The sequence below is a fragment of the Galleria mellonella genome, unplaced genomic scaffold, assembly GCF_026898425.1.
Source record: "Galleria mellonella isolate WM207_F2 unplaced genomic scaffold, CSIRO_AGI_GalMel_v1 utg1789, whole genome shotgun sequence".
Classification (NCBI taxonomy): domain Eukaryota; kingdom Metazoa; phylum Arthropoda; class Insecta; order Lepidoptera; family Pyralidae; genus Galleria; species Galleria mellonella.
Window position 1 is genome coordinate 325,021 of NW_026442020.1, and position 60,948 is coordinate 385,968.

At 35.8% G+C, this 60,948-nt stretch overlaps 1 protein-coding gene and 4 non-coding genes across 5 annotated transcripts; 3 read left to right on the top strand and 2 right to left on the bottom strand.

The window, feature by feature from the left end:
• Window positions 1-36,227: 36,227 nt before the first annotated feature.
• Window positions 36,228-50,663, bottom strand: LOC116413726 (uncharacterized). Its single transcript, XM_052893552.1, has 6 exons — window positions 50,425-50,663; window positions 48,998-49,175; window positions 47,387-47,498; window positions 39,909-39,980; window positions 38,696-38,856; window positions 36,228-37,651 (listed from the first exon to the last, which is right to left on the bottom strand). The coding sequence occupies exons 1-6, from the start codon at window positions 50,441-50,443 to the stop codon at window positions 36,241-36,243; spliced, it is 1,953 nt and encodes a 650-aa protein (XP_052749512.1). The 5' UTR covers window positions 50,444-50,663; the 3' UTR covers window positions 36,228-36,240.
• Trnan-guu (transfer RNA asparagine (anticodon GUU)) lies at window positions 41,725-41,812 on the top strand. Its single transcript is given in 2 exon segments — window positions 41,725-41,762; window positions 41,777-41,812. It is a non-coding gene; the product is annotated as a tRNA-Asn (tRNA).
• Trnan-guu (transfer RNA asparagine (anticodon GUU)) lies at window positions 43,885-43,971 on the top strand. Its single transcript is given in 2 exon segments — window positions 43,885-43,922; window positions 43,936-43,971. It is a non-coding gene; the product is annotated as a tRNA-Asn (tRNA).
• On the bottom strand, window positions 44,035-44,122 carry Trnan-guu (transfer RNA asparagine (anticodon GUU)). Its single transcript is given in 2 exon segments — window positions 44,035-44,070; window positions 44,085-44,122. It is a non-coding gene; the product is annotated as a tRNA-Asn (tRNA).
• Trnan-guu (transfer RNA asparagine (anticodon GUU)) lies at window positions 46,732-46,805 on the top strand. Its single transcript has one exon. It is a non-coding gene; the product is annotated as a tRNA-Asn (tRNA).
• Window positions 50,664-60,948: the final 10,285 nt, after the last annotated feature.

The following is a 60,948-nucleotide window of genomic DNA, read 5'->3' on the forward strand; positions in this document are numbered from 1 at the left end:
GGATTAGAACTGACGCAGTTATAACAAACATAAAAATATATACAACAGAATGGAGAACCTCCTTGTTTTTGTAGTCAATTATAAATAACAATTTTCTCGATCTATTATTATCGATATATATGTAGTATCGACAATTGAAACGTGTAGTTCCACATCACTACAGCACTTACAAGAAACTCAAAGAAATTGGACAATCTCTTTAACTGCAATGACAATTCAATATTTTCGTTACGCCATTGTGTGTAACATTCCAGAAAGTTCGCTACAAGCGGTCCCCATTTCAGCAACTTTTCATAACAGGACCGCAAAACGATTTTCTTTGTAGAAGAATGTTTTTTTTAAATTAAATACAGAATTATTACGTAACTAGCGGCCCGTCCCGGCGTCGCACGGGTGGACATTTTTACATAAAAAAATAATAATAAAAAAAATGGAGTAACTTCTCCCGTTTTCCCAACATTTCCCTTCACTGCTCTGCCCCTATTGATCGTAGCGTGATGAAATGTATACTATAACCTGCCCAGGAGTATGAAGAATAATTGTACCAAGTCTAGTAGTTTTTGTTTCTATAATGAACATACAGACAGACAGACAAAAATTTTACTGATTGCATTTTTGGCATCAGTATCGATCACTAATCACCCCTGATAGTTATTTTGTAAATATATTTCATGTACAGAATTGACCTCTCTCGGAATTATTATAACAGTTTGAGTTATTCCTTTGAATATATATACACACAATGAAGTTGGTGTTGTGGGTGATCATGGGCGGCGGTAGTCACTTATCATAAGGTGAGCCGCATGCTCGTTTGCCCCTTTTTTTCCTATTTAAAAGCTGCGCTCTTGTCGGTGGAGCTCTTGCCACTCACTACATTTACAGCGAGTCTCTCCACCTCTTGATACGACACGACACCAACTCCTCCTTCCTTGATCTGCCTGATGTAACTATGTCTCGGTCTCCCTCTTCCCTTCCTTCCTTTTTCTTACCTACTATTATAATGTTCATAAGTTCGTCGTGTCGTAACAAGTGTCTCAACACCCCTTTTTTGCCCCTGTGTTGTAAAAAAATGAAGGTGACAAACAAGCTTATGGCCCATCTGATGGAAAACGATCATAGCCTATGTTGTTTTATGGGTGAAAATGGTGTGGTAACTCCGCTTGCGCTATCGGTATACATTGGCGGGGCACCAGTGAGGGATGATAGGTGAGAATTCAACAAGACTTAATCACAATATTTTCCAGAAAGGGAAGAGAAAAGGGAACCGCGTGGAGGTCGACCTGATAGGGTATATGTTATTACTAGCAATGGAGCTTGTTTAAGGTAAAACACCGCAGTAGAAACGTTTTATAAGGGAAAGATTCTGTCTGTCGAAGAGGACTAACCTGGCGTCGGCTTCGTGAGTTTTTCTGCTGTAGGTGATCGGCAGTTCTTCCTCAACTCCTCAAATATGCACGCACACACAAATTCTTACAGGTTCTTCAGCGCACATACAGTTTAAAACACACGAATTACGTTTATTTTACAGGAGCAAACGTCCGCGCACACGCCTCCATTCGTCCGTTGGTACCTTTTTTATTCGTTAAACTAAGGTGGGAGAAAAATAATAATGACGGACTCCGATATTGTAAACAATCTGTGGTTTATTACATAGGGATTAAGGCTTTAATTTGAACAGAGCTATTAAACCCTATTACTAACAATCCCTTTCCCACCGGTTATAGCCTATGGATGCCTACAAGACCAAAATTATTTTTACTACCTTTTGCCCGCGACTTCGTCCGCATGACCGGGATATGTTTACTAAACGGGATAAAATGTAACCTATATCCTTCTCCATCCCATATAGTAAGTACGTGTGTAATTTTATAGTAATTGGTTAGTCCATTAATCGCAAAATTTATTTGCTGTACAATTTTTAAACATCCTTTGTATGAAAGGGATTGCTAGTAATGAGCTTTAATAGCTCCATTGCTAACGATATACCCTCTCAGGTCGACCTTCACGCGGTTCCCCGTGGAAACCATCATTTATTTATCTAATATATAAAATTCTCGTGTCACGGTGTTTGTTACCAAACTCCTCCGAAACGGCTTCACCGATATTTATGAAAATTTTTGTGTGCATATTATGTCTGAGAATCGGCCAACATCTATTTTTTAAACCCGTCAATGATAAGGATGACCCACCCCTAAATATTTTTTTTTAATTTTTTTGACATTTTTTTTTATTTTTATTTTATTATGATTTAGCATTGAAAAATACATACAACTTCAAATTTTCACCCTTTTACGATCAACCCCTATTTTTTAATCGCGATTGTTATATTCCGCAATAGGTATGAAAGATGGCAATCGAATATAATAATTGTGGTACGAGAAAATTTCATGTATAGTTCTCGAAATGGTAAAACAACGTTTGCCGAGTCAGCTAGTTTATTTAAAAATTACTCACCACACTTACAGTCTCCCAAAACGTGTAGTGAGCCATAGGTTTATTTTACAAACTTAAAAAATTTAAACAATATTTAAAAAAAATATATCTATTTTGTCATTAAATATATCAATGTCTGGCTGCTGAGCAATCAGAGAATTGAGCAGAGAAATAGCCTGATAAGTGGGAGCGAACTGAGCAGTACAGGTGCGAACCGACGTTGGTTAATTCTTGTTGAATTCATCATTGCGGGCCAACTGACTTGCATTCATTCTCACCTAACATGTTCCACTGGTGCCCCGCCGGTGTATATAGATAGCGCGGACGGGGTTACTATTCCATTTTCAGCCATAAAAAAAAACACCCTTTATAACATTAGTTCACTATAAACCACCCTGTATCTACATACACAACTCATTTTATTATCATTCAAACATTTGAAATAAATTCTAATACATCAGGATTATAGGATTTTGTACAACTGTGTTCTTATCTTCCTGCATGCCGTTATAAATTAACACTTATTGCGTTCGATTTAAAGTTCAATTTCGTATGTATTGATACGTCTGTTTACAAGACTGTAAACGTAATCTTTAAGCTAATCCGTCAAACTGTCATGTAATACATGAAATCTATTTCAAAACACATTATCAAATGGATTATCATACTATTTGGTTGTAATTTGTTGAAATTCTGTCATCATTTTTATCATTATTAGATATCTTTGGGATTAGAATAACGATGGTGTCACAGTATATATGTTTTGAAGTAGTAATCAACATTATTAAATTTATAATGCTTGGTTATTTCGAAAAAAGAGGAACCTATCCCAATTAGCAATTATCCAATTATCTTGATTTAAAAACCAAATTGCTGTATCGATTTTGATAACATTTCTATTGGACCAATCTGAGAGTACGCCGTTTCAAATAAAAAATAAATTTTTCAAATCGGTTTATAACTGACGGAGTTATAACAAATATGAAAATATAGGTACAACAAAATTTAGAATCTCCTTCTTTTTGAAGTCGGTTGAAGAAAATAATTTAATATATATATATATATATATATATATATATATATATATATATATATATATATATATATATTATTTTCATTATTAGATATCTATTTTTTTATTTATTATATATATATATATATATATATATATTGATATTTTCATTATTATATATATATATATATATAACAGGTATTATGATTTATAAACTATACTACTAAATTGACTTTGATGAAATTTCTTTGGGACCAATCTGAAAGTATGTTCTGTTCAAATAAAAAAAAAATTTAAAAATCGGCTTATAAATGACTGAGTTATAAGACAACAAGCATAAAAAAATATTTATAACAGTAGTAATAATAGTATTACGAAGTATTTTTTAACTAACTTCAAAAAAGAGGAGGTTGTCAACTTAGTCGTATTTTTTTAAATTTTAGTTTTAGGTATTATAAGTTAGAGTAGTTTAGTTTTAAAACCAAAATAATTTTATAGTTTTACCATAATCGAAGTCGGTTTTTTAGGATTCTGTACCTCCAAAGGAAAAAACGAAGCTCTTATAGGATCGCTTCGTTGTCTGTCTGTCCGTCAAGACCCTTTTTCTTAGGAACGCGTGAAGGTATCACGTTGAAATTAATATCATATGCTCAGATCTGCAATCTCTTAAAGCAGTGAAAAAATCAAGCTTCTAAATCGGCGCAATCAAAACATACGGCCGTTTGTTTTCTATTTATATCGTATATTTTGATATTCACAGAGAGAATCAAACTTTACAGGGTACTTCTCGTTGACCTAGAATCATGAAATTTGTCAAGAAGCAATGCCATGTAGCACAAGTAAAGGAAAAAATCTTAAACCCTTATATTTGTAATTATTTCACAACAAAAATTATACTCAATTATTTCACACGGAACCCACGTCGCGCGAGTCCGATTCGCACTTGACCGGATTTTTTTAACACAGTCTTAATTACAAGGTTATTCAGTAATATTAATGAGGTTAGATTTATTACTAAAAGCGATCTGTTTGAATATTTTTTGCTCACATTTACAAAGTACTGACTAAAGTATCACTTACTAAGTTATCGAATAACAGAATTAGAATTTGTTGTGGCAGCAAGTTAGTGAAAAGTCAGCAGTCTCGCTGATCGTCCTTGAGACGTCTTTCAACTTTGCGCACGCGCAAACATATCTAAATATGTTTGATTAGCGCTTTCATATGACTTCAAGAAAAAAAAAAGGTTCTCAATTCGATTTTTTTTTTTTACATTTGTTACCTCATAACTCCGTCAGTTCTATACCGATTTTGAGAATTCTTTTTTTTATCTGAAAGGATATACTTGATACATTGCTCTCATTGAAATTTTATCAAAATAATTTCTGTATTTTGGTTTTTAGATCGGAATAAATAATTTTGTCACAATTATAGACGGTTTTTTTTAATATACCTATACTTAATACGAATACAGTTTTTTTTATGCAATTTAGAATGTCAAACAAGCTAACGAATCTGATGAAAAGTGGTAACCATCGTCTATAGACATGAGCAGTACCATGGACATAACAGAGTATACTGTTTCGCCCATGATACACCCCATGCGTTGCCATTCCTGAGGACTCAGGTGTTATTTCTCTGTACCCAGTAAATTCACGCCATATCGCACCCTTCAAACCGAAACACAGCCATGCAAACACGACTGCTTCACGGTAGTAACACGAATGCGACAGAGGTGTCCAAGCAAACGACTTTTGTACAAAGTCTCCCTCCAGTCCAGAGGCACCCAATATATAGATATCGGAACGGTATAGACATAACCTTCAAGAAAAGAGTACATTCCTTTTTAAAAGGCTGGCAGCACACCTGCAATGCCGCTGGTGTTGTGGGTGATCATGGGCGGCGGTAGTCACTTACCATCAGGTGAGCCGCATGCTCGTTTGCCCCCCGTGTTGTAAAAAAAGAAAAGATATGACCCATACCTAGTTACGGGTTCTACGACAAATATGACCAGTCTGCCATTTAAACCTGCATATTCATTGTTCTATATCAGTAATTTAAGTATACTTAAAATATAGACATAAGATTGAACAATTTATAACAAATCAATGTGACTGAGAAAGCTTTTAAAACTGTTACAGAACTAAAATAACCATCCGCCATTGTTAATTGACGGATGGACTGACAGCCCCGTTATCCGTTTATCGCGTTAACTTTATCCGTTTTGCTATTAGAAGTCCATTAATTTCACCATTCTATATATATATATTATTTATAGAATAACATTTCTACTGTCTCTCGAATAGATTAGAAACTTTAATAGAACTCATCGGAGAGTTATATTTAAATAGTAATAAAATAATTGAGTTTATGTTTTACAAAAAAAAAAAAAAAACTTTAGTTGTGGCAAAATTAGTTATTTTGATTTAAAAACTAAAGTATTGAAGCGATTTTGAGAAAATTTCTATGGGACCAATTTATAAGTACCTATATCCTTTCGGATAAAAAAAAATAGTACATTACTGCAGCGGCCAGTAACTGAGGCATTGATGGACGAACGTGCAAATGTGAGCCGAGGCGTAACCGAGGCACACATACGTGAGTCCATCAATGCCTAGTTGAAGCAAGGCTTATATAGTACTTTTCTCAAACAATGCGCGGAAATCAAAAACACAATTTTACTTTTTTTAAGTTCAATGACGAATAACGAACAATAATAATTTTTCACGCGCCATTTTGTTCCTTTGTTTTTTTTTTTCAATAAACAGCTTTCTATTTGTAAGCCAGTTCGAAATTTAAATAAAACCTTTTATTAGTTACCTCCTTGGTAGCCATGTTTCGAAGTAAAAGGTCTTTCCATTTTTAAATTACAGGACATATATGAGTTTACATAGTAATTTATCTGGCCGCAAAACACGACAGATATGGATTTTCATACAACTTTTGCCGGCCGCTGCTTGCATGTATCTGGCCAGTACGGCAATTTATCTCTAAGAAGATTGTCAAAATAATGCTCACATTTTCAAGCATGTTTGAGAAAAAGAATTTTCCAAATCGGTTTACAATTGGCAGAGTTATGGGGTGACAAACTTAGAAAAAAAAACTCAAACAAATCAAGAACCTCCTTATTTTTTAAATCAATTAAAAATAATATTTATATTAAAGAAGAAAGAAAGAAAAATTAACTACAATCGTGACAAAATACATCTGTGAACCTAATATTTTGTGCCTAATATTTTGTGAACATATTGACAAAATTTGAATTTAGAACGCGGAATCGTATGTACACCTATACAAGTTGATTCGTAACAATCTAGGTATTTTAAATTTAAATATTCTATTTTCAGTCAACTTCAAAAAGACGAAAACGTTTTCAATAAGGTTATATTATTATATATTTTTTTTTTTACTTGTATACTGATTTATGGTAGCAAAACCGCTGGAAGTAGCTAGTGAGACCCAGAGGGAGACTTTGTACAAAAGTCGTTTGCTTGAGTACCTCTGTCCCATTCGTATTTCAACCGTAATTCAGTTGTGTTTGCATGGCTGTGTTTCGGTTTGAAGGGTGGGATATGGCGTGAATTTACAGAGTACAAAGGAATAACACCTGAGTCCTCAGAAATGGCAACGCATTGGGGGTATCATGGGCGAAACAGTATACTCTGTTATATCCATGGTACTGCTCATGTCTATAGGCGACGGCATAATATAAAATTCATATGTTCCTATTGTAGCGAAACCCACATTATGCCGAGCATGTAACATGGTAAGAGCCTACCTACCGCTGTCATTCGGATTAATTTGATGTATTATTGCGTAAGATATTTAAGTGAAAATCTCACATTTTATTTTACAACTTCATAATGTAAGTGGGCATTAAGATGCATCACTTCCTTTGCCCCGCCCGACTCTAGTTTGACCACGCCCTACTCTTATTTACGACATCTTACTAACTGCCGCCATTTTTTTAAAGCATCCAATTGTCATTAATTTACATAATTATTGTGTGCATTTAAATAATCATAAGTGATCAACTATAATAATATTCTTCCTACCTACTTCTGTCCACTAATTAAGAGACGTGGACTGAGGATAAATAAATAAAAAATGTAAACAAATACAATTTCTAAAAAAAGAATATATAAAGCGACTTTCATCGTGAACACACACACAGACATACACATACGCGCGCGCACACGCACACACACACACACACACACACACACACACACGCATACACACACACACACGCACACACGCACGCACGCATGCACACACACGCACGCACACGCACGCACACACACGTACTCTTTTAAGTCTCTGTTAACATTATGTGTATTTGTTTAAATGCACTAACAACGCTCTAAAATTGCTAGTCATTGAAAAGCCCATGCATGGTCCACTAATACCATGCATATTTGTCATTCAACCCGTCGTTTAGTAGGTATATACTAGACTATACTATACTAACAGACTTCGTTCAATAAGTGTTTTCTTTGTTTTTAATAGGTATGTTGCATTTCCCTAGAGACTACAGTATGGGGTTTTTTTAAAAAGGGTATATTAAGGTTTCTTCAGGGTCGGCGACGCGCACGTGACAGCCCTAATATTGCAGGCGTCTGTAAGCTACAGTGACTATTTACCATCAGACGAGCTGTATGCTTGTTTGTCACCTAACCCAAAGTTGGTATCTTGATAATTGGTAACCCATACATACATACATACATATCTGTCACGCCTGTCTCCCATTAGGGTAGGCAGAAACAATGGAACGCCAAATTCTTCGATTCAAACAAACCTCTTTCGCTTCTTCTACATTCATCAATCTTTTCATACACGCTTGCCGGTTCGTTGGTAACCCAATGTAATCAAAAATTTGCCTGTTAAAGCTAATCCTTCTTTCTTCTTCTTTCTGCTCTTTTGCCATTCCACTTGGGTCTTCCTCAGCACTTATCATCATCATTATTGATATAATGCCTTTAACTGTCCACTGCTGAACATAAGCTATCCCCTTGGAGGGTTTTGCCAGTAGCTGCCACGCTTGACAGGTGGACTGGCAACCGCAGTTAGGCGGGGGAAAGGGATTGTTAGCAATGGAGTTGGATTGCCCCATTGCTAGCAATTTGCCCTATTATATCGACTTCCACGTGGTTCCCCCTGGAAACCATCGTGAACAATTCTTGTTGAATTCGTCACAATGGGCTAACTGACCTGCTTCATCTTCATCTATTATCCGTCACTGGTGCCCCGCCGATGTATACCGATGGCGCGGGTGGGGCTACCATTTCATTATCACCCATTAAAAAAAACCGCAGTTAGGCTTTAGAGATGTTTGAAGAGAGACGCTGCTGCCCATCGCTCGCTCTCCCTTAGTCGCCTCATACGACACTCACGGAAAAAGAAGGGGTAGCCTATTCTATGCCGGGACCACACGGCCACTTATAACTATTCAATTCATATGTATTTTTTTTTATGGTTTGCGGTACAGTATTTAAGGTATCCCGTCCTCGCTATTGGATACGGGTGACGGAATGCCTATACAAGAGGGTACATGTTGGGCGCAGTTTAGACGCAATATTTGAGGAGCATTAGGAAGGTACTACGGCCGGATACTGCAACAAAAAAAGAATATGTGGTCGGCCCCCGAACTGGCAACCTCTGTTGTCTACCGGTCTCCAGTGTTACAACTTTCTTACCATATTCTCCTGCGCCCAATAAAGCATACGATTATCTAATTGAACAGCCCGTGCGAAGCCGGGGCGGATCAATAGTTAATGTAATAAAATTCTAATAATAATAGTACACTGCCACTATACTGGGCATAAAATCGATTCTACGTACCAATATAATATTCATAATCGAATGGCCAGATTGGAGAGTCAAAGGGAATCGGTCGCTGGATTTATTGCATATGTGACGATGACGATTTTATACGATTTCTATTTATTTTACGACTAACTTTTACGTACGACTTCGTCTGCGGGACTTTAATATGTTAAAGCCAATAATAATAAGCAATTGGTTGAGCCATAATGGCGCTATAAGATAAACAACAAACTAATATTTGTAATCATATATCGTTATATCGGCCATTAGCTGTCCACTGTGCAACATAAGTTTCCCCTTTGGGGGGGTTTGACAGTAGTTACCACGCTTGGCAGGCGGGTTGGTAACCGCAGTTAGACTTTGGTAATATTTTAGGAGGGACATTGTTACCAAGATTGGGGAAATTCTTTTTACATTCGATCGTTCGTTTTTTTCAGGATTTCAACTGGGACAAAACTAGTTATTTATATTTCAAAACTATACTACTGTATCGATTTTGATAACATTTCTATATAACCAATTTGTAAGTATATTCTTCTATCTATCTATCCTATTTAAGAGCTGCGCTCTTGTCGATGGAGCTCTTGCCACTCACTACGATTTTCAGCGAGTCTCTTCACCTCTTGATACGACACGATACCAACTCCGTCCTTGATCTGCCTGATGTAACTATGTCTCGGTCTCCCTCTCCCCCTCCTTCCTTCTATCTTACCTTCTATTATAATGTTCATAAGTTCGTCGTATCGTATCAAGTGTCCCAACATTTTTCAAATATATTCTTAAGGAATACAAAATCCAATTTCGTTTATAACTGACAGTTATGAGGTAACAAATATAAAAAATAATACAACCTAATTAATAAATCCCTTATTTTTAAAGTCGGTTCAGAAATAATTATTTATTATATTATTTTTGTAAGTCCCACAATGTAACGGACACTTCCACGTGATCGGTATTCGACGACACTGTCTTATAAAATATTTATTTCAATATAGTACTTCATGTTACGAGTAGTTATGTGAATATAGTGCATAAGAGGAAGCGGAAACATGGCGGCGTATGGACATCTGTAAATATATTTCATCATCATCAACATATCAGCCTTTAACTGTCCACTGCTGATAAGGCTCCCCCTTGGGGGGTTTTGCCAATAGTTGCCATGCTTGGCAGTCGGATTGACAATCGCAGTTAGGCTTTAGAAATGTTTTAAGAGGGACGCTGCTGCCCATCCCTCGCCCTCCCTTAGTCGACTCTTACAACACCTATGAAATAGGAAGGGGTGGCTTATTCTGCGCCGGGATTACATGGCGGCACGGTAAATATATTTATTTACACTTTATTGTATCATTTATAAAAGTAATAAATGCAGTTAATTTTAATAAGAAGTGATACAAGCGGCCTTATCGCTAAGCAATCTCTTCCAGACTATCTTTGGCATTGAGAAAAAGACAAAGGGTAGGTGGCGCACTATTTTTTTTTTATACAACTTAGTATGGCAAACAAGCTGACGACCCACCTGATGGAAAGTGGTAACCGTCGCCTATAGATATGAGCAGTACCATGGACATAACAGAGTATACTGTTTCGTCCATGATACTCAGGACTCAGGTGTTATTCCTCCGTACCCAGTAAATTCACGCCATATCCCACCCTTCAAACCGAAACACAGCGATGCAAACACAACTGCTTCACGGTTGAAACACGAATGGGACAGAGGTACCCAAGCAATCTACTTCTGTACAAAGTCTCCCTCTGATGATACATAGTATAAAAGAAATATATACATACACATACTTAAGAGCACACACAACAGGAGAGAATGAAGGAGGCAAATGAAGAGAGAACAAATGAAAATTGTATTTAAAGGGAGAAATAGTAGTTCTTAAAAAGGCAATTTCAGAAAAATGTGTAATAATGCTGTATAAAAATTTATTTTACTTTTTTTATACTTGACATTATTTTAATAGGAAATATTTATTTATTTTATTTATTTACTCATTAGGACAAATATGTGTACATGGCGGACTTAATGCTAAAAGCATTCTCTCCTAGTCAACCATAGGGGAGTGTCAGAACACTCGAATGCGGTACTAGTAATTATTGATATACATACATACTAAAATTACATATATAAACGAATAAATATATATGAATAATAAATATACTTACACATATATGATATATACTATATTATACACGAATCTGGGAATAATATAAAGCACAAATATTGTTTATTGTCAAAATCTAAACCGATTTGAAACATTCTTTTTTTCATATGAAAGGTTATATTTACCATAGTCTCATAGAACATGTATCAAAATCGATTTAATAGTTTAATAATTAGATCAAAATAACTGGTTTTGTCACAATTGAACCACTTTCATTTTTCTCAAGAAATTCTATGAAAGTATAGGATTTCTTGAGTTAAATAGTAAAGTGGATTCCCCTTGCTTTCTGCACTATTTCATCCAGATAGCATTTATTCGCATTTATTATCCAGATAGCAAGATGACGTCTGCGACTCAATTACGACGTCGATTTTAAATCATTTTAGGCTCGCTGACTGAAAATCGACGTTAATATGACGTATAATTGCTATAATTAATAATTGTATCAGAGAGAGACTTTGTACAAAAGTCGTTTGCTTGTGCACCTCTGTCTCATTCATGTTTCAACCGTGAAGCAGTTGTGTTTGCATGACTGTTTCGGTTTGAAGGGTGGGATATGACAGTGAATTTACAGGGTACAGAGGGATAACACCTGAGTCTACAGGAATGGCAACGCATGGGGGTATTACGGGCAAAACAGTGAACTCTGTTATGTCCATGGTACTGCTCATGTCTATAGACGACGGTTATCACTTTCGATCAGGTGGGCCGTCGGCTTGTTTGCCATTCTAAGTTGCATAAAAAAACTTGGCTACATCCTCGCGTACCGTCGTCCACTTTGTTCACACCCTAGCCGTTCGTTCGCCCTTTTATTAATAACTATCATATGTCGATATTTGATTGCGGGACATTATATCGGAAACTAGTACGGATATAACAAAACCCACTAATTAGTATTATGTTTTTAATTTGTCCCCTTTTCATTATGAATGTAAAATAATTTGCTTTTTGTATTTATAAAGGAATTTATAATGACTACGACTCCATTGTAGATACTTGGTCAATGTAATTGTCGATTCCTTTGACCTGGATTATGTTCATATAGCTGCTATATTCTGTTAACAATCAAATTTCTTAGTGAACTATGTAGAGGGATATACTTATTTATTTATTTATTTTATTTTTATTTATTTATTTTGTGATACATAGGTAACAATGGCTGGTAAAACAATATAACGCCATCTATCGAGGTATACAAATTTGCAATTATATATATATATATATATACTTATCCTCCTGGAACCCTGCGTATATCCTCATTTCGGAGTCTGTCACGTAAAGAAACATAGAGTATTTGTTAAAAAAAATATAAATAAATATAAAAAATAAAAAAATAATAGACAGCTCCACAAAATCATTTCAAAACAATATAGAACGACATTATTCACTAAAAGTGTCTTGGGCATGGCACCTAGAATATATAATGACTTACCTAAATCCCACACGGACATAGATCATATAAAAAAAAATAAAACTAAACTGTATGAATACCTAGTAAACAAGACATACTATTCAATTGACAATTTCCTTGAAGATAAATGTAATAAATTTCCATAATTATATTTTTTTACTATAAATGTGACAGTGCTGATTTTTCTTTATATGTATATATATATATATATATATATATATATATAGCGATAAAACCGCCTTTTGTATCATTTCTTATCATTAGTTATTTTTCTTTTTATAAAGTGTAAAATAAATATATAGTAATAATAAATTTTCTAATTCTGAAATCTACTCGTACAAAGTGGCGGACAAAAAGCCAGTGTAATATGAAGAGGCCTGGTCAAGAGAGCGCTGAATTTTACATGTGGATATTTTTGTTTCCTTGAATTGAACTCTTCGATAGGAAAGTTGGTCGATCCCTTATTTTATATTTATGCCTTGTAGGGTTACCAAGTGCCATGATTATAATAAAACATACTTAATGAGAAATATATATAATAGGTTCTCTGGGGACTACGGTATAGGGTTCGAAAAGAGTGTATTAAGGTTTCTTCAGGGTAAGCAACGCGCACGTGACACCCCTAGTGTTGGAGGCGTCCATAGGCTACAGTGACCGTTTACCATCAGACGGGCTGTATACTTGTTTGCCGCCTTCGTGGTATAAAAAAAGAACAACAGTAAACCAAATATAGACTAGACATTAATTAGGGTTTTTTTTATTTAACTTAGAGTGGCAAACCATCTGACGGCCCACCTGATGGAAAGTGATAACCGTCGCCTATAGACATAACAGAGTATACTGTTTCACCCATGATACCCCCATGCGTTGCCATTCCTGAGGACTCAGGTGTTATTCCTCCGTACCCATTAAATTTACGCCATATCCCACTCTTCAAACCGAAACACAGCCATGCAAACATAACTGCTTTATGGTTGAAACACGAATGGGACTGAGGTACCCAAGCAATCGACTTTTGTACATAGTCTCCCTCTCCCCTCTTTATTTTTTTTTTAATTATACCAGCAATAGATTATTAAAATTAATGAATGAATAATGAAACATATAGCATAATATGCAATTTCTAAACCGCCTGCCAAGCGTGGCAACTACTGGTAACCCCCCCCCCCTTAGTAGGGGGAATCTTATGGTTAGTAGTGGACAGTTAACGGCTGATATGATAATGATGACGATGATGATACCTGTAAACACTGATAAAACATTGCACGAACACCTCACAAACGATTGTGAATTCTAAACAAAGGGTATTAAGTAGCACTATTGTTTCTTAATCTCTAAATGAAACATCGCTATATGTGAATAAGTGGCAAAAGGCTGAGCTAATTTGTAATATAGTTTTAATTCTTAAAATGCCCTGCAGAGGCAGCACCAACAACGAAGGTTTACAACAAATATTGTGCAACTTTCGGCCACCTACCGCACACTTTGAGAAATTACGTAACGACCTCTCAGTTTTTGTTAGTTAAGCCAATAAATACTCGATTATAAATTTCCTTTGAAATCTGTTTAATCGTTTTCTCGTGATGGCAATTCTGTATGAAACCCGACTTCAATTGAATTGAAAACCTTCTGTCTAAAGTCGTTTGAAAACCAGACAAATGTCGTTTCTCGTGATTTTGATTCTATTACGTATGTACTTCTTGATTCTTTGACTAATCTTATATATAAAATTCTCGTGTCACGGTGTTTGTTATCAAACTCCTCCGCAACGGCTTTACCGATATTTATGAAATTTTGTGTGCATATTGAGTAGATCTGAGAATCGGCCAACATCTATTTTTCATACCCCTCAATGATAGAGGTGACCCACCCTAGATTTTTTGCTTTTATTTTTTTTTATTTTTATTTTATTATGATTTAGTATTGAAAAATACATACAAATTAAAATTTTCACGTTTTTACGATCAACCCCTGTTATTTTATTGCAATTTTTATATACCGCAATAGGGTTGCAGGATGACAATCGAATATAATAATTGTAGTACGATATATTTTCATGTATAGTTCTAGAAATAATGTATATGGTAAAACAACGTTTACCGAGTCAACTAGTTTACATATAAAAAAATCAGTACACTGAGTTTTTTTAACACTTACAATTTTATTATAATTTTAGATATATTTAGGTTAATATATTCACTAAATGTATAATATCTATTAAGAATTCAAAAGGATTAAAAAAACACGAAACTAATCCTTACTAATATTATAAATTTGAAAGTGAGTTTGTTTGTTATAGTGGCTTAACGGCCTAACCAAACCAATCACTTGAAATGAAATTTTGTATCATGATCATCTCATATCAGTCGTTAACACTCCACTGCTGTGCATAGACCTCCCCTATAAGGAGGAATTTCCACTAACACGAGTTGGCACCTGCAGTAAACCTTTGGTAATGTTTTAAAAGAGAAGGAATTTATTGGTTGAGGGATGGGCAGCAATTAAATTCCTTTACTCGCCTCTTACGACAACCAAGGGAAAGGAAGAGAGCTCATTCTAAGCCATACCCACACAGCGAAATGATATTTAGTGTGCACATACTATATGCGATAGAAAAAGAATATAGGCTAGTTTTTATCACAGTAAGTAAATTTAGGGAGGGAGACTGTACAAAAGTCGATTGCTTGGGTACCTCTGTCCCATTCGTGTTTCAACCGTGAAGCAGTTGTGTTTGCATGGCTGTGTTTCGATTTGAAGGGATAGGATATATATATATATATATATATATATATATATATATATATATGCCGTGATATAATTTACTGGGTACAGAGGAATAACATCTGAGTCCTCAGGAATGGCAACGCATGGGGGGTATCATGAGCGAAACAGTATACTCTGTTATGTCCATAGTACTGCTCATGTCTATAGGCGACGGTTACCACTTTCCATCAGGTGGGTCGTCAGCTTGTTTGCCATTCTAAGTTGTATAAAAAAAAAGTAAACATACCCCGGTCACACAGACGAAGTTACGAGTAAAAGCTAGTATTTGAATATTTATGGTTTCTTTAGACAAGAAAGGATTAACTTATTTAAATAATCCCCACATAAATATAAAACATTAAAACTATCACCACAAAGTGTTATTACAACATTTTGAAGCTCAAGTGTCCTAGATATTCATTAAATCTTAGTTACAGTTACAGCGCGACGTTATGACAAGATGGCCGCCGGTAATTTTCCGCCATTTTGTCGTATTCGTAACAAAATGCACGGTCAATTTTCTCAGTAATAATGAATGGTTCTGAATTGGTTTACGAATGTCACTTTTGCATTTCCTACTATCTATATATAAATGTAATCGTAAAAAACATTTGTTTACTTCGCAAAGAAACGATGGGGACTTGCATCGTAACAAAAATAATAGAATATAAATAATCTTTGATCAAATAAACTTGTTTACAAACTCTTTTAAAATTATTAATTTTTTTATGATTATACTGCTAGGTTCAGAATGTTGTTATCTGCTGAGAAGAACTAGCAATATACACAACAATTATTTCCTCTTTTTAAATTATTATGTACAAGATAATTTGTTATTTTGCAATGTTTTGACACTATTGAAATTGTTTATTTTTTGCGGATTTAACTATATTAATAAGGACAGCAGGAAAAAACTGGACAAATATTGCTACAGATAAGGAGAAGTGGAAAAAGATGGAGGAGGCTTTTGGGGACCCTTGGGGACCACTGAAGAGGATAAAAAGCTATAATAATAATAACTATATTAATATACATACATAAATACGAATAGATAGACATAAAGTAAACTGTGTTACGTTTAACTAAAGATATACAAGCTCCCAAAAGTGACAACTCTGTGACACGACCAGGATGTCACAGTATTCAACTTTGCTCCCATTTGTAACATTATATCTTTACAAACTAATCAGACAATAAATATTATGACAATTTGAGCACAAATTTAATTTAGGTATTTTTTTTGCAGTGCAAAAAATTGCTTATTGCAAAACAATATCTACTTGCAAAAACGCGATTCCGCGTTCCAATTTTAAATATTTTCTGTCTAATCTGTCTATAAAACAACTTGTTGTGTCCATCAGTGTGTTTTGTCACCATTGAAATGGTTTTATTTCGGAACTAGATATATTAATATATAAATAGATAAACATAAAATAAACTGTCTTGCAATCAAGTAAAAATATACAAGCTCGCCAATGTGCCAACTCTGCGACCCGACCACGGTGTCACAGTATCCAAACTTGCTCCCATTTGTAACAGATACACATTATATCTTTACAAACTAGTCAGACAGAACGAATATTGCGACAACTTGGGCACAAATTTAACTTACTTTGGCAAACTCAATTTCCTGAATGAAGGTATCGTTGGGAGGATTCGTAGCTCGGAGAATATAAGGGGAAGTTCATGGTGTTCTTAATTAGATGTCCGATTATTTAATTATTAATGTTTTAATTTTTAACCGACTTCGAAAGTAGGATGTTCTCAATTTGTTTATATGTCTTTATATCTATTACCTCAGAACACCGTCATTTATAAACTGATTTAGAACTTTTTTTTTGTCTGAAAGAATATACTTTTAGATTGGTCTCATGAAACTTTAATCAATTTAAATAGTTTTAAATCAAAATAACTGGTTTTTGCCACGATTAAAGTCGATATTATTTGTGTAATAAAATCTACATGTTAATTAACCCGTGATTTTGTCTACGTGACCGAGATATGTTAAATTATTGGAAAAAAATAGCCTATGCTCACCTCTGTTCCCAAATACATACAATACGCGTACCCAAATTCCATGATGAATGATTAAATCTTTAAGGCGCGAAGATGTAATAAAAAAAAAACTCTACACTTAGTAAAGATAAAGTAAAACACTTGTGGAGATATGAAAAATGCTAACAGAAAAGTCAAATATATAAATCATTCGTACAAATTTGGGGGAAAAGGCTACTATAACGCACGATCTCCAGCACCTTAGACATTACAAAATTCACTCCGCTCTGCCATTTCTGAGGCCTAAGATATTATACCTCCATGCTTTGAATTTTCACTACCTTAACTCACCTTTCTAAATGAAGAGAAACCATGAAAATACAATTTATTTCTAAAAAAAAAAAACACCATTAAGTAAAATAAACACCTCTGGATATATCACACAGCGTCATTTATTCCCAAACTAAGCAAGGCTAATAGTTTTTTTTTTTACTACACAGGAGGTAAACGTGCATGGGGCCCACCTGGTGGCAAGCGACTACCGCCGCCCATGATCACCCACAACACCAAAGGCATTGCAGGTGTGCTGCCGTCCTTTTAAAAAGGAATATGCTCTTTTCTTGAAGGTTATGTTGTGTCGTATCGACTAAACTACTGACAGAAATACCTAAATACGTTTTTTTGTCAATACGTACACATTATGCATAGAAAATACCCAGAGTAATAGAAACAAAAAACAACTGCACAGTTGTATTCCTAAAGATCTAATTTAAAAATTGGTATATGATGACATAAAATCTTGATACGCCATCTAGAGTTAATCAATTTCAATAGTTTTCCAATTTTTAAAATCCACGCTTAAAACCTCGTGATCCGGAAGTAGTTTGCCGGAAGAGTTGAAGCCAGGGCAAAGGGGTACGCCCCGAGGCCCCTACCTCGCCCGCCCCCACCATCTGACGGGCAAAGAGACGACTTTGATTGATTGATTGATGAAATCTACGCGTACCAAGTAACAGGCAAACAGCTAGTAAATAATAAATAACTAACTAACAAACACAGTAACAAAATCGCAAAGTCGCAACGAAAACTCTCTCACTGTGTACGCGGCCTTATACTTCTATTTATGTTGAAACACTCTGAAACAAGATCTCAATGCAAAGTAATGCAGAAAAAAAATGCTTTATTACTCTAAATGAAATGCTCTTTGCAGAGTATCATTTACTGAGGGGATAGAAGGGCGCAAATTTAAACGGAAATGAGAATAAATTAGATAGTTCGTACCGGAAAGAATGTGAAGGCAGACTCACGGTTTTTGGGGCAAAATTGGTTTGCATATTGAGTATGCGTTCCGTTTACGTTTACGAAAAATTAAATTATTGACAACTAACTTTTACCAAATTGCCAACCCGCCTGCCAAATGTGGCAACTACTGGGAAAATTACCTTTATGTGGAAGGCTTATGTCCAGCAGTGGACAGTTAATGGCTTTTACCCGCGACTTTTTTTTTTCATACAACTTAGAATGGCAAACAAACTAACGGCCCACCTGATGGAAAGTGGTAACGATCGCCTATAGACATGAGCAGTACCAGGGTCATAACAGAGTATACTGTTTCGCCCATGATACCTCCCATGCGTTGCCATTCCTGAGGACTCAGGTGTTATTCGTCTGTACCCTGTAAACTCACGCCATATCCCACCCTTCAAACCGAAACACAGCTATGCAAACACAACTGCTTCACGGTAGAAACACGAATGGGACAGAGGTACCCAAGCAATCGACTTTTGTACAAAGTCTGCCTCTGGTCCGTCCTCGAGACCGAAATATGTTCACTGGCCGGTTTAAAAAGTAGCCCGTGTTCTTTTACATCCATCTGGATGAATGACAGTCCTCCACCGTGCGTTTTTCAAGGTACTTTCTTCCACGCACAGCCACACTTTGTAATCAACTTCCAGCAGCAGTATTTCTGAACCGATACAACAACATAACCTTCAAGAAAAGAGCGTATTCCTTTTTAAAAGGCCAGCAGTACACCTGCGATGCCTCTAGTGTTGCTGGTGATCATGGGTGGCGGTAGTCACTTACCATCAGGTGAGCCGCATGCTCGTGTGTGTGTTATAAGAAAAATCCAGTATAGTACATGTACCAAATTTCATAGGGATTGGTTATGGAGTTATAAGGTAACAAACAAACACACATTGACAGTTATAATGTTAGTAAGGATTAGATTTTATATCACAAATTTCTTGATACTTGATTCCCAAACCTGATTTTAAGCGATTTTGAAGGGGAAGAAATTCTCAATACATCTGTATTTTTGTACTGGCGCCTGGAACCGATTTTAATGATTACTTAATAGAGGTTTACTTCCGTGTTAGTTTTCTGTTAAATTTTTTGGTAGCATTGTTAGTAATGCTGACTACTAGTACCATTGCTAGCAATATTTCCTCACCAGAGGGAGACTTTGTACAAAAGTCGATTGCTTGGGTACCTTTGTCCCATTCGTGTTTCAACCGTAAAGCAGTTGTGTTTGCACGGCTGTGTTTCGGTTTGAAGGGTGGGATATGGCATGAATTTACTGAGTACGGAGGAATAACACCTGAGTCTTCAGGAATGGCAACGCATGGACCCCCCATGTCATTGGCGAAACAGTATACTCTGTTATGTCCATGGTACTGTTCATGTCTATAGGCGACGGTTACCACTTTCCATCAGGTGGGCCGTCAGCTTGTTTGCCATTCTAAGTTGTATAAAAAAAACCAAAGCTCATGAGTAGAGAGGGGGAAGGGATTGTTGGTAATGCGGACTACCAGTTCCATTCCTTATCAGGTCGACGTCCACGTGTTCCCCCTGAAAACCATCGTGCTGGATTCAAGATGTATTCATCATGTTGGGCTAACTGACCTGCCTTTTCATCCTCACCTATCATCCCTCACTGGTGCCCCGCCAGCGTGTACCGTAAACCATTATATTATAGTCTATTAAAAAAAAAAACCACTTGCCAACAGTGGCAACTACTAGCTAATATGTTGGTATGATATCGCTCGACATGCAACTCACATGTCCTGCCCAATCACATTTCAAAATTTTCTTTTCTTATGGATTTTTTTTTTATAAGTGGGCATTTTTCTATAAAAATAATTTACTACCGATAAATTTTATTTAAAGAAATTCAAATCCTGAATTTGAGGTTAGGCGATAAGGACAGGGAAACTTCTAGAAAAGCTAGAAATTATTTGAGCTCCGTAGTCATTTATTTGGTAGGATTTTCTGAATTGCATTCGCTGAAGCAAGATAAATTTTAAAGGGAAATGTGTTCTACTAGTAAATCTATAAGTTGAGGACAGAAATAGTAAAGTCTTGTAGAGTTTATCGACTTTTAAAGAGAGGAGATTTTCAATTGGACAATTTTTTTTTTTCGTTTTAATCTTATATACAAAATTCTCGTGTCGCGGTGTTTGTTACCAAACTCCTCCGAAACGGCTTTACCGATTTTTATGAAATTTTGTTTACATTTTAGGTAGGTCTGAGAATCGGCCAACATCTATTTTTAATACCCCTCAATAATAACCCATCCTTAATTTTTTTTGACAATTTTTTTTACGATTTAGCATTGTAAAATACATACAAATTCAAATTTTCACGCTTTTACGATCAACCCCTGTTTTTAATCGCGATTTTTATATGCCGCAATAGGGTTAAAAGATGGCAATCGAATATAATAAATGTAAAACGAGAAATTTTCATATATAGTTCTAGAAATAATGTATATGGTAAAATAACGTTTGCCGAGACAGCCAGTAATTGTTATAATAATTGCTGTGTTACAGTTGTGTTTGTTGTGTTTCGGTTTCAAGGGTGGGATATGGCAGTGCAGTTACAGGATAAATATATAACATCTTAATCTCTTTTTATACAAATATGGTGGCAAATAAGCATACGGTCCGCCTGATGGTAAACGGGATTACCGTAGCCTGTAACACCAGGGATATAATGCGCGCGTTGCCGACCCTTAAGAAACCTTATTACGCCCTTTTTGAAGAACCCACGCTGTAGTCTCTAGGGAAAGCCTCAACAGGAAGATCTTTCCACGATCTGGGTGTTCGCGGGAGAAAGACCCTCTGAAACTTCAAGAAAGGCAACGCAGTGGTGTTATGGGCGACACAGTGTATTTTTTATGTGTATTATACCACTTATGTCTACAGGCGACGGTTACCACTTTACATCAGGTGGGCCATCAACTTGTTTGCTATTCTAAGTTGTATAAAAAAGAAAAAAATAAATAATAATAATAAATATGAAAATTTGTTAGGATGGATATACTTTTTTTTTATACAACTTAGCAAACAAGCTGACAGCCCACATAATGATAAATGTTAACCGTCGCCTATAGACATGAGCAGTGCTATGGACATAACAGAGTATACTGTTTCGCCCATGATACCCCCCATGCGTTGCCATTCCTGGGGACTTAGGTGTTATTCCTCTGTACCCAGTAAATTCACGCTATATCCCACCCTTCAAACCGAAACACAGCCATGCAAACACAACTGCTTCACGGTTGAAACACGAATGGGACAGAGGTACCCAAGCAATCGACTTTTGTACAAAGTCTCCCTCTGGTAACTTGTCACTCTTTCATGCAAAAAATACGGATTTGAATGAAATTTGGTACACAGATAGGTTATATACTAATTTAGCTCATTGGTTGCTTCATGCAATGATTTATGCGGGCATAATCGCTGGATAATTCCAAATGGACTCCATTTGGACTTACAACGATGAAAGGTAGTTATCAACGTAAAATTAACAATTACGACGGAACTTCCCGAGGTCAGTTTGCATGATCTTACAGTATTATATACATAAGTAAAGATTAATATTATAACTTGAGCGTACCCTAATTAAAACAAAACCGCAAACCGTTCAAAACAAACACGGAATGATAACGAAGCTGAATCATTAGGATACGGAATGTAGGTTAACCGTCGAGTATTTCTGGTAATAGTAATAAATATAAAGAAAATGGCGATAGGCGTGGCCGGACGGAGCGGGGACCACTGGCGGGCTTGAGTTTCGACTGATGAATAATTTAATATTGTATGCCACAAAAAAACGTATTCAATTGTGGTAATAACAGTTTTTTTTTATTTAAAAACTAAACTACTTAACTGATTTTTATAAAACCTGTTTACGAAGAATCTGTAAGCATACTCTTTCAGATAATAAAAGAATTTTCCAAAAAAAAAACCCGAATTAAAAACCTCCGTCTTTTTAAAGACTGTTGAAAAAGTTATTTGAACAGACAATTCGACATGAAATAAAAATTTTACTTCACAAAAAACTTTTGAAATGAAATGAAAAGTAATGAAATGAAATAAAATTTATTGCGATAAATGTGGTAAGGGAAAATAATGTAATAATATAAGTATATTTTCCCGACACAATATTTAAAATAAATATCAAACTATTAAAAATTAATCATTATTCTAATTTAGTGAAGGATTAAATACAAAACAAGCCTATGAACGACAATATATATCTTAGACGCACTAAATTGAAAAATTTGAATTTATAACGCGGAATCGCGTGTCTTTAAGAAGATATCGTTTCGCAACAATCAGAATTTTGTTTTACAAAGAAAAATAGCTTTATCATTCGTAAAAAAATTCATATGATTTCAACATGAGACTCGACGATGAATATCAATCTAATTTATAAGAAAAGTAGCTGACCCCGTAAACGTTGTTTTACCACTTATTGCGAAATATAAAAATCGCGATTAAAATACAGGGATCGATCGTAAAACAATGAAAATTTAAAGTTGTATGTATTTTTCAATGCTAAATTATAATAAAATAAAAATAAAAAAATTGTCAAAAGAATAAAAAAAAATATTGACGGGTATGAAAAATAGATGTTGGCCGATTCTCAGGCCTACCAGATATGCACACAAAATTTCATAAAAATCGGTAAAGCCGTTTCGGAGGAGTTTGGTAACAAACACCGTGACACGAGAATTTTATATATAAGATAATTATCAAAATCGATTCAGAATTTGCTGCGTAATAAATAATAGCGTTAATATACTCGTAATGTAAAAAAAAAAAATACAACCGAATTGCGATAGATTCTCAATTAGTTCTCAATTATTGTACTAAAGGTATGCACTAGCGGAACACCAGTGACATTTGATAGATGAGAATGAAAGCAGGACAGTTGGCCCATCGCGACGATTTCAACAAGAATTAACTACGATGGTTTTCAGGGGGAAATGCGTGGAGGTCGACCTGGTATTTTATTTTTATACAACTTAGAATGGCAAACAAGCTGACAGTCCACCTGATGGAAAGTGGTAACCGTCGCCTATAGACATGACCAGTACCATGGACATAACAGAGTATACTGTTTCGCCCATGATACTCTCAATGCGTTGCCATTCCTGAGGACTCAGGTGTTATTCCTCTGTACCCAGTAAATTCACGCCATATCCCACCCTTCAAACCGAAACACAGCCATGCAAACACAGCTGCTTCATGGTTGAAACACGAATGGGACAGAGGTACCCAAGCAATCAACTTTTGTACAAAGTCTCCCTCTGGTACATTGCTAGTAATAGGTCTATCAGACCCAACTATTAACAATTATCTTTTCCTCCTGATACTGATATTATCCGTATGTCTGTCTAGGCAGAAGTTAGCTCTTCTAGTGGAGCAAAATCTTGTTCAGTGGAACACCAACCTATATTTTTGATATTGGGCGTTCTCATTTTAATCATGTCTCGTTTATGAATAATACGCTGCGGCCGCCATAGCCGATTATTGCCTCTGCACCGTGCACTCGGGAATTATTTTAAGAGACATCCGAAAGGAGGAGATTCTCGATTCATCTGGTTTTTTTTGTGGCTATATTAAGCAATTCGAACGACGCAAATCCTGAACTGATTTAGGTAACTGTATTTATAAACCTGGTTGTGGGGAAGGGGAAGAGGGTTGGAGAGTAATAGGGTCTAACTGACCCATTGAAATACGCACACGATTCCCCTCCTTCCTTTCCCATGGGTGTCATAAGAAGCGACTAAAGGAATTTAATAGTCGAAAAATGGATACTAGAGTTTCTCTTAAAACTCTTAAAGCTGCAGTTTAACTGCAGTTGCAAACCGTCTTGCCAAACGTGGCAACTACTAGCTAAATACCCCAACAGGAGGCCTATATTCAGCAGTAAACAGTTAACGGTTGATACACGACACGCGATTCCACGTCTTTTAGTCAAATATTTTTAATCTAATATATATATATATATGTGTGTGTGTGTGTGTGTGTGTATTTCTTATGTATTACTATGTATAATTATTTCAGTATGTTGCTATAATTGTCACATATTTTTCACCACCACTGCCCTTCATACGCTTTCTGTTTTTACCCAATGGTTAGCTGGTAGAGAATGCCACATGGCATTAGGCTCACCACTTGTACAAAGTTTTATTGTGCAATAAAGAATAAATAAATATACATTTTGTAAATGAAGTATTTTTTGCAGTTTAAAATATACCTATTTCTATCATGATCGATCGAAACCGTTGTTTTTTTTACTGAGCAAATTTTTTTTATACAATTTAGAATGGCAATCAAGCTGACGGCCCACCTGATGAAAAGTGGTAACCGTCGCCTATAGACATGAGCAGTACCATGGACATAACAGAGTATACTGTTTCGCCCATGATACTCCCCATGCGTTGCCATTCCTGAGGACTCAGATGTTATTCCTCTGTACCCTGTAAATTCACGCCATATCCCACCCTTCAAACCGAAACACAGCCATACAAACACAACTGCTCCACGTTTGAAACACGAATGGGACAGAGGTGCCCAAGTAATCGACTTTTGTACAAAGTCTCCTTCTGGTGATGAAAATGCCAAGATATTTGTAAAAACTTTCTACAGAACCCAATTAATGTACATTCGATACTCTCTTAACAATGATCATCATTATTTCAACCTTTAACTATCCACTGCTAAACATAAGCCTTCCCCTTGGTTTACCAGTAGTTGCCACGCTTGGCAGGCGGATTGGCAACCGCAGTTTTTGGAGATATTTTAAGAAGGACGCTACTGCCCATCCTTCGCCGTCCCTTAGTCCGCCCTTACGACATCCACGGAAAAGGGGGAGGCCTATTCTATGCCGGGACCACACGGGAAACAATTGTTAACAATGACCCCTGTGAAATACCTGTACAATACACACCAACAGTAGCAGCCTCAACATCTGGCTACCGTCCCACTATGGACGTGTCGTGACGCACGGATCAACGGCTAACGGATAGAGTAACGATACAACCCCTACTATTGTTAGAACTCACGACTTTAAAAAGGAAAGATTTTTAATTTAACTTATTTTTTTTTATGGATTTTGTTGAATAGTTTTGGGTTGATTTTTTTTAGTTTTATGTAATATTTTTTTTTCCTTCTATTGATATTAAAATTAATAGGATAGGACTAAATGGTAAAAACCTTTTTTTTCTTTGTTATTGTCCAACTTTCTTGTTAATTCCATATTATTTTTGTCACAATTGGTTTTTGCAATCAACAGTGATTACTTTCATGTCAATCCCGTATCAATTCTGTGACTATGTGAATACAAATACTAACTTTTTTAAGCAAAAAGATGAAACTTCTTATAAGAAATCGAATTGTACACGCGATTCCGCATTCTAAATTAAATACTAGTATAGTATGTTTATAAAAAATCTCGATAGACGTAAGTGTACGTGACTGTGTACGTGTGCGTGTACATGTATGTGTGTGTGCGTGCGTGCGTGCATGCGTGCGTGCGCACGTGATTGTATGTGTATGTGTGCGTGTGCGCGGGTGTGTTTGTGTGTTTATGTGTATCTGAGAGAGAGAGAGTGATTTTTGACAATATTGACAATAAGCCAATGGTACGTACGTACATTCTATCTCGTCTCGCCCATACCGTGCCGAATCACGGTCGAGCGGCCGTAGTCGCGTGTACGCGCCGCTAGATAACACCCGAACGCGCCTGTCACTACCGATTACTCGATACTCGCTTGTGATCGAATGATTTTTTTTTTAATTTATAATTTTTTATTATAATTTTAAATTTTTATTTTTAATTTCACCGTACTGCTAAGTGCGAGTTGAACAGAGATTTAAGAAACGATCACTTTTACGTTGTTTTTATGTTGACAAATTAAGTTTTAAATAAAAAATATCCATTTAACGATATGTACGCGATCGTAATGTCAAAGTTTACTTAGTTACGTCAAAGTTAGTTAATTTACGTAAGTGTAGTCCCGGCATAGAATAGGCCACCGTTTCCTTTCCCGTATGTGTTGCGAGAGGCGACTATAAGAGCTTATGGTCGAGGGATGGGCAGTTGCGTCCCTCTTAAAACATCGCCAAAAGCCAAAGTGCGGTTGCCAATTCTTTTGTCAAGCATGGCAACTATTGGCAAAACTCCTTTTATGGGGGAGGCTATGTTCAGCAGTAGATGATTAACGGCTGATATGTCATTAGTATTCTGAGTTTTTTCTTTTACAACACATCTCTCACTGATGCCTCGCTGATGTATACCGTTAGCACGGGCAAGACAGTATAGTCTGTTATGTCCATGGTACTGCTCATGTCTATAGGTGACAGTTACCACTTTCCATCAGGTGGGCCGTCAGCTTGTTTGCCGTTCCTTAGAAAAGGTACTTCCATAGATATTTATAACATAAAAAAAACAATCAGACTAGAATCAAACCAAAATTACTGTCAAATGAGCATCGTCCAAAACTCAAAAAAAAAAATTCAAAATTGTTGTAGACACACAACAAGCGTTCTAAATTCAAATACTTACAATCTAACTTTTCTACGAAGTATACTATCGTTCACCGATGCGTTCTGTCACGATTGGAGTCAATGATTTTTTGCGGGGCAAAATGTGACACGTCTAAAATAACATAATAGCGTGACGCGACGCGAAAGCGATCTCGGATTACCACCGTAACTCGATAGTTACCCGTTTCCAATATAAACGTCAACAAGTCGAGTGGAAAACACGATGTGACAATCTAGTGTCTACATAAATAAATAACAGGCTTTATGAAAAATTTTGTTAAAAAAAATATTTATTCGTTATTAGCAAATTAACTGTTGTTATCCCAAATAAAAAATAAATAAAATAAAGCTTATCGTGAAGGGATTGGCAGAAGTTCCCTCTTAAAACATCTGTAAAAGCCTAACTGCAGTTGCCAAACCGCCTGCCAAACGTGGCAACTACTGGCAATACTACCATTATGGAGAAGGCTTATGTTTAGCAGTAGACAGTTAAGGGCCGAAATAAAAAAAATATTAGCAACGATTTCGATTGTTCTAAGATTATTTTGGTTTTTTCACGGATGACAATGGAATGGTAACCTCACCTGCGCTAACAGTATCGGGTATCGTATATACGCTGTCGGGGCACCAGTGAGGGATGATTGGTGAGAATGAAAAAGCAAATCAGTTAGACCATCGTGATGAATATATCTGGAATTCAACACGATGGTTTCCAAGGCGGACCACGTGGAGGTTGACCTGACAAGGTATATGCTAGCAATGGGTTTGGTAGTCCGCATCACTAACAATCCTTCCTCCTTACCGTTCCCTCCCTCTTCTTTACCTGTATTAAGTACTTATTATTTAAAAAGAATGAAATATAGAATTTACTCATAAAATTAAGCGACTCTCATAGTAGCACAGGGGGGAAGGGATTGTTAGTAATGGAGTGGTTAGTCCCTATTGCTATCAATATACCCTATCAGTTCGACCTCCACGCGGTTCCCCCTGGAAACTATCGTGACTAATTTATCATTGAATTCGCCACGATGGGCTAACTGACCTGTCTTTTCATTCTCACCTATCACCTCTCACTGGTACCCCGCCAGAGTATACAGATAGAGCAGGCGGGGTTACCATGTGCCATTTTCACCCATAAAAAAATCATCACTTTTTAAAGCAAAATTAAAAAAAATACAATAGTTGGTTGTTTCAGAATCACTATTTTTTTTTTCTTTTTAATATACGAGTAGCGACTACAAAGGACAGATAACTCGATTAGTGTGAGAGCAAACTTTGTTACTGGCCTCCATATAACAAAATGCATTGCTGGTGTATTCAATTCGATTCGATTTTAATTTTTTTATGCAACTTAGAATGGCAAACAAACTGACGGCCCACCTGATGGAAACTGGTAACCGTCGCCTATAGACATGAGCAGTACCATGAACATAACAAAGTATACTGTTTCGCCCATAATACTTCCCATGCCATTGCTGAGGACTCAGGTGTTATTCCTCTGTACCTTGAAAATTCACTGCCATACTCACCCTTCAAACCGAAACACAGCCATGCGAACACAACTGCTTTACGGTAGAAACTCGAATGGGACAGAGGCGCCCAAGCAAATGACTTGGTTCTCGATTATTCGATTTTTTTGGATAGATTTTCTCAAGGTATATCAATGTAAAAATAAACAGAATCGGGTTGTTTTAATCTATACGTTTGTGTCATTATCTGTCTATTTAGAAATGCCATCCTCAGAGTAACCACTTAGCTTTATTTTTCAACTGACTTCAAAAAGAAGAAGGTTTTTAATTCTGTTAAATTTTTTTATTTGTTACCCCCCATAACCTCGTCAATTCTAAATCGATTTTTTTAATGGGTGATATTGGAATCCCCGCCTGCGCTATCGGAATAGCCATCCTCAGAGTATCCGCTTAGCTTTATTTTTCAACCAACTTCAAAAAGAAGAAGGTATTTAATTCAGTTGATTTTTTTTTATTTGTTACCCCATAACCCCGTCAGTTCTAAATCGATTTTTTTTAATGGGTGATAATGGAATGGTAACCTCGCCTGCATTATCGGGATATGCTAGCGGGGCACCAGTGAGGGATGACAGGTGAGGATGTAAAGACAACTCAGTTAGCCCATCGTGACGAATTCCACTAGAATTAACAAAGACGGTTTCCAAGGGGAACCGCGTGGAAGTCGACCTGATAGGATATATTGCCAGCAATAGATCTACCAGACTCCATTACGAACAATCCCTTTCTCCCCGTTCTAAGTTAATTTGGAAAATTCTTTTTTTTTAATCTGACAGGAAAAGCAGAGTACTTTCAGATAAAAAAATATCTTCCATACTCCCGCCAAAACAGCTTCGAGCATATACTGTGCATATTATTGTCGTATTGTCTATCTCACTCTAACATAATATACGTTATTATATAGATAGATAGATACTCTTTATTGTTTCCTCCAAAAGATTACAATAGTAAACTTATTATAAATATACATAATTACAAGAAATGATCACAATGAGAAAACAATGGGCGACCTTATCGCTAAGAGCGATCTCGCCCAGGCAACCTTTGGATGGAGAGGAGTAATACTGTAATCCCTAGAGAAAACCTGTTATATATATTTAATCATTGTGTTTTATTATAATATTATAATCATCAAAGAAGCGAAAGAGGTTTGTTTGGATCGAAGCATTTGGCGTTCCATTGTTTCTGCCTACCCTAATGGGAGACAGGCGTGACAGATATGTATGTATGTATAATCATGGCACTTGGTAACCCTACAAGGCATAAATATAAAATAAGGAATCGACCAACTTTCCTATCGAAGAGTTCAATTCAAGGAAACAAAAATATCCACATGTAAACATTTACAATTGTAACAATTTAGTAGGAGGCACGATATTTTCTCTCACGTAAATATATAGAACATACATAAAAAAACGAGTCAGCTAATTTGACAATTAGCTGACGAAAAGTTGACACGTTTCTAAGACTCGATACTCTATCTATATAATCTAAGTAGGATAAATATCATTTAAGTCGCTTGCCAAGCGTGGTAACTACTGGCGAAACCCCCCTTATGGGAAGGCTTATTGAACATAAGTTCAACAGACATTATGCGCTGCCGCTTTTCATCTCTAAAATCATCATTCATCGTATCAGCACTCGTATATTTCTCTATTTTCTCTTCTTTACATTGTCAATCTATATGCTTAATAAATTTAGGTTTTAAACTATGTTTCGTAAGATCTTACATTATAGCTTACCATTAATGAATTGTGGACACTGCAATCGCCCGTACACTATGACTGTTGCAGATCCCTGTAATGTTATAATTGACCCTAATAAAATACATCCACTAACACTAAGAACTTAGGAATAAAAATATGTGTATAAAGAGAGACTTTGTACAAGAAAGGCTTGGATACTTCTATTTGACTCGTATTTCTGCCGTGAAGTACGACTGGTTGTGTTTGCATGACTGTGTTTAGGTTTGAAGGGTAGGACGACAATGATTTTTTGGCAACTTAGAATGGCAAACAAGTTGACAGTCCACCTGGTAGAAATTGGTAACCGTCGCCTGTAGACATGAGCAGTATCATGGACATAACAGACTATACTGTAATATTTCCACCCACTACCCATTCTTATAATAACCTTATATATATATATATATATATATATATATATATATATATATATATATATATATATATATATATATATATATATATATATATATATTCTTGCCCGTGCTAACGGTATACATCAGCGAGGCATCAGTGAGAGATGTGTTGTAAATACATATACTATAAATAAATATAATACCTACCTACTTATACAATGGATGTTAAAATAAATGAATATACTACCTACAATAGAAATTTAGCTCAATGATTTTAAAGTTTGACAGTTCAATTATAAAAATAAATAAATTAAGATTATGACTCAAACGAAAGAAAATGTAACTTCAACCTTTTCTTGAAAGAGGTAATTGAAGGGCTCTCTTGTATGTGGGAAGGGAGTTATTTTAGTTACTTTCTACCAATATTAATTTCCCCATAATACTTAAGGAGGTTGGTGCTGTGGCCCCTTAACACAGATTTGTTATACTATATGTTCTCCGTAACCGGCGAGCGTGTATGAAAAGATTGATCAATGTGGAAGAAGCGAAAGAGATACTGTAGTTGTTGCAACTGAATGGCTTTGTTGCAGTCGCATTTATTATTGGATCATGCTGTATGCACATGTTGTGGCAAGTTTACCTGATCAATACATTAATGTACTTACATGTTACAGTTTAAGTTCGTATTTGTATAATAAAATAAAATATGCAAATTTATTGTTTAGCAAAGCGACAACCCTATTACATTTCTAAGGCCCGAGACGCACGCGCGTAAAATAAACGACACGCGACTTTTGGTCGTTTTTCCATTGGCTAATTATCCGCCGGCGTGTGCCAACAATCGGAACAATGTCGATAATCTGTTTTTGCATTGTTTTCTTTTGCTACAGACGGCGTCTAGACGACCTTACGTGCAGACGTAACGTGTGTAACATTCTTTATGTCAAAAATAAACTATTCGTGTACATTAGGGCTATTTAAAGCTTCCAGAACTGTCTGCAACGTACAGAATTTTCGTACACACATATCGAAAAGCTAAAAAGGAAACCTTATGATGAAATTTCGTTTGTCCCTCTATCTGTCGTTGCGCTACATATATTTTAACTTCCGATATTGTTGATATAAAAACATGGAATCGTTTTAGATGTCCAGTTTTATTGTAAAGGGACCAGATACAAGATTTACCAGAGGGAGACTTTGTACAAAAGTCGACTGCTTGGGTACCTCTGTCCCATTCGTGTTTCAACCATGAAGCAGTTGTGTTTGCATGGCTGTGTTTCGGTTTGAAGGGAAACCTTCAAACCGAAACACAGCCGGCCAGAACAGGGAAAGGGTCCTCAGGAATGGCAACGCATGGGCGTTATGGGTATGTTATGTTATGTCCATGCTGCTGCTCATGTTTATAGGCGACAGTTACCACTTTCCATCAGGTGGGCCGTCAGCTTGTTTGCCATTCTAAGTTGTATAAAAAAAAGGTAAAATAAAAATAATATTTTTATTTTTACTTATTCGAACTTCTTAAAAAAACCTTCACATGAAATTCCAAAATGGGAGCCGACACATGCGACAACAGATATCCTATTCCATAATCTATGCAGATATCCAAATATCAGGTTTATAGGCAAAATCACTTTATCATCATCGTCTCAGCCATTATCCGTCCACTGCTGAACATGGGCGTCCCCCATAGACTGCCATAAGGATCGGTCCTGAGCCACCTGCATCCACAGACATCCTTCAATGCATTTGAGGATGTCACTACATCTAGTGGGTTGTGGGGAGGGCAATAGTCCTACACCGCGTTTGCCTGTACAGGGTCGCTACTCAAGAACTACAAGTACTTGCAAGTCGCTGACCTTGCACTTTGACGAAAATTGTGACAGAGCCCAATAATTCTTCCCACACACTACAGCCTTCAACTTGGATCATAGCTAAATATGTTTATCAGTTTTGAGGTATAAATAAAGGAGATGGATTTATTTTATGAAATCATCCAGACTCTAAAAGGTCTCTGCTTAACATATAGTTGGTTTTTATTGCATGATAATGGTAACCTAACCTGCATTGTCGATATACAATGGAGAGGGACCAGTGAGGGATGTTAGGTGAGGATAAATGTAGCAGTTAGCCTATCAAGATGAATTAACTAGGAATTAAAAACAATGGTTTCCAGAAACAATCACGTGAAGGTGCACCTTATAAGGTATATTGCTAACAATGTGGCTGTTACATCCCATTACTAATAATCTCTTTCCCCCATGAGAATGAAGAAGAATGAAAAATGAAGTCAGGTCAGATCAAGTCGGTTAGCCCATTGTGATGAATTTCACAAGATATAGGTACCATTTGTTTTGTATGGAAAACTGCGCGGCGTCCACCTGATGGGGTATATACCTAAGAATGAGGCTGTCAGACCCCATTACAAACAATCCCTTCCCACCTTCCTATAATTTATGTAACAAAGTTTATGAAAAACTAGTAAGTACGTCATCACCGATCATAGTACTGAGGTGATAATTCTAAAATTGCTCATCAGCAGATAGCACTCCGAACCCAGCGGTAGAATCATAAAAAATTGACGATTTAAACAAATTTGTAAACAGGTAAAGAGGTTTCTTCAGGGTCGGCAACGTACGCGTAATACCTCTGGTATTGCAGGCGTTCATAGGCTACGGTAACCACTTACCATTAGGTGGGCTGTATGCTTGTTTGCCACCTCATTGGTATAAAAAAAAAAGTCTATTTGAATTAGAATTATTTAGAATAGAATAGAAACATTTATTGCCTTACAATTACAATATAACATATAAAATGTATGGTATATGTTATACAAAAAGTGTCCCATACTCGGCAAAAGGAACCGGCTCAGCTGATGCTGTGAGTGTCCCAGCGCAATGTGAACAGCTGCACAGCGCTGGTTTTCAGCCAGCTATTCTATTCTATTTAAACAGTAATAATAATAAATTTTAGGCACTAATAACTGTTTTGACGATGTTTCGATTATGTTTACGTTACGTCCAACAAAAACAAGGTCTCGCTAACAAAAGATATTGAAACTAATACTAGAAATAAACTACGCCTATATTAATTGGAAAATAAAAAAAAAATGTTAAAAAAGAACTACAACAAATAGTTCTGTTAGTGTATTATTTAGTCCTAATATTATACCAATAGTAGTTTATTTATTTATTTATACTTTATTATTTATAATAATAATGCATAAAAATATGACAGAGGTAAGCAAATGTACAAAGGCGAACTTAGCTCTAAAAGAGTTCTCTTCCAGCAAACCCAAAGTGGAAAGGAGTATCAGGTTGTTTGGACCATTGAGTTAAACACGAACATAAAATACATGTAATTTATTATTTATTGAAACATTATTCTTTTTGTAATAAACATAAACCTGAATTATAAAAATGTCAACTATGTATTATAGTAAAATATTATTATCAGAATAATCGTCCAATGAAAAATAAAGTGATTCAGAGTCATTGCAATCTATGGAAAATTTATCATAAATTAACAATGAATGTACCGATAGACTTCTATCTGATAATGTGATCAAATCAAGTGATAAACAATATCGAATTCTAGGATTGACCATCGAAAATGACCTTATAACTTCATCTGATTTACATTTATTTACTTTTTTATTAAAACCGCGAGATTTTTGATCGAGAACTTCGAGTAAAGCGACGCATTTGTCATTTTGACTTAGCACTGATACATAAGATATATCATCACCATACTCATCACCATTACTCATAACAGTCTCAGTTGGATTGTGCTTTTCTTGCAAAACTGTGATCGTTTCTTTCTCTTCTCGTATGGTTCCATCTTCATTTTGACTCCTTTTTAATTTTACAGTTTTCTTGACTTTCTTTTCAAAATAACCTAGAGTGCTGTCTACTGGACTTGTAAGTTTTTTATTTTTATCAAACATTACATTATGGTCTTCAGTGAACGGTTCCAAGTTTTCTTGATGTTTTTTACAAATCCCATCTACAATTTCTGTTAACGTTTCTGCAGATTTACACAAAGGCAATTCCTTTTCATCTGCTGTGGGTAATCGAGAACATGTATCGCATAATTCTTCTATTCGTTTCACTTTTCTTTCGATACCATTACAAAAGTCACACGGTGGCAGAAGTACAGCACTTTCACCTATAGGAATCTCTTTCAACATTTCTTTACATTTATCACACAGTGTATCTGAAGTTTTTTCTTTCAAGTAACAAATTAAACCACATAATGGATCCAAAATTTTAATTTCATTAGTTTTCTCAATATTATCTATTGTATCTTTACTAAATGTTACGAAACTTTCAACTCTCTCTGATAACAGTATTTCTTGTTTCAGAACTAAAACTAAATTTATTACTCTGTCAATATTAAATTGAAGTTTATTTATAATTTGAGAATCTTTTTCTTTAATTCTTTTCAAATCAATATATTTTTTTAAATCTACACATGATTTAATAAAATCATCAACACTATTCGTGACCAAACCACTTTCTTTTGCTTTTTTACCAAGTAGTATCGTATTTTGGATTTCTTCTGCTAATCCGTCTAGTCCACTATCAGTGAATGGTTTTCTATATTTTTTTATATACATAGTTAACTTAGATTTAAAGTCTTTACAAGACGCTAGAAAATCTTCTATACTAGATAAGTCCATGCTTTCTAGTTTAATGTCAATGGTAATATTTTCTAAACCTGTAATGTGTTTTTAACTTTCTTTTACATAACCATTTATTTTTACAATATCTTGAATGTTTTTTTTTTATCTTTTAGGCATCATATAGCATTAAAATTTTCTAAGCCAAATAATAGAAAATTATTCCTTTCTAAATTTTTGACTAATATCTATAACTTCACTCAAATGATATTTTAAATGTTCAAAACCACTTTTTATAATGTCTATATTATTATTGAAATAAAGTATATGATATTGTTTACAAATCTGTAGAATTTTGTTTACATCAAAATTCTCAACGTTCTGCCCAAAAACCACTTTTCCTGATAATATTATATTATTTAATAACAGATACATATATTCTAATCTTACATTAAGGTTATCGTCTATAGCTATTGGTTTAATGATAAATTGTAATTGATATTATAATTTACTATTTATAATACTTATTTATTGGTTGGTGCAAAATTTTAGTCTTCCTTTTTATTATCTATCTGAAAGGATGTATTCTTTTTTGCAGTTTCTTTGCTTTTTTTAACATCAGGTTCTGATACGGACTTAAGATTATTTTCATTTATTTGTTCATTTACAAAATTACTCAGTGACCCACAAAGATCCTGCGTTGATTTTGTAGTATGAGTGTTTCCTTTTGATGTAGAAGCATTGTTATCGTTTTGAGGTTCAAATGACTGTAAAACTTCTTCTATGTCTGAACTCGAAGTAAAAAGTTCTGTCAATTTTAAATTAATAATATCATTGTTATCAATATAATATGCTTTATCAAAAAATTTGTCAGAAATATTATCAGGAGGCAAAGTACTAGAAGATGAAATAAATTCTTTAGTATCATTCATTGAGTTCACTCGAGTTGTTATTTCTGATTGATGTTTTTTAAATAAAGCCATCGTTTGAATCCTATATACTGACGATTCAGAATCTTCTAAACTTTTACATCCACAAAATTCATTAGATTTTGAAGAAACTTCTGATGACTGATACATTACTGTTTCACCTTCATTTTGGTTCTCCAAGATTTTTTTAGCTTTAACTGGTGCCCTAACTTCTTTCTTAAATTTAATAACTTTTTTTTCTTCAGTAATACTACCATCTTCATTTTGAACTCTCACTGTTTTAACAATTTCTTTTATTTCAAGTTCAAATGTGCCTAGATCCAAATCAGTTTGAGTTTTAGATAGACACTCAGATACTAACTCTTGTGGAGTTACAGAAACTGCTGATTTCGGAGATACTTTGGATTGCACTTTTTCTGGTTTTGACTTAGATTCCGTAGTTTCTTCCGAAGACATCCAAAGCTGCTTTTTGTCTGCATATTCTTGATTAAATCTTTTCAAACATATTGCACATAATTTATTTAACGGTATATCGGATATTATTGGCTCTATATTTGCACTTACATTTTCAGATTTACGCTGAAACGATTTACTTAATTCCTCTGCTGTTTTTAAAAATTGTTCTATATTAGTTGTAATAATACCTCTATCTTTTATGTCTTTTGTCATATTTACTATATTTTCTACATGGTTTTTAAATGATTCTAATAGCTTATTATCAATCGTTTTTTCTTCTTCTATCTTCACTGATAAATTATCTTCTGGTTGTAATAAATCTTCACAAACTAGACACTTCTCTATAGGCACTTCCTTAATTTTATCTCTCTCCATAAAATACTTTTTCTTACACATTAGGCATGTAATATTTGGTTCCTCGTGACCACAAGTTTTAAATGATCTTCGCTTGACTTCTAAAATTTTTTTTAATCGAAAAAACTCTTCTCTTGCTATTTCCTCCAATTCATCGTTAATATATATAATACTGGCTTTAGTTCTTGGTACCACTACTTTTCCTAAAACGTTTTGTTTCCTGCGAACAATATCACGTACTTAAAAAATATTCTTGCGTTTTCGACTGTTAACACCTTTTTTGAAAAAGAATTTTATTTTGAAAGGGTTTTATTTAAAATGTTATAGTATCAATTCTTTTTTTTTGCTTATTACATATATCTATTGTATTATTTCTGTTTAATACATCGAGAAAGTACTCGTATTTACGAATGCTTTGAAGCAATTTCTATATAAAATTCTTATATATTTATAAAATTTCTATACATTTAACATGACTATTTATTTATTTAAGTATAAATTGCTCACTTTCCAAATAGTGTAGTGAGCCAGTTCATGTTATGAATTCAAAAATTTTAAACAACATTTAGATAGATTTTAATATATGTAATTTGTCACTAAAGATATCAATATCTGGCTGCTGAGCAATCGGAGAATTGAGCAGAGAAATAGCATGAAAAATGGGAGCAAACTAAGCAGTCAAAGTACCAGTAACCGGCATCAATTGTCTTTAATATCATTTTTTTAGCTTTAATATATATTAACAATTTCAGTAAGTTTATTAAAATTATTATATAATATTTATGTCTTAACTAAAGTTATACTTGCCTGTGACTAAACTAAAGCAAAGTAATAATTTAATTTTTTTTTTTTATACAACTTAGAATGGCAAACAAGCTGACGGCCCACCTGATGGAAAGTGGTAACTGTCGCCTATAGACATGAGCAGTACCATGGACATAACAGAGTATACTGTTTCGCCCATATTACCCCCTATGCGTTGCCATTCCTGAGGACTCAGATGTTATTCCTCTGTACCCAGTAAATTCATGCCATATCCCACCCTTCATACCGAAACACAGCCATGCAAACACAACTGCTTCACGGTTGAAACACGAATAGGACAGAGGTACCCAAGCAATCTACTTGTGTACAAAGTCTCCCTCTGGTAAATATATTCATGTCATAAGGGTCTGCAGTGATAACTTTTTTGCTGAGTCATCTCTGTTTATTTACTATCTAGTAGGAAAGAAAACTTTCTTAGAACTAATAAACAAGTGCTTACTTAGTGGCGTTTCTGTGGGCATCTTCAATTAAAGCGAAGGTCGAGCGTAGATCTAGCATTGTTACTATTCTTTTGAGTAAATCCAACCAAGCATCCTTAGCCTGTTTTATTTTTTGGCCTCCGTTTGAGATGCCTAGTAAAGGGTAAGGGGCCGGCAAAACCTAAAAACAAATTTACTATAATGTATAAGTCTTCCAAGAGATTGATTGGAAGGAGACTTTATACAAAAGTTCTCTGCTTAGGTTACTTTGTCCCACTTGTGTTTTACGCCGTGAAGAAGCCGTTTTTGTGGCTGTGTTCCGATTTGAAGAGTAGAATATGGCAGTCGAATTATAATTATAAGATACGGAGACGTTACATCTTAGTCCAGTATAGCATTGCGCAAAGAGTTGCATGGGCGTAATGTCTGGACGTCATCATTTTGTGTTGTCCATGGTTTATATGCTATTGGCGATGGTTACAACTTTACATCAGGCAGGTCATCAGCTTATTTATGATTCTAAGTTATATAAATATTCCTTCCATACCTCCCAATCAACGCAGCATGCTCTTTCTTATTTTCACACCGCCACTTTCGAACCAACTAGCTCTTACTGGTTTAGTAATTCATTCAGCTAGTCTAACTTCGAAGATTCTTCTTTGCAAATTATATCAATTAGGATTTTTTTTAATGGGTGAAAATGAAATAGTAACCTCTTTTTTTATACAACTTAGAATGGCAAACAAGCTGACGGCCCACCTAATGGAAAGTAGTAACCGTCTTCTATAGACATGAGCAGTATCATGGACATAACAGAGTATTTTGTTTCGCCCATGATACCCCCCATGCGTTGCCATTCTTAAGGACTCAGGTGTTATTCCTCCGTACCCAGTAAATTCACGCCATATCTCACCCTTCAAACCAAAACACAGCTATGAAAATACAACTGCTTTACGGTTGAAACACGAATGGGACAGAGGTACCCAAGTAAACGACCTTTGTACAAAGTCTAAGTATATACTGGCAGGGCACTAGTGAATGATAATAAGTAAGGTAGAAAACAGGTCAATTGCCCCATCGTGACGATTTCAACAATTATTAATCACGACATTTTCCAGACGAAACGACGTGTGGAGATCAACCTGATATACTGATTGCTAACAAGGGAGCAGTTAGACTCCTTCACTGGACTAACAATCCCTTTCACCTTAACAATTAGATTTGGTTTCTTACCTCTATCGTACTATAATGTGTCACTTTCACGCCAGATAATGTTTTCACCGTTGATGTCACGAGCACGCTGGCCTGCAAGTTTTTGTAACATTAAGCGATTTTCAAAAAGATAGTTCGCAATTCGTCCAATATTTTGAGGACGCTGTTATATCGTCAATTCTGAATCTATTTTCATTACGTATATTCAACTTTTGTTTGAAAAAAAAAAATAACTGAGTTTTTTTTTCTCACAACTGGAATTGCATTCTGATTTGGGCAGTACATTTATAAAAAAATATTATTCACAAATGCTTATAATTGGTTTACTTGAATAAAAATATTTATTTATTTTACATTAAAAAAAAAATTATGCTATATATAATACATATGTAAATAATAAAAGTAAATTAATAATAATATAACATTAATAAATAAAAACTTATACACATACACATACATATATACATATATACACACATACACATACATATATATTACATATATATACATACATACACACATACATACACATACATATATACACTCCTACATACACATACATGTAATAATAAAACATAATAAAACATATATTAAGTACAGTAAATATTAATGAGAAGCCATCTTTGATACAAAAGAGCGGCCTAAATGACATCGCTTTGAGTATTAAAACAAGGCAAATCAATCTCTTCTCAGATCAACGAAATTTGAATCTTTTGGGTAATATGGACATGTTGGATTAAAAAGGACATTGAGAGAAAAGACAAAGGGTAGGTGGCTAGATATGTTTTACACTATTATATAGATATTAATATTATATATACATTGAGAAAAAGACAAAGGGTAGGTGGCGCACTATTATATAGATATTAATATTATATATAGGGGGGAAAGGGATTGTTAGCAATGGTGTTTGACAGCCCCATTGCTAGCAATATGCCCTATTAGGTTTACCTCCACGTGGTTCCCCCTGGAAACCATCGTGAACAATTCTTGTTGAATTCCTCACGATGGGCTAACTGACCTGCTTCATCCTCACCTATCATCCCTCATTGGTGGTGGTGGTGAAAAAAAATACAAGTATACACGTACATATATACACATACTTAATAGCACACATACAACAGAAGAAAATTACGAAGGAAAACGAAGAGAGAACACAGGAAAATAGTGCTAAAAAGAGAAGTAGTAGGATTTAACAGAGGGTTTGAAACTAGTAAGAATTAAGCTAGTAAATATATTTTAAAGAAATAACTTAAAAAAATTAAAATTAAATAAATTAAGAATAAGAATAGAATAGAATAGTATTATGTAGTTTAATTTCTAAAATATAATAATAATAATAATTAAATTTTTGCCATTCTTCACAAATTATAATGTACATATATTAATTAATCAATATATTGTGCAGTATTCGTATGCGGCTGGCAATAGGTACAAACTCAGCTTTTGCTGGACTGATGTAACTTATTAATAAAAATCTGCATCTTGGTTGCCAGCTTTTAGTTGGCCACAACCTAGGATTACCAAATGGCATTGTAATACATTTCCACTCTTCTTTCATTTAAAATAATTTTATTAAAAAACCTTATATGTGCAAAAATTAGCGGCGGGATTTTAGGCTGTAGATATGCTATTATTTACACAGATATGTATGTACATCATTCTCATTTATAAATTACCATTTACTTAATTACTACGTGTTATTACTAATAAGTATTATTTAATCAGTTGCCCGTCAAGGCCAATTTATTATCAATTTCTCGATGACGTCATTGAACTGATGATGGTTTAGTGTACGCGAATAAAAAAAATATTAATTTGACACAAAACTACAGGAGCCTCTGTGGCGCAATTGGCTAGCGCGTTCGGCTGTTAAAAATTTCGTTGTTACCGGAAGGCTGGTGGTTCGAGCCCACCCAGGGGCGAGCTTTACTTTTTTTTAGAATTTCTACATTTGAAATTTTTATTTAAAATTCTAATATAATCGCATTAAATCGTGACATCGTGTACAAAGTTAATATGAGACCAATACTGAAAGAAACACTTTTGCAAATGCAATAGCAAAAAAACTAATAAAAATCGGTACTGACGAAGCTATCGCGTAGATATTGTAACGTGTGTATAATAATTACCAGATGGAGACTTTGTACAAAAGTCGATTGCTTGGGTAACTCTGTTCCATTGGTGTTTCAACCGTGAAGTTTCGGTTTGAAGGGTGGGATATGGCGTGAATTTACTGGGTACAGAGGAATAACACCTGAGTCCTCAGGAATGGCAACGCATGGGGGGTATCATGGGCGAAACAGTATACTCTGTTATGTCCATGGTACTGCTCATATCTATAGGCGACGGTTACCATTTTCCATTAGGTGAGCCGTCAGCTTGTTTGCCAATCTAAGTTATGTTAAAAAAAATATCAGCCATTACTTGCCCACTGTTGAACATAAGCCTCCCTCGGTCAGGATGTATTGCCAATAATTGCCACGCTTGTCAGGCGGGTTGGCAACCGCAGTTAAACTTTGGTGATTTTTTAAGAGGGACGCTGCTGCCCATCCCTCGACCATTACGTTCCCTTAGTCGCCTCTAGTGACACCCACGAAAAAGGAACAAGTGTATGTTTGTATATAATCTAAGCCAATGCTGAATCTGATATTACTTTTGGCTTCAATAAGATTTATTTCTCTATTGAAATAATTTTATAATAATTGATTCTGTCATTTTTTACTGAAACGACAAACTGCTTGTTTCAAAGCAAAATCTGTATGTACCCAAATCCATTTTCTAAATTTTTTTTTTACGTAACTTAGAACGGCAAACAAGCTGACGGACCACCTGATGAAAAGTGGTAATCGTCGCCTATAGACATGAGCAGTACCATGAACATAACAGAGATATACTGTTTCACCCATAATACCTCCCCCCTCTCCCATGCGGCGCCGTTTCTGAGAATTCAGGAATAGTATTAAAAGTACCATGGACATACCAGAGTTTACAGTTTCGCCTATAATACCCCCTCTCCCCATGTTTGCCATTTCTGAGGACTCAGGAATATTATTAAATTATATTAAATATTTTAACTGACTTCAAAAAGAAAGACGTACTTATATCTCTTGTATTTTTTTTTTATATTTGTTGCCTCATAACTCCGTCACTTATAAACTAATTCAGAAAATTATTCACTTATCTCAAAGGATATACAGTTTAGTCTCATAGATATTTTATCAAAATCGATACAGTAATTTAGTTTTAAATAGAAAATAACTAGTTTTGCCACAACTGAAACCGGTTTTTTTGTTAAACACAATCTTAAATTATCAGTCCAATGTGTCTACGACACGTCTAGTCGTTTAACTGTTTATTTTCTGACACTTAAAGACTATTTTATTGTAGAGCAAAATATAATAATTATGGTCGTTAAATCACGTTAATTGCTTAATCCTTTATCAAAATTCATTTAAAAAAAATAGTTTTAAACTTGTCTCTTTTAAGAGTCACCAAGAATATTTAAAGTTAAATTAATCGATTCAATAACTACATTACATAAACGTTTTAAATTATTTTTGGTTGCTTTCGAGTGACTTTCAAATGTAGAGGATTTTCAATTCATCTTTCAATCATGTTCTTATATTTTTTTTTTTTTACAAAACAGGGGGCAAGGGAGCTTGCGGCTCACCTGATGGTAAGTGACTAGCGCCGCCCATGATCACCCACAACACTAAAAGCATTGCAGGTGTGCTTCCGGCCTTTTAAAAAGGAATATACTCTTTTCTTGAAGGTTATGCTGTCGTATCGGTTCGAAAATACTGCTGTTGGGAGTTGATTCCAAATATCATAGTAATCATTGACATCTTAGTCAATGCTGATGATTAAATTTATAATTGATATGATTTATTGTCTCATACATTAATTTTATTCTAAATTAAATTATTTAAATACATATTTTTTTTTTATTTATAGATCGTGAAAGCAACTGTGTTTTTCACCAAAAAACAAATGGGCCTCTGTGGCGCAATTGGCTAGCGCGTTCGGCTGTTAGTGTAGGGTTGTTACCGGAAGGCTGGTGGTTCAAGCCCACCCAGGGGCGTATTATTATTGTTAAAAATGGTAATTTTTTCTATCAAAAATAACGTTTACAAAAGAAACAATTCGCCCCTGGGTGGGCTCGAACCACCAGCCTTCCGGTATCGACGAAATTCGTAACAGCCGAACGCGCTAGCCAATTGCGCCACAGAGGCTCTTGCTATTTGCGGTGAAAAACACAATTGCGTCCACGACCTATGAAGTTAAAAAAATCATAATGCTCCGTTTTACTTCGCCGTCGTCGAGTGAAAAAATATACACTCAATAAGCCCCCCTAATTTTTTTTTAATACAACTTAAAATGGCAAACTACCTGACGGCCCACCTGATGGATAGTGGTAACCATCACCTATAGACACGAGCAGTACCGTAGACACAACAGAGTAAATTTGGGTTCTGTACTTTCCTTCTATTGATAAAACGATATCTGCACTTCTTTCCATCCTCAGGATTTTTTTATACCACTGAGGTGGCAAACAAGCATACGACCCACCTGATGGTAAGTGGTTACCGTAGCCTATGAACATCTGCAATACCAGAGGTATTACGCGCGCGTGACCGACCCTGAAGAAACCTCTTTACCCCCCTTTATTGTAAGAGGCGAAAATATAACAAAGATTTAAACAAAAATCTGCTCTTCTACCTCTGTCCCATTCATATTTCTACCATCAAGCAGCTATGCTTTATTTTAGTTTAAAGGATTGACTAATGAAATAACATAGTCATCGTCATTATATCAGCCGTTAACAGTCCACTGCTAAGCATAGGTCTCCCCCTTTTAGGGGGTTTTACCAGTATTTGCCACGCTTGACAGGCGGATTAGCAACCGCAGTTTGGCATTGGTAATATTTAAAGAAGGGCACTGCTGCCAATCCCTCGACCATCAAGTGTATGTAAGAAGTTTAAGCAAAAAATTACATGGTACAGAGACGTAATATCTTATTAAATTATATCAATTTTTTATGCCTACAATCTTATGGTAGTTTTTTTTATTGGATGAAAATGGAGTCACGCCTGCGCTAATGGGATACGCTGGCGGGGCACCAGTGAAGGGTGATCGATGAGGATGAAAACAGGCCAGTTAGCTCATCATGATGAATTCATCAGGAATTAACCATGATAGTTTCCAGGGGGAACCGCGAGGAGGTCGACCTGGTTGGGTATATTGTTAGCAATGGGATTCTCAGTCTCCATTACTAACAATCCCTTTCCCCTCAATCTTATGGTAGTTAAACAGCTGCTAAAAGTCCACATAACCAGTAGTATATTAATCATTTGTTTAAAGTAAATATTTGTTTTTATTTTCATTAACACAGGTGTCACAGTGTATTTCGTGATGTCCATGGATATCGTGTAATGAGGACCGTTGATCATCATTTTTCATTAAATCTAGACAGAGAGACCCAAATGTTTCTCTTTTCAGACATTTGACTAGTTGATTTTTTGTCTTTTATCCAATAAGACATTTTTGCCAAGGCTTTATTATCTTTCTGATATAGAAAACTAATTGCTTCTACACACATCTCATTAGACAGTCTTCTACATCCATTTTCGTAAAGTTAAAATTATGCACACCAATTCCAGAGACTCTTGACTTTTCCCCCAGAATACAATATATCAGATCATGAGAGGTCAAGTTCTTCTTATAACTCTCTGGCGTCTGTAGGAGATCATACAAGATCGACGATTACAGCAATTAAGGAAGTTGGGAGGAGTTTCCCTCATACTAGAAGTGGCTTAGTTGATGGAAGTTGGGAGGAGTTTGCCCCATGCTAGAAGTGGCTTAGTTGATGGAAGTTGGGAGGTGTTTGCCCCATGCTAGAAGTGGCTTAGTTGATGGAAGTTGGGAGGAGTTTGCCCCATGCTAGAAGTGGCTTAGTTAATGGAAGTTGGGAGGTGTTTTCCCCATGCTAGAAATGGCTTAGTTGATGGAAGTTGGGAGGAGTTTGCCCCATGCTAGAAGTGGCTTAGTTGATGGAAGTTGGGAGGAGTTTGCCCCATGCTAGAAGTGGCTTAGTTGATGGAAGTTGGGAGGAGTTTCCTCCATGCTAGAAGTGGCTTACTAGTTAGTTGATTAGAATTGTTCTGTATATTTCTTTTACTATTAGGAAGAGTGCGACTGCCAACATTTGAAGATTGACTACTACTATTATTAGCAAAAGATCTACGATGTACCATATTAGTCTTTAATCTCCGACCGTTATTCAGTCCACACGTATGTTGCGACACATGTTGAAGCACCTTCATGCAAATTAATAAATCGCTTCTCGGAGCCTAGTGGTGTCCGTTCAGCGCCCAAACTGCGAAGTGGCTTGTTAATAAGCCAATGTCGTGCAGTTAAGGTTGAATGCAATAATAAGAGCAATAAAAAAGGAATTGGGAGAAGTTCCTTCCATGCAAGAAGGGGCTTGTTCGTAGACCAAAGCCATTGATGCCAAATGAAAATGCAGGTTACGACTCTGGCATTATCCTGATGAAATGAAACATCGTGATGAATATCAACCGATAGGATACTGGCAGTATCTACTCGTCTCCATGCTAGTTGTGGATGTCTGGACGGACATTCCCACGTTAATGTCTTCTCCAGTACTTGTCTGTACTCTTGCCTTTGACAATGAACTGTTTCGTCATCCTATTCTCAAATATTCTTGACACATGCCCGAACAAACGTAACTACGTATCATACAATTTTTATGCAAATCAGTGTTTTTTCAGCTGTTCAGCGGCCTAAATATGTTACTATTACATTAGATCTATTGAGCAGAGCCTCTGTGGCGCAATTGGCTAGCGCGTTCGGCTGTTAACCGAAAGGCTGGTGGTTCGAGCCCACCCAGGGGCGATATTTTTTGCTATACTCACCAGTTTTCTATGAAAACTCATATCTTCACTCTTTTTACTAAAGCCACTACATTTGTACTCCAAGAACTCATACAATATTGAAGGAAGAAAACGAACAGACAGACAAACAAACAAACCCACTTTTATATTATTTTATCGGTGAAAATGGTATGGTAACCCCGCCTGTGCTAACGGGATACACTGGCGGAGCACCAGTGAATGAGAATGAAAACAGGCCAATTAGCCCATCATGATGAATTCAACAGGAATTAACCATGATAGTTTCCAGGGAGAACTGCGAGGAGGTCGACCTGATTGGATATATTGCTAGCAATGGGATTCTCTGTCTCCATTACTAACAATCCCTTTCCCGCCTCCCACTTTTATATTTATAATACATATTATTAAGAATTAAATGAACTTTTCCTTTAGAATGGAATTAAATGATGTTACTGGAACGGAATAAGATGGAAAGGAATAAAATAAAATAAGATTGGCATGGAATGTGATATATTACAATGGAATGTAGACCGCAATAGAATTAAATAGAAAAACATCAGTGTTCCATCGTAAATTGCTCACCTTAGTCTGTATATTTTCTAACACCATTTTATTCAAGTTTGGATAATAGTATCGACTCCTGGCGAGCAGCAAGAACGCATTGCCCATGTCATCATCAAAACTCTGGTATACTCTGTAACATTTGATTACTTGTTTAATGGAGATGTAATTTAAGATATAATGCATTAAAATAAATACACATAATGTGTACATCAGAGATTTTAAAAAGTATTCAGTCTCTTAAGTGTTCTTCTCAGCAGATAACAACATTCCGAAGCCTGCAGTAAGTAACAAGTCTATTGAAACAAGATTTGAATTTGAACGCTTTTATCACCTTCCGTTTCATCATCATATCAGTCTTTAACTGTCCACTGCTGGACATAAGCCTTCCTATAAAGGGTTTTGCCAGTAGTTGCCCTGCTTGGCAGACCGATTGCAACCGCAGTTAGGTTTCGGAGATGTTTTAAGAGAGACACTGCTGCCCGTCTCTCGCCTTCCTTTAGTCACCTCTTACGACACTTACGGGAAAGGAAGGGGTAAATTATTCTATGTCAGAACCACAACACCTTTCAAGAACCTGTCCCATTCGTGTTTCAACCGTGAAGCAGTTGTGTTTGCATGACTGTGTTTCGGTTTGAAGGGTGGGATATGGCGTGAATTTACAGGGTACAGAGGAATAACACCTGAATCCTCAGGAATATGATATGAAACAGTATAGTCTGCTATGTCCATGGTACTGCTCATGTCTATAGGCGACGGTTACCACTTTCCATCAGGTGGGCCGTCAGCTTGTTTGTCATTCTAAGTTGCATAAAAAAAAAAAAAAAAAACCTTTCGTTTAATCTGCTTCAAATATGTATGATATACTTTTAGAATTCACTAGCTTTTAAACGCGACTTCGCGTTTAAAAGTTAATTCCGCGTGGCCGAGACGTTGATTGATATTGATTTATCCTGGTCGACCAGAAGAGACCATATGAAGGTATAAGGTTCCTCCTGGAAACCATCGTGCTTAATTATTTATGAATTTGTCAGGATAAGCCAATTGGCCTTCTTTCATCCTCACCTATATATATTATCCCTCACTGGTGTTCCGTCAGCAGGTGCTAATAGCGTATGCAGGATTACCATTCTATTATCATATAAACTGTTAACTGTCCACTGCTAAACATAGGCCTCTCCCATAAGAGGGGTTTTGTCAGTAGTTGCCATGGTTAGAAGACGAGTTATCAAACACAGGCTTTGGTGATATTTTAGAGTAGGAGTTCCCAAACTTATTTTGTCTACAGCCAACTTTGAGAATAAATTATTTTTTAGCGGCCCCATTTTTCTCCTACTTAAAAACCACTATTACTTCAAGATCAACAAATCATCCCCCAAACCTCTACACAACGTCCCCATTTTTTTTTCTGGGTCTCTTATTAAGGGGGCGTTATCGCCCACTTTGAGAAAGGCTGTTTTAGAGGAACACTGCTGCCTATCCCTCGACCATTGAGTCCCCTTAAGACAGCCACGGGAAAGAAAGGGGTGGTCCGTTCTGTTGCGATCAGATGGCAAAAAATCTCATTATTATATACTTTCTACGAATGAATCACAATATTGTCATTGACAAGTTATTAAAATCAATACATGCCTCGATATTTCAGCACTTAATCTCCTCAGTTCCTTGCTGGTGGCCAGGGAGGTCCACTTCATCAGCTTCCGCCCAAGGCTGGCCAGGGTCGATCTGTTACGCATCTGCTGTAGTGCCACCAGAGACGGCATGCAGGGGTACCTGACCGCGACTTGACTCGCTGTGTTCTCTTCGTTATCTAGTATGAAGATATCAACATAGGCTTAGCATTATGAAAAAGATTAAATTTTTTTTTTATACAACTTAAAATGACAAACAAGCAGACGACCCAGCTTATGGAAAGTGGTAACCGTCGCCTGTAGACATGAGCAGTACCATGAACATAACAGAGTATACTGTTTCGCCCATGATACCCCCCATGCGTTGCCATTCCTGAGGACTCAAGTGTTATTCCTCCGTACCCAGTAAATTCAATTTGTATATCAAATTGTATAAAAAAAAAACTTAAAAACCGGATCATAATTTGGCGCCGTAGTTGCGTAACACAGCCACAAAAAATACAAACGAATTGAGAATTTTCTTCATCTTTTAGCCGCTCAAAAATTAAAAGGTTTTCTTAAGCAACGGATTGAATGCAAGCGTCTCCGGATATCCGGAGACCGATTTCACCCGGTCTAAAATATTCCGGTTGTGTGCAGGCCGAGCTTTACATTTATTAAAATAACACAAGAAAGTCGAAGTTATTAGTAAACTTTTTAAAAAAAAAAAATTAAAAGCATCGATACTAATTTAAATCTGGATAGTAGTTAGATATTTAAGTCTGGAGTACCAGAACTACGGTATCATCATTATATCAGTATCAGAACAGTAGTAACTGGGCGAAACAGTATACTCTGTTATGTCCATGGTACTGCTCATGTCTATAGGCAACGGTTACCACTTTCCATTAGGTGGGCCGTCAGCTTGTTTGCCATTCTAAGTGTATAAAAAAAAAGTCTTTAACTGTCAACTCCTTATGATGGGCAAAACTCCCCAAGGGGGAGGCCTCTCGGGGAAATTTGCCAATAGTTGCCACGCTTAGCATTGGATTGGCAATCGCAGTTAGGCTTTAGAGATGTTTCAAGAGAGACGCTGCTGCCCATCCCTCGCCCTTCCTCAGTCGCCTCTTCCAACACCCACAGGAAAGGAAGGAGTGAGCGTATACCGTTAGCGCAGGCGGACCATACCATTGTCATCCATTAAAAAAACACCATTGGGAAAAAGTGAGCTAAGACCCCTAACCCCTTTTTTATATATGTATAAAATATGTATATACACACACACACACACACACACACACACACACACAGGCATGCACGCACGCACGCACGCACGCACGCACGCACACACACACACACACACACACACACACGTGTGTGTGTGTGTGTATTTTTTACTATATACTATTATACATTTTATTATATTCTAAATGATTTAGTGACATTTACCATCGTCTTCTTTGAACATTTTCTGGCTTTTATGCGCACTACAATTGTATAATTTCTTTTTCACATATTTCAGTATTAGCCATGATCCCGATTTTTTATATTTACTATATTTTTTTATTTAAAATTATAATTTACACTATATTAAAATTTAACATCCTTTCTATTCTTTGATTACTACATTTTTCTTTAATAATTAATTTTTGGTTTAAAGAAAATATATCTTTTTAAATTTCATTCTGAGATTAGATATTTTAATGACACTGTCATTAAATATTTGATGACATAATAATTCTTCTATTTAAAATCTAAATTCTTTAGCAAAGGTTTTATTAATTTACTATATATATATGTGTTGCAGTCAAAACTCTTAACCAGTCAAAAGTACTTACATTGACTAGCAAAATCAGTCAAAAGTACTTTTGACTGAACAGGTTGGTCAAAAGTGGTTTTGACTGAAAATTTTCTTTTTGGTGGATGAAAATGGAATGGTAACCCCTCCTGCGCTAACGGGATACGCTGGCGGAGCACCAGTGAAGGGTGATAGATGAGAATGAAAACAGGCCAGTTGTTAGCCCATCATGATGAATTCATCAGGAATTAACCATAATAGTTTCCAGGGGGAACCGCGAGGAGGTCCACCTGGTTGAGTATATTGCTAGCAGTGGGATTTTTAGTCTCCATTACTAATCCCATCCCCTTCCCCCCGCAAATTTGCGATTAGGTTAGGTTAGGTTAGTTACTTTTAACTGTCATTTTAGTGAAAAGTATTATTGACTAGAGTATGCGGTCAAAAATACTTCTGACTGATTTTGCTAGTCAATAGTACTTTTGACTGGTTAAGAGTTTTGACTGCAACATATATATGTTTGAAGCCTTAAAATAGTTTAGAAGTGTGAATAAAAAACCGGAAAAAAAGATAGGAACTTCAATATTGACAGAACAGTATCGTCGACTTACAAATAAGTCAGGCTTGATTAGTTTGTTAGTAAGAATATTTAATTAATAACAAAATTTGTAGTAAGTCTTTATGTATAATTATATGTTGCCATGTGGTCCCGGAACAGTACTCTCTTTTCTTTCCCATGGATGTATGGTAAGAGGCAACTTCATTATATCCGAGATGCCTGTTCTCGACCCGCTGTAACCTAGGATTGCAGAAGAAATGTAGGTAAGTCTAGTGTTGCGTTTACCATAAAGGTATTTACTAACCTCTCACTACCAGAGGGAGACCTTATACAAAAGTCGCTTGCTTGGCCACCTCTGTCGCATTCGTGTTTCTACCGTGAAGCAGTTGTGTTTGCATGGCTGTGTTTCTGAAGGGTGGGATATGCCAGTGAATTTACTGGGTACAGAGGAATAACACCCGAGTCCTCAGGAATGGCAACGCAGGGGGTGTATCATGGGCAAAACATTATCTGTTATGTCCATGGTATTGCTCATGTCTATAGGCGACACCACTTTATGCCATTCTCCTGAATATATTTTTCTATTTTAACTGACTTCGAAAAAAGAGGAGATTATCAAATTGGCTGCGTTTTTTTTGAGTTTTATCATCATCATTATTCCACAGCCATTATCCGTCCACTGCTGGACATAGACCTTCCCCATAGACTATATAGCTAGATAGCCATAAGGAACGGTCCTGAGCCACTTGCATTCACTGACATTATTAAGTTTATTACCTCAGAATTCCGCCATTTGTAAACCGATTTGGAAAATTCTTTTATATTTAAAAAGTAAGATACTTTCAGATTACTTCTATAAAATTTTTATTAAAATCAATTCAGTCATGTATGTATATGTGTATATGTATGTATGTATATGTATTTGTATATGTGTTAGTATGTATATATATATATGTGTGTGTGGGTGTATGTATATATATATATATATATATATATATGTCGGCGCACAACACTAGCGATCGGCTCGCGGTCGGCCCAATCCAGTTGAGGTTGGCTCGCCTGTACCCTTTTCGACGTCCACTACATAGGACGTGCGCATAAAAATTATTTGTAAACCTTTATAATATAATCATTTAAAATTGGAGTCAGATTATTTATTCATATCCACCTCGGAACATGGTGACCCCGACGTGATTTTCAAGATATCAATTAATATAAAGTAACATTGCTTGAAGCCAGCCGGTCAACAGTATTAATAAAACACCGCAGCTAACGCTTAGCAAGAAAAATATTTATCTACCTCCATTACATGGGAATATATTGAAGAAATCTATATATCTGGTATTATTTGTTTCTGGAGAAGCTAATTACAACAATAAAAAACATCAACAATTACGGAAGGCTATCCACCAATTGCTTAAAGCCAGCCGGTCCACCAGCAGACTACGAGCAGTGCCGCAGCTACAGCTTAGCAAGGGAAGTGCCTTATCCTATCTTTCCTACCTAATATTATTATAATCATTCTGCCTCAATTTGCTTTTAGTTGCTACTTCTTAATCAGTGATTTTTTTCAGTATAAGTTGATTACGTAAATTTAATTTCTATTCTTTTTTTTGAGTCTATTAAATTAGGGGTACCTAATACTATTTAGTATACCTGTAGTTATTAGCGCATTATCTACAAGCTTATCGATTAATTGTAAGCTAAATAATTCAATAGTTTATCGTATAAACGTTGGTACATATCTTTTTATTATTTTATCATAACTACCCTACGATCTCAATTCAGAAAGATAGAAGTCGATTAAAATAGATAATTATAACACTATTACAGTGAATAACCAATAGAATAGATACAATTGTATACTAATGTATAATATAACAATAGTAGGTATAATGGTATAATAATTAAGTAAAACATACGTAAAAGATATCTAAATCCCTAAGTAGAAAATTAATTTAGTAGTAGTAAATTGTTTTAGTAGTTTGTTTTATTGTATCTGTCTATTTGAGTATTATTTAGTTAGAATATAGTTTGTTGCATATTTGATTATTAGTGCTACGCAAATACTTTAGTAAGATAATTATATCACATTCAAGTAGTTAGTTATTTCATTGTAATTTTATTACTATCCACTATGAAGTAATAATAAATATTATAAATGCAACATTAACATTTTATGTTTGGTACATTTTTTATAACATTTGCAATATTTACACATTCCAGTGCGCCAGCGCAGTTGCAATAAGTACCTACCGCTTACCTGGCTGCTGCACTCGCATCGCCCGGCCCTATTGTTTTCGTGCGTCGAGTGGTCTATTGCGTCATCGTCATAGGCCAGCTTGGTTACATTTACGTATCATTTATTTTATTTTTTTCTTTTCGTATATTTTTAGTTTATCAAAGTCAATCCCTTTTAAGTTTATTAAGTAAATTGTTTAAGTGTTATTTATAATGTCACACACCTCAGATCGATCTGTGAGAACACCTTTAGAGAACATTAAATTAGATGTTCCAACTATAAATCCTAGTAATATAAAGGATCTTATTACCAAACGAAGTTCAATTAAAGGTCGCATAACAAAGTACAGTAATTTTTTAACTAAATTTATTGATTCATATGATAAACATGATAAGACTAGTTTGCTTATGTTAACACAGAGATTCGAGAGATTTAAAGACTTAATGTCCATTTTTGATGATTGTCAATCACATATTGAATTTGTGAATTCAAATAGTTTGGAATCGGAACTTGATACAAGAGAGGAAATCGAAATTGATTTCTCTACTCTTATTGCTAAGACTCAAGTAATTTTAGAGAAAAATCAGATTGTAGATGATTATAAATCAATTCACTCTGGATCGAGTTCAGATTGTAATAAGTCATGTGGTCATAATGAGAGCTTTCACTTTAAACTTCCCACTCTAAAAATTGGGAGCTTTGATGGGACTTATTTTAAATGGATTGAGTTCAGAGACACATATACTTCGCTTATACATAACAATGATAATATTGACCCTATCCACAAATTTCATTATCTAAATTCTTACCTAGAGGGTGAAGCCTCTCGTGTCATTAGTAATTTAGAAGTTAGTGCTGTCAATTACAAAGAAGCTTGGCATCTCCTATGTGAGAGATATAACAACGAGAAGCAGTTAATACATAATCATTTAAATTCTTTGTGTAATATTCGGCCTGTCACTCGCGACTCTGCCAAGGGGATAAGGTTTTTGATTGATCATGTATCAAAGAATTTGCGCGCTCTTAATAATCTAGGTGAACCAACTCAGTCCTGGGATACTCTTGTCATCCATTTAGTCTCAGCAAAACTCGACGGCAGTACTAGCATTAAATGGGAAGAACATGAAAATAGTTTTGAGAAATCGCCTTCTTTAAATGATTTCTTTAGTTTTCTTAAGCGTCGAGCAGATGTTTTAGAATCATTAAATCACATCAAGCCTCATCGTGTAGATCAGATAAAGGTAGATCATAATTCATCTCTTAATCAAAATAGAAGATCTCACTTTAAATCTTTTGTGGTTTCAGCTAAGACCCAAGCCTCTGCTTCTTCACCTTCGTGTGTCCTCTGCCGCGGTAGCCATCGTTTGTATGATTGTGCATCGTTCCTATCCAAGCCAGTAGAGGACAGAATCTCTGAAGCATCAAGGTTAAAGGTTTGCCTTAATTGTTTACGTAAGGGACACTCATCACACCAATGCAGATTAAGTCGTTGTTCTATTTGTGAGAGACGTCATAATACCTTACTACATAGGGAGTCTTCTCAACCTGTAAACTCATCTCAGGTACATGCAGTTACTTCTAATACCGAAACTGCCTTATTTGCAGTCGGACAAAATTCTGAAAGCAGTGTATGTGGCTTCACAAATCATTTTAGTAGTAACAATGCCTTGCTATCTACAGCTTTGATAGAAGTACAGAATCCAACGACGAATAAGTTCATTACAGTTCGAGCCTTGTTGGATAGCGGAAGTCAGTCTTCTCTTATTACAAAAAGAATGATAAACTTATTGCAATTGACTTCTCTGCCAATCCGGGTTGATATATTAGGCGTTGGTAATTTATTTTCTTCTAATGCGTTAGAACGTTGTGAAGTTAACGTAAAATCTAAATATAACAATTTTAAAACACAATTATCATGTCTTGTACTTCCACAAATAACTAGCAATATACCTAATAAAACATTTGATATTTCTCAACTTCACTTGCCTTCTAATATACAATTTGCAGACCCTAACTTCAATCGATCTGCACCCATAGACATGCTATTGGGCACTGATATCTTTTGGGACCTGATTGAGTCTCAACAAATTAATCTTGGACCGAATAAACCAATAATGCGAAAATCCAAACTTGGTTGGATATTAGCAGGTCCAATGTATACCATGAACACTAATTCAGTATTTTGTAATCTTGCTATTGAACATAAAGATAAAGATAATAGTAATGATTGTTTAAATGAGACAGTAAAGAAGTTTTGGGAGTTAGAACAGATTCCTCCAGCTAATAATAAAAGAACTGAGGAGGAAATATTATGTGAACAACATTTTTGTAAAAATACATATAGAAATAAGGACGGTAGATTTTGTGTTAAATTGCCCCTTATTACTGCACCCGACTGTTTGGGAGATTCATTCAGGTCAGCCAAAAGACAATTTTTAGCTTTAGAAAAACGTTTCGCGAAAAATCCCATACTTAAGCAATCTTATTCAGAATTTATTAAGGAGTATGCAGACTTAGGGCATTTAACGGAATCACCTGTTTTTATTCCGAATCAATCTTTTTTTATTCCTCATCATGCAGTGTTTAAGCCATCTAGTGAATCTACTAAGCTACGCGTTGTATTCAACGGTAGCGTTAAAACTACATCTGGTTATTCTATTAATGATATACAAATGACTGGACCTTACATTCAAGATTCTTTATTTAATATTTTAATTAGGTTTCGTCAATACACATATGTACTGTCAGGCGATATTGCAAAAATGTACAGGCAAATAGAGATTCAGGACAGTGATCGTAATTTACAAATGATATTATGGCGTTTCAATGAAAATGAACCACTGAAATCTCTTAGGCTTAATACTGTAACTTATGGTTACACTAGTAGTAGCTTTTTAAGTACACGCTGTTTGTGGCAGTTAGGCGAGGAATGTGATGATCTAAATATAAAATTAATGATACAAAATGATTTTTTGGTTGACGATTTGTTAACGGGCAGTGATAATAAAGATGAACTAGTGTATATTAAGAAGTCGGTGGAAAGCGCTCTTTCCTCTGGTTGCTTTAGCTTACGCAAATATCGTTCGAACTTACCATCTATTTTGGTCGATTCACGGAACGACCAAAAGGATTTAATTATCAGTTCATCATCTCACACATTAGGTATAGGGTGGAATCCTAACAAAGATTATATACATTTTCCAACTAATTATCAAAATTCAAAAGACATTCCAACTAAGAGATCTATATTGTCAGATTCATGTAAAGTTTTTGATCCTCTTGGTTTGTTGAGTCCAATTACTATTAAACCAAAAATCTTAATCCAACGATTATGGTTGGATAACATTGGCTGGGATGATCCCGCTCCAAAGGATATCGCTAAATCATGGCAAGAATTTATTTATAATATAAAATATATACACGACATACGTATTCCAAGACATGCTTTGTGCGAATCCCCTGTAGATGTTGAACTCCATTGTTTCTGTGACGCGTCAGAGTCAGCATATGCTGCTTGCATTTATCTTCGGTCTATAAACAAGCAAGGTGATATAACTGTTCGTCTCTTATGTGCTAAGGCTAGGGTAGCTCCGGTAAAACCGTTAACTGTCCCGCGTCTCGAACTAAGTGCATGTCTGCTAGGTGCACAACTTACAAGTGCTGTTTGTAATGCTTTACGATGTGTAATTACGCGTAAGATATTTTGGACTGATTCGTCCATAGTATTGGCTTGGTTAGGTACGAGATACGATAAATTAAAAGCTTTCGTGGCAAACAGAGTCAGTGTCATTCTTGATTTAACTAGTACCGCTGATTGGCATCATATTTCTACAACATTAAATCCAGCTGATTTAGCTTCACGTGGTGCCAATGCGAAGGAAATTCTTAATTTTGATTTATGGTGGCAGGGTCCTTCATTTTTGCGTAAAAATGTTTCTTTATGGCCCACTTCAATTCCAACAGGGATACAGGTTAACAATTTGCCTGAAATAAAGGTGAATGTTAACATGTGTAAAAAAAGTGTAGAATCGATAATAGATTTTGATCGATTTTCAAATTTTACTCGTCTACAGCGTACCTTTGCATTTGTGTTTCGATTCATACATAATTGTAGATACCCTTCAAACAAGCAGATTGGTATCTTACAACTTGAACAATTAAATTACTCGTTTGAATTTTTAGTTAAAGTAGCTCAGGAACAAAGTTTTCCTAAAGAAATAACTTTATTACGAAACAATAAATTTCTTAGTTCTAAAAATTATTTATGTTCGTTGAGTCCTTTTATAGACAGTAATGGTATCCTGCGAGTAGGCGGACGTTTGAATTACTCTTGTTACGCATTTGATAAATGTCATCCTATGCTACTTCATGCTAAGCATAGACTCACCAAGTTGTTTTTTCAGCGGGAACATATACGTCTTCTTCATGCTGGTCCTCAGCTACTTCTGTCCTCGGTTAGAGAATCTGTCTGGCCTATAGCTGGAAGAGATTTAGCGCGTACTGTAGCTAGACAGTGCACTGTATGTAGAAGGGCAAGCGGTAGAACATCAACACCATTAATGGGTGCACTACCCAAGCAACGCGTAAATCCAGATTTTCCTTTCATTAGTACTGGTGTCGATTTTGCTGGACCATTCTTTATAACTAACAGAAAGGGTAAAGGTTCTCGAATAACAAAATGTTATCTGTGCGTTTTTGTGTGTCTTAGATACAAGTGTCTGCACTTGGAAGCCGTGAGTGAACTTTCTAAAGATGCGTTCATATTATCACTGCGTCGTTTTATCTCTCGCAGAGGTAAGCCTTTAGATATATTTTGCGATAATGGTCGCAATTTTGTGGCAGCTTCTAAAGAAATTAGACAGTTTATTAGCGCCAACACTGATGACATTTCAGATTTTTCTTCCAAGGAAGGTATTAAATTTCATTTTCAACCAGCTTATGCTCCGCATTTCGGGGGTTTATTTGAAGCAGGCGTGAAGTCAGCCAAATATTTTTTAAAGAGGATTTTAGGTAACGCTCATCTCACATTTGAAGAAATGGCAACGTTGTTTAGTCAAATTGAGGCAATTCTTAACAGTAGACCCCTATGTCCCTTGTCGTCCTGTCCCGATGACCTTCAATCCTTAACCCCAGGGCACTTCCTTATTGGAAGACCACTTTTGTCGTTACCGACACCTAATTTGCAGGATAAAAAGATAAACCGTTTAAACAGTTTTCAACGGTTGGAGCTTTTACGGCAGCAATTTTGGAAACGCTGGCAGTTGGAATACGTGTCTGAATTGCAGCAAAGGCAGAAATGGCGGATCCCAGATAGACAGCTTCAAATAAATGATTTGGTGCTGTTAAAGGAAGATAACTCCCCTCCCATGTGCTGGAGAATGGGTCGCATCTGCTCTCTGTTTCCAGGTCAAGATGGAGTGGTGCGCGTTGTTGAGATTAAAACTGCAGCAGGCAATTTCCGACGTGCTGTAAAGTATATCTGTCCATTGATGGAGCCATCAGAGGAGACTTCATTGGAAGCTGATGCTTCCAAGGCCCCGGAGGATGTCGGCGCACAACACTAGCGATCGGCTCGCGGTCGGCCCAATCCAGTTGAGGTTGGCTCGCCTGTACCCTTTTCGACGTCCACTACATAGGACGTGCGCATAAAAATTATTTGTAAACCTTTATAATATAATCATTTAAAATTGGAGTCAGATTATTTATTCATATCCACCTCGGAACATATATATATATATATAATAATGAGTAGGGATAATATTTATATTATTATATGCATCACATCTCCTATATTTAGAACTAACAAAATTTTTCATTGTGTCTCCCACCAAATTGTTTATAATTACTCCTCTCCATACAAAGGTTGCCTGGAAGAGATCGCTCTTGGCGATAAGGTCGCCCATTGTTTTCTCATTGTGATTATTTCTTGTAATTGTTTATATTTATAATAAGTTTACTATTGTAATCTTTTGGAGGAGACAATAAAGAGTATCTATCTATCTATCTTTTAATGTTTAAATTAAAACAACTAGTTTATAGTTGCAATTATGTTTAATTTAATTTTGTCACGAAATACGTTTTTTTTTTTTAAAAACAAAAATTCATGTTATTTATTCGATTTAATTTTCTTTCCATGCAATGAACCACGACGTTTAAGAGATAGCTAATAGGTATTACGGAAGCTTACCCTCTCTTAAGTTCCCAGACGGTGTTAAGTCTTAAACGAATTACCTGGCGTTCTAATTTTCCATAATTATACCTTAATCCAGCGCAAGATAGTCTGCTCCGTAGCACGGTTCACTTAATATCTAACCGATAATTTTAAAAGAGACTCTGTTTTACACGTGTTCTTGCTATTTTTCCATAAAACATTTAGTAAAAAAAACGTACGTGGAGTCAGGACAAAGTCTATGTGGCAATATTATATGCCTCAACATATCTAAATCTCATTTTCAAAAAATTGTCCGTTTTTGGGGCTTGATTCTCACTATTATTATTATTTCAGTCATTGATTGTCCACTGTTGGACATAAGCCTTCCCCGTAAAGGGAGTTTTACCAATAGTTGCCACGCTTGGCAAGTAAGTTGGCAACCGCAGTTAGGCGTTAGAGATGTTTTAGGTGGGACGCTCTTAGTCGATTCTTACGGCATCCACGGGAAAGAAAGGGGTGGATTATTCTATGCCGGGACTGAACATCGAGGATTTTGAGGCTTGATGCTCTATCTATATAACGTGAGGGTAACAGTACCTATACAAGTTTATAAATGAACTACTAGAATTTACGTACAACTTTTTTTTTATACGACTTAGAATGGCAAACAAGCTGACGGCCCACCTGATGGAAAGTGGTAACCTTCGCCTATAAACACGAGCAGTACCATGGCCATAACAGAGTATACTGTTTCGCCCATGATATCCCACATGCGTTGCCATTCTTGAGGACTCAGGTGTTACTCCTCTGTACCCAGTAAATTTACGCCATATCCCACCCTTCAAACCGAAACACAGCCATGCAAACACAACTGCTTCACGCCAGAAACACGAATAGAACAGTGATACCCAAGCAATCGACTTTTGTACAACTTTGTACAACGTGAAAGAATCAATACGAGTGAGAGACTGATTAAAAAATGAGGTTGTATATATCAATACAATTCCACTTTTGATCGTGTCTTATTCTCAATTCCATCCCATTCTGTCATTCCATTCCAATCCAACGCCCTAACACTCTGAAGAACAATAAGTGATTCCTAAAAGCGGCTCAACATCGAAAGTAATAATGCCATCTGTAATATAGAACACCATATCCAGTATTTACTGGCACACCGTACACAGCGACTAAAAGGGATTTAGGGTTCAGTGTGGAAGTTGCACGAG

Excerpts from the sequence above, each read along its gene's own strand:
- LOC116413726 (XM_052893552.1), bottom strand. Across the intron at positions 47,499-48,997 it reads TTAAGTGCTGAAATATCGAG|AGTATACCAGAGTTTTGATG; the intron begins GCATGTATTGAT and ends CAAATGTTACAG. Across the intron at positions 38,857-39,908 it reads CACATTATAGTACGATAGAG|GTTTTGCCGGCCCCTTACCC; the intron begins GTAAGAAACCAA and ends ATTTGTTTTTAG.